Source organism: Narcine bancroftii, chromosome 1 (genome assembly GCF_036971445.1).
Source record: "Narcine bancroftii isolate sNarBan1 chromosome 1, sNarBan1.hap1, whole genome shotgun sequence".
Lineage (NCBI taxonomy): Eukaryota > Metazoa > Chordata > Chondrichthyes > Torpediniformes > Narcinidae > Narcine > Narcine bancroftii.
In genome coordinates, this window is record NC_091469.1 from 47,876,920 (window position 1) to 47,949,008 (window position 72,089).

General features: G+C 41.2%; 1 protein-coding gene across 4 annotated transcripts; it reads right to left on the bottom strand.

The window, feature by feature from the left end:
* Positions 1-7,557: 7,557 nt before the first annotated feature.
* On the bottom strand, positions 7,558-38,035 carry LOC138757914 (cysteine-rich protein 1). 4 transcript variants are annotated; one of them, XM_069926050.1, is made up of 6 exons: positions 37,856-38,035; positions 24,325-24,411; positions 20,556-20,650; positions 19,445-19,527; positions 15,154-15,208; positions 7,558-8,173 (listed from the first exon to the last, which is right to left on the bottom strand). In XM_069926050.1, the coding sequence occupies exons 3-6, from the start codon at positions 20,599-20,601 to the stop codon at positions 8,097-8,099; spliced, it is 261 nt and encodes an 86-aa protein (XP_069782151.1). In that variant the 5' UTR covers positions 20,602-20,650; positions 24,325-24,411; positions 37,856-38,035; the 3' UTR covers positions 7,558-8,096. The 4 variants fall into 4 exon arrangements, with proteins under 4 accessions (XP_069782151.1, XP_069782120.1, XP_069782130.1 ...); XM_069926019.1 differs by lacking the exon at positions 24,325-24,411; XM_069926029.1 differs by lacking the exon at positions 24,325-24,411 and having other exon boundaries at positions 7,558-13,460.
* Positions 38,036-72,089: the final 34,054 nt, after the last annotated feature.

Sequence of the window (72,089 nt, forward strand, 5' to 3'; positions counted from 1 at the left end):
TGCCTTAACAGTTAATGGTGTTAGTGAAAGATATTAATTTGGTAGATATATGGAGAAAGATAAATCCTAAGGAGAAATATTTTTAATATTATTCATTCTGTCATGATTCTTATTCTAGAATAGATTTATTTTTAGTATCAGCACAATTACAAGGTCGAGTTTTGAAGGCTGAATATAAGAGTAGGATTTTGTCTGATCATTCTTTGTTATTAATTACATGTACAGGTTCTGAGAGAATTGAAAATGTTTATCGTTGGAGATTTAATTCTTTATTGTTGAAAAATTTTGACTTTTGTAAATTTTTTAAGGGATCAAATACAGCTTTTTTTGAAGTAAATATAGGTTTCAGAGAGCTAAACAGTGAGTTGGGTAAGAGAGCTCATAGAGTTTTAGCTCGGCAGTAAAAAATGGAGCAAGCTACTAGAACAATAAATGCTATTAGACATGATTCAATGATTACATATAAACCTCAGGAAATTAATGATGAGTTTCTTACATTTTATGAAAAATTGTATACTTCTGAAGTGTTGGAATATAAATCTAAAATTGATTTTTTTTTGTCTGATTTAGTTTTACCATCTTTGAAGGATAAAGATATCAAGGATTTAGATGCATCCGTTACTGTTAAAGAGGTGATGGATTTACTTTGATCTATCCCTAGTGTGAAGTCTCCAGGAGATGAAAGTTTTACTTCTGAATTTTATAAAGAATTTCAGGATTTATTAATTCCTTTATTGATGAATGTATTGAAACAGGAGACAGAGATTGGATTTTCCGGATTCTTTTTCTAAAGCAATGATTATAGTTATTCTTAAGAAGGATAGTGATCCATTAAAAACAGGATCTTATAGACCTATTTCTTTATTGAATATAGACTATAAAATTATTGCCAAGGTTCTAGCTAATAGAGTTGCTACATATTTACCAGATTTAATTCATGTAGATCAAGCAGGTTTTATTAAACATCGTTATTCATCAGACAATATTGTTAAATTGATTTCTTTAATTAATGTTTCTCAGGAGCAACCAATGGCAATTGAGCTCGATGCAAAGAAGGCTTTTGATAGAGTTGAATGGAGTTTTTTTTAATTTAAAGTTTTGGAGAAATTTAATTTTGGGCCTTTCTTTATTGGTTGGATTAAGGCTTTATATAGAAATCCTACTGCTAGAGTTGTGACAAGTAGACAAGTATCTTCACCTTTTATGTTATCCAGATTGACTAGCAAGGCTGCTCATTGTCACCAGCTCTTTTTGCATTGGTTATTGAACCTTTGGCTCAGATGATTAGACAAGATAGTAATATTAAAGGTATTAAGGTGAAAGCTGATGAATATAAAATAAAATGACATTTTGATATATTTAACACAACCTTTGAAATTTTTGGGGATGCTGCATGATAGATTGGAGCAGTACGGTGAAGTATCGGGTTATAAAATTAACTGGGAAAAGAGTGGAATTACGCCTTTAGCTGAAATGGATTATTCTCTCTATCAGCATATTATCAAATTTAAGTGGTTAGATTGGATTAAATATTTAGATATTAAGATAGATAGTAATTGTAATCATTTATATGAACTGAATTATCTATCCTTATTGTCTAAAATTAAGAATGATTTGAATTGATGGAAAGATTTACCTATAACATTAATAGAATGTGTTAATTGTACTAAAATGAATATCTTTCCTTGAATTCAATATCTTTTTCAATCTATTCCTTGCAAGGTTCCTCAAATTTTAAAAATAAGATTTGAATGCTTTGGTGAGGAGGCTTTTGTGGAAAGATAAAATGGTAAGCATATCACTACAGAAATTAACTTGGAAGTATGCATTAGGAGGTTTGCAACTTCCTAATTTTCAGAATTAATATGAATCTACACAGTTGAAATTTATTAACAGAATGTTTTAAGTGGATAAACCTTTAATATGGGCTAATATTGAATTATCTCAGATTGGTGAGAAGATGGATCAGTTTATATATAGATGGAATTCTCAGTTATTAAGTAATTATAATTTGCCTCTGTTGAAACATTTAATGGAATTATGGAATTAAAAACTGAAATTATAGGTACTCAAGGTAAAATTTCAGCTAAAACTCCTTTGTTTCGAAATAAGCTTTTTACTTTTACATTTAATAATCAACTTTTGAAGTTATGGGATCAGAAAGGTATTAAATTAGTAGAAGATTGTTATGAAGCAGGATATTTTATTTCCTTTCAAAGAATGAAAGAGAAATATGAAATATCTTCTTCAAATACTCATCTTATTATCAAATTAAAGCCCCATTGTTGTATAATTTTGGGCATATGTTACAGCTACCCAGGTGGTCTAAATTTGAGATTTTACTTACTGATGGTGGCAAGAAAGGATTTATATCTGAGATGTATGTTTTATTGTAGAATAAAATGCTTAAGCAGGATGTTTATAAATCTAAATTAAAATGGGAAAAAGATTTGTCCATATCTATCTCTCAGGATGATTGGATGAATTTATGTGAGGATAGTATGACTAAAATTGTAAATTCAAGGTACAGATTGGTTCATTATAATTTTCTTCATCAATTATATTTAAGTCTGGAAAAATTAAGAAAATATAAATTTATTTATTCTGATTTATGTTTTAGATGACATAAGGAAGTTAGTTGTTTTTTACATTCTACTTGGTTATGTGAGATGGTGAAACCTTTTGGGGGTAGATTTGAGGAACTTTTAGGAGCTATTTTTAAACTGAAAATTCCACTTAATCCTTTAGTATTTTTATTAGGTTATATTAAGAAATTGAGCTTAGAGTTAAAATTAAATAAATTTCAAATTGCTTTTTTGAGATTGGCCTTAGCTGTGTCTAGAAAATGTTTGGCAATTACTTGGAAGAATAGATTAATTTGAGTCATGGCATTTAGAAATGAGATCTTGTATTCTGTTGGAAAAGATAATATATAATTTATGTAACAGTTATTCTTTTTTTGTTAAAACTTGGAGCCCATATCTGGAATATATGGGGTTGAATTATTAATTTTCTTTCCACACATTGATGGTGTTCCTCCACACCATGGCAAATAACTGATTGAGAGTTTTATGGTATGTGATCTCTTCTTTTCCTTTTCGGGTAGTTTAGAGGGGGGTGGGGAAGGGTGGGTGGGTTAGGGTAGGGGGGTTGCAGGGGGTATATTTACAAAAATATCACGTATGCATTATGTTTTTCTTTACTTGTATTTTATTGTATTACTTATGATTAATAAATAAAATTTTCAAATAAAGGTGCTTTATAACTATTTCTGAACTGAAAATTTGAGACCTTCAGGACTAAAATGATGCTGAAGTTTTAAAATTGATTTTTCAGAGTGAGACATTAATACACACACACACACACACACACACACACACACACACACACACACACACACACACACACACACACACACACACACACGCACGCACACATTTACATTTATGTATAGTGGGGTTAAATTTAGAATTAAGTTTAGAGATAAGTAAGAAATGTTATGTTATTAATAGTTTAATAAAAACTATTGAATTTACCATTGTCTGGTGAGTTTTCCATTGCTGTTCTTTTGTTAGTGCTACAAGGTCTCTTTACTCCCTAACAAAATTAAGAGGGTTGTTAGTTAATGACACCCTCTTAAACCATGAAAGACCCCAACAATGAAGACGCTGTTTACATCCGGTACCGCACGGATGGCAGTCTCTTCAATCTGAGGCGCCTGCAAGACACAAGAGCAACTTGTCCGTGAACTACTCTTTGCAGACGATGCCGCTTTAGTTGCCCATTCAGAGCCAGCTCTTCAGCGCTTGACGTCCTGCTTTGCGGAAACTGCCAAAATGTTTGGCCTGGAAGTCAGCCTGAAGAAAACTGAAGTCCTCCATCAGCCAGCTCCCCACCATGACTACCAGCCCCCCCACATCTCCATCGGGCACACAAAACTCAAAACGGTCAACCAGTTTACCTATCTCGGCTGCACCATTTCATCAGATGCAAGGATCGACAATGAGATAGACAACAGACTCGCCAAGGCAAATAGCGCCTTTGGAAGACTACACAAAAGAGTCTGGAAAAACAACCAACTGAAAAACCTCACAAAGATAAGCGTATACAGAGCCGTTGTCATACCCACACTCCTGTTCGGCTCCGAATCATGGGTCCTCTACCAGCATCACCTACGGCTCCTAGAACGCTTCCACCAGCGTTGTCTCCGCTCCATCCTCAACATCCATTGGAGCGCTTTCATCCCTAACGTCGAAGTACTCGAGATGGCAGAGGTCGACAGCATCGAGTCCACGCTGCTGAAGATCCAGCTGCGCTGGATGGGTCACATCTCCAGAATGGAGGACCATCGCCTTCCCAAGATCGTGTTATATGGCGAGCTCTCCACTGGCCACCGTGACAGAGGTGCACCAAAGAAAAGGTACAAGGACTGCCTAAAGAAATCTCTTGGTGCCTGCCACATTGACCACCGCCAGTGGGCTGATATCGCCTCAAACCGTGCATCTTGGCGCCTCACAGTTTGGCGGGCAGCAACCTCCTTTGAAGAAGACCGCAGAGCCCACCTCACTGACAAAAGGCAAAGGAGGAAAAACCCAACACCCAACCCCAACCAACCAATTTTCCCCTGCAGCCGCTGCAACCGTGTCTGCCTGTCCCGCATCGGACTTGTCAGCCACAAATGAGCCTGCAGCTGACGTGGACTTTTACCCCCTCCATAAATCTTCGTCTGCGAAGCCAAGCCAAAGAAACCCATCCTATCGATTTATCCATATCATTCACGTCAATCTTAACTGTTCATCTACTCTCTCACTGTCAATTATTTTCCCTTTGGTTTCAATCGGTTTCCTCCCCCTCAAGACATTTATCTTTCTCTAAAGTTCTCCCTTAAACAAAAAAAAAACAATCTGATATGAAGAAGGAAACACTTTGTGTCCTGTACCTTTCATTTTACTTCTGTTTCAGAAGAGATTAGAAGCTTTGCCTCAGGGGTGTAAACCAGTAGCAAGGAACCATATAATCACAATTCATAGTACTTATTTTAAAAGTATGTTTGCTTACCTTCATAAAGCTTTTGATATTTGTCCTTTAATCCCTTTCTCAACTAATTTTGGAAGAAAAATATTCATAATACTACCCGCTCATGCATCCCATGAAATGAAATACAGGGTATTGTTCAAACTCAGGTACACAATCTAAATTCAGCCTACAGAATGGCATATTAACATGCATCTGGGAAAGGCAGACAGCTTCAGTGAATGCTCTTAATAGACACAAAAGATGATTCAGAGACATATTTAATCATCTTCCTCAGAAATAGGTAGATTTTTGAATTTCTGTTGTAATTCAAAATGGATTTTATCTGGAGCTATTAATTTTCTCACTCATTTTCAGGTGAATTTGTACCAAAGGGAAAACTTAACAGGCACTTCTCAGTGCACATGACCTTTTCTTGGCTTCAGGTGTGCACTGCACTTTTAGAATTTTTTTTAGAATTAGAGTTAGATGTATAGAATGATAACAGGCCCTTCTGGCTCACAAGCCTGTGCTGTCCACATATATTAATTAACCTCCAACCCCCATATGATTTGAAGGGTGGAAGGAAACCTGAGCCCCCATGGAAAATCCACACAGACATGAGAGAATCTATGAACTCCTTACTGACAGCGCCATATTTGAACCCAGGTTGTTGGTGCTGAAATAGCATGGCGCTAACCACTAAGTGGTTTTCAAACATTTTCTTTCCATTCATGGACCACCTTAAATATTCCCTATGCCATAGGCTGACGTGGACTTTTTACCCCCTCCATAAATCTTCGTCCGCGAAGCCAAGCCAAAGAAGACATAAGATGGTCTGTGAATGGGGGAAAAAATGATTGCGAACCACTGCTCAAGACCCAATTGTTACTGAAATATTTGCTTGAGAAAAATTGTCATTGGCCCATTTCCTTTGGCATTATGAAACCATGCACATAACAAATCAATTAGATATGATTAAAACAGTGGTTTTCAAACTTTTTTTTCTCTATCACATACCACCTTAAATAATCCCTTACTAAGAGCTCCTGTGGCATAGGGATTACTTAAAGTGGTTTGTGAGTGGAAAGAAAAAGTTTGAAAACCTCTGCACTATGTGATTGGTCGTCGAAATATTGACTGTTTGTCTTTCCATAGATGTTGCCTGTCCTGCTGAGTTTTTTCCAGCATTTTCTATTTTTATTTCAGATTTTCCAACCCTGCAATTTTTTAATTGTCTTTCGAACCTATTTTCTCATCGTGGTATGTCTGAGATGCTGTTTTGAGTTAGTAGCTACCATGACATACTGTGATCATTCCCATCATTATCTTCCTCCATCTGTTCTCCCTTTCCTTTATCACCCCATGTGCTACTGCATCTCCTGCTTAGTATTCTAATGTTCTAGTGAAGGGGAAACAGTGCATCTCTCCTCAGATCCTCCAAAGACAGAACATAAAAGGATTTATAAGCTGCCTCCAAAACATCTGTATGGTGATGCAACAGCACACTTGGATTTGTAAAGGTCTATTCAAAATCCATTCAAAGGGGATACAATCATTGTAATGAAACATTGTTAATGGGCATTGATAATAGATTTTGTAATACTTTTTATTATGAGGCATGAAGTAGAGGAGAATTATGTCCTCCAGCCTTGTGTAAGGCACTGAAACTGAGAAACATCTATTCAATGCTATTTTAGCTAAAACAGAAGAGATGAAATATAGAGAAATATTTCTCATTTTCATGCATCTGTAAGCTTGCTCTCTGTGTAGAGAATGGGATAGAGGCAGTATGAGGTGTATGGTGCTGTGAGGGAGCTGGGTAGGTTTGAGTAACAGTTTGCATGAGAGAGAGAAATGAGGGCAGTATTTTAGGATGATGCAATTTTTACTCATATATCTTAAAAAGACATGATGTTTCTTGAGCCTCTGATGTTTTGGAGGAAGAGATTCAAGACACCTTTTTATCAATCTCTTGGCCAAAGCATTACACAACTCCATCCCTGGCCCCCATCACTGAACACATGATCTCGTACATTCTCTGTGAATGTGGGTGTTCTTTTTCCTTCTGGCATAAATAGTATGTGCTAGAGCTGCTATGATTGGCTGCCATGGGGAGTGTATCTTTAAGGTCTGACACCTTTCTCTAGCTGCCGTTTGTAAAGTGTCTGCAGTTATGGTGAATTGAGTATGATCCCATGGAAAACATGCACAAATGTAAAGCTTTCCAGGTATAAAATTTGTTACTGTTTCAAATTTGCTTTTTAATCACTTTATTATTTTTTGTGGAAGCTTAATTTGGCACAAGCACCCAACATATTTTTTGCAAAGGCAGATAAAGTACAATTTCTGGCCTTTTAATTTAGTGAGAGAAAACATAAGTTTTTATTTTCATAAATATTTTGAAAGAATTCTGAAAACTCAATATCCATATTTCAAAATCAATGATAAGTTTACCTTGGCATTTCTTATTATATCACCAAATTTAATGTGTAAAGAGTGACAATAATGTAGCCACAGGAAATAAGGGATGCAGACAGGAAGTGGGAGAAATATATTTTTATTACAGAAAGATATAAAAGTCTTACAAGTAAAATACATTTTCTACTGTACAATTATTTGTGTAGCTGTATATAGCAGTTGATATATTGGTTACTGTACTGGAGTCAATGCTTGAATGATTGGAACAGTAACCAGTCTGAAGAGACCAGCTGGTTTCACAGTAGCTCTTTTCCAACCAACCAAATTAATGCATTGCATGGAAAGGGCCAATACTGAGTTGCTTTGTGAAGAATTGTAGATTTTTGTATTGGTCTTTGATGACTTGATTTTACTAAAATTATAAACAGAACCACAGATTAACTGTCAAGACAGCGAACAGATATGTTTCATATGCAAAATTACATTACTGTGGATGGTTTGAGATTAATTTATTTTCAAATGTTTTCTCATTTACGTAACAATTGGCACAGGAACTAATTATTTCAAAAGGTACATTTGTTTTTACTGTTTCTTTTTCTGTATGTTGCTGTGCTGATTTTCTTAAGGGTTGAAGCTGCAAATCATTCTTAAACAGGATGACACTAAGTGCTGGTGTTCTCAACTGGAACATTGGATCCAGCTGCTCCAGGAGTAGTTCGAGATGCTGGCCGCCTTGCTCCTACAGTGAAATACAAGCAGCAATAAAGAGAATGATAAATGAAAATGAATGGACTGATTAACAAAGGATTCACACAGTGAAACTTCACTTATTGATTTATGCATACTTCTCAGATTGCTTGCCTCACAGTCCTGTGCGGGTATGTTTTAATATATTTAATTTATTTGGTTTATTTAGAGTGGTTAATATCTGTGTGAAGCCATATATTGCATATTTTTCTATGCCTCTGATAAATATTTACTTCAGAATTGTTCTTTTTTTGAATTATATTGTCTCTTTTTAATTTAATGTATGCTATTGTTTTTTGTAACAAAGTACTTGCTCAGCTGCAGCAAGTAATAATTTTGGTACATTTGTATATTGTACTATGTATATGACATTAAACTTATTATCATTATCAACCATTATCATTTGCTCATCAGGTTTCATACTGTTTCATAGCTAAATCTCACAAAGCTATACACAGCCCTACTTAAATGGCTTCTTATTTGACACCTACAGTTGTTTTTGTAAGTGACTTTAATTCTGATTAAATAATTTATTTTATTTATAGGTACCTAGAAGTTTCATTAACTTTGAGGTTAGAAGATGAAAAAAAAAACCCACACTGCACTAGCCAGTGAAGTTTATGGTGAATGAAGGTGTGTAAATTGGATTCATCGCCTGGTGGGGCCTGAGTCTGGTGAAGGGTGAAGCTACAGCTTTTAATTTGCTAACCAACACAGTGTTATGTATCTTTTTCTTTGTTTGTCTTGGCAACAGATGGTTGTTGGGGAAAGTATGATTAGAAAAGAAGAATTTACTGAGAGGTTCTGATGAAGTAGAGTGTAAGGAGGCTCGTATGAAGCATTCACATTTATTCTGACAATTTGCCTTTCTTTATGGTATAAGTTTTATATAATTATATGTCAAGTTAATGAAAATTTTGATCACTGAATCAAATTTAATTTAAGAGATTCGGGAATTCAAGATTAACCTTCTGATGATGTGCTATTATACAGACTATTGTGCTTCTAATATTATTATAACCATATCCTTGATTGGAGAGTGATGTGAGATGCAAACATACCTTGGTGAGTTCTAAATACATCCTGTACAAATAGATAATAATGAGTTTATTGTCATATACATGTACACCAAAATTCTTATTTGCTGCAGCTGAACAGGTACTTCGTAAAAGAAAACTACAAAAACAACTACAGTAAAAGTCCAGAAATCCAGACCACCTGAGAATTTGGACTCTCAAACTTAAAATTTAGTGGACTTTTGTGTCCATGCATGCAGGCATGCGCAAGTGCCTCAGATGCACAGCAGCAACAAGTGACTATGCTTAATATAAGTAATTTAACCATATAACAATTAAAGCACAGAAACAGGCCAATTTGGCCCTTCTAGTCCATGCTGAACACCTCCTCCCACTCAGTCCCATTGACCTGCATCCGGCCCATAACCCTCCACACCTCTCTTGTCCATCTACCTGCTAGAGAAACTCAGCAGGTCACACAGTGTACGTTATATAGCAAAGAAAAAGATAATGACCAAGTTTCGGACTTGAGCCCTTCATCGAGTTTTGACAAAATGTTGGCGAGGTTTAGGCGCCTGCCTACATTTTATCTGAAAGTCAGGATAAACAGGATAAACATGAGCTACTGACTGGAAATATTGGAAACATGCGAGCAGCATCTGTGGAGAGAAAAACAGTAAATCTTTTGGCTTTTTTTTCATCAGTACACTTAGGAAACAGGCATGTTTTATTGTAAAAGATGAGAATGTCTGTGATAGCAAGGAGGCAACGAGAACATGGATGGTCTCAGCGCACTAGCCTCAGCTGAGAAAACACAGTGGAGGCTTGCTATGGGCAGCTTATCTTATTGCAAAGATGTAACTAGAGGGCAAGGAACAAACAAACAATGCTGGGACTGCGGTGTTGATCAAATCTGAGGACAGAATGCTTCTAGAATGGATGAGGCTTCTGCTTAGGACTGAATCTCCTGCTGGAGGCATCCCATCCATCACCATTGGAGTACTCCTTCTTAAATCTCCACTTGGTTAGTCCTCTCCGTAACGTTGCCTGGGCAGCAGTTATTGATGGACCAGAATGGAAAATTTATTACTAAGAAATTCATTTGTATACTGTATTTTTCTTTTACAATGTTAATTTTTAAACATAATTTCAAGCCTTAAATGCTTTTTTTGTAGAGAAAAAAATTGATGTTTGCATTTTTGTCAGGTGCTGACTTTATTTTTCTTTAAAAATGTCCATTTTGATAAATGAAACATTCTGTATTTGCTCATCAATAAACTCTCAAAATTTACCTGCTCAAGACTTCTTTATTCCTCCTTAAATTTGAATTAAAAAAAATACTGCCCATGAATCCAGAAAATCCAAAAATCTGGATCAACCCAATGCCCAAGAAGTCCGGATTTTAGGATTTAAACTGTATAAGGTACACTTAATTGGATTAAAAAGAGACAATAGGTACCAAAATATTTTAATTGTGCTAATGCAAAAAAGTAATTTAGCAAGTGCAGACAATGGTTTTGTGTTTGTGTGTGCGTATGTTTGTATATATGTGTGTGTTTGTCTCTCTATCTCTCTATATAAAAATATATCTATATCTCTATAGATATGTATTATCTATCTTATCTATCTCTACACACACACACACACACACACACACACACACACACACACACACACACACACACACACACACACACACACACACACACACACGCACGCACACACATGTACATATAAATGCACAGTGAGTATTCTTTGACCTTCTTGCCTGAGCATTGTAGAATATGGATGATCTAGGATCTTTCTTTTGTGTTTCCCTTATTTGCACAACAATGGTGCACAGCAGGTATTTTTGTGAAGAGACAATTGTCACTAAAGCTGTTTTAGTTCAGTATGCAGTGAACCTTGTCCCTCTGGATGTTGATATATTGATGCTAAGGGAACTGGAAGTGCTGATGCATTCAAGGTTGAAAGATGTGGATTGTATTTGATTCAAGGTAACCTTTCAAGGATTGAATCATTTATCTTTTGAGCTGGAGGCAAGAGATTTTTGAAGCTTACTTGCTTTGGGGCAATTCAGTCCATTTGCCCTCTCATTAATAGGAGAACCAAATTGGCTGTAGATTGCCTTCTTTGGAGGAGGTCAGATATGACAATCCACTAAACATTTGACAGGAAAATTTACAAAATCTTAAGCCTCATTTGCTTGACTCATTGGCAGACACCATGATTGCAGATGGAGATGTTCAAGGAGCCACCATTTCCCATTAGTTAACTACCAATAACTCTTTCCCCACTGCACTGATGACTGCATTGGTGCTGCCTCTTGTACCTGTGCAAAACTTGACAACTTCATCAATTTCACTGCCAATCTCCAGCCTACCATCAAATTTATTTGGACCAGTTCTGACTTCTTTTCTGGATCTCTCCGTCCCCATCTCAGGAGACAAATTATTCATCAACATTTATTACAAACCTACTGCTTCCCACAGCTAACTTAACCTGTTCCTATCCTGACACTTATAAGGATGTTATCCCTTTCTCCCAGTTCCTCCATCTATGCCCCATGTGTTCCCAAGATGAGACCTTCCACCAGAACAATTGTAATGTCCTCCTCATTCAAGAAATGCGGCTCTCCCCCATCTCATTCCCCCCCCCCACCCCCCACAACTGATATTGTTAAAAAAGCCCTCACTGGCATCTCCTGCATCTCACATCTTGCTTCTCCCAGTCAGAATAAGAATAGTTCCCATAGTTTTCACTTTTCACACCACCATTCTCTGCATCTAGTCATCATTCTTTGACTCTTCTGCCAATCCCACCATCAACCACATCTTCCTCTTCCCACCCCTTTCCATTTTCTGCAAGGTCCACTATCTCCATGATTCCCTCATTTGCTCTTTCCTCCCTACACCTTCTTCTACCAATCTTTTCACTGCAACCTTGGCTGGTGAAATAACTCCTTCATCCAGCGCCATAAACAGACCTTCTATGTGAGGCAGAGCTTCATGTGCATCACTTCCAACTTAGTCTACTATATTCTGGTGCCTCCTCTACATTGTTGAGGCTTGGTAACTGCTTTGCCAATCACTTGCCCTCTGTCAGCAGGAGCTGGATAGAAGCCTGATTGCTAACCATTTCAATTCCTTTGGCCATTCCCACAAAGACCTGTCTGTCCTCAACCTCATCCATTGCCACATCAAAAATAAAAATACCCTTAGGAACCACAAATCATATTCTGTATGGGTAGCCTAAAATCCAACAGCATGAACATTTCAGCTGACCTCCACCTCCATCAAGTTTCACTTTTCATCTATACTTTACCCATCCAAACATTTTTCTCAAAGATTTCTCACCCCTCACTCCCAGTTGTCTCTTCCTCTACCTGTCTCTACCTCTCCAACCTTGCTTTTTATCCAGTATCCTAATACCTCTTTACCCCTCATCAGTCTTTCCCACACCCCTATTTTTGTGCTTGATATCTGCTCTTCCCATTCCTAGCTTTGAAAAGGATATCGATGCATATCCAAAATATCGATGATCAATTTATCTCCCTGGCTGCTGCCTGACCCTTCAACTTCTCTTTGTTTGCTCAAGATTCAAGCATCTGCAGTTCTTTTGTTTCTCGACTTCCTATTAGTTTCCTTATTATTCAAGACCATTGATATTTGGTGTGGTAAGCCACAGAATCTTTACTGTTGGTTATGGAACTGCTCATCTCTGGGCACTGGCTGTTGTATGTGAATTGAGGATGCAAGCAACTCTGTCAAGAACTTGAGTACATTAGTTCCTTATGCTACACAATGTTGTGAAGCAGTGCTCACTGCCTGGATTGATAACTCATTTAAATTTAGACATATAGCACAGAAACAAATCCTTTCAGCACTCGACCCCATGCTGCCCATCTCATGCAATTGACCTTCAACCCCAGTATGTTTTGAACTGTGGGAGGAAACCAGACCACCGAGAGGAACCCCACATAGACACTGGGAGATCTGTAGACACTGTGGTTGAAGTAAAAACACAATGCTGGAGAAACTCAGCAGGTCAAACAGTATCCTTTATTATAGCAAAGGTAATTGACATTTCAGGCTTGAATCCGTCATCAAGGTATGCAAAAATGGTGGCAGGCATCTGAACAAAAGTGGAGGGGAGGGGGAATGGGCGGTCACAAATGCAGGAGGTGATAGGTGGAGGAGGGAGGGGACAACACTGATCAAGGGAAGGAGGGATGGCTAGGTGAAGGGAAGGGAGGGAGACAAACTGGAAAGGGGAAAGGAAGGGAGAGAGGGAAGAGGAGAGCATGTTAGCAGAAACCAGAGAAGTCGACGTTAATGCCATCTGGCTGCAAAGTGCCCAGATAGAAAATCCTCCAATTTGTGGGTGGTCTTGGTGGGACAGTACATAAGGCCATGGACAGACATGGGAGTGTGGCACAGAACTGAAATGGTTAGCTATTGGGAGGTCACAATTGGGAGTGAAGGTGCTCAGTGAACTGATATCCCAATCTGTGTCCAGTCTCTTTGATGTAGAGAAGACCACAGTTGACCGACTGTCAAACTGCAAAGTAGTAAAACCAATTGTTGTGTAACTAAAGTAAAGCTCATCATCATGATAAGTGGTCATCTTGTCAAGAACAAAATAAATAGCCTTAATTATAAACAAATACAAGGCTAAGTGTTTCACTTTTAAAAAAATAGAAATGTAAAAAGAGAAATCTTAAACAAAAATGGACTAATAAATTATGTAAAGAAAGAAAGATTAAACTTGCATTCATAAAGTGTCTGTTGCATTCTCAGGAAACCCTAAAGTATTTCACAGAAGGTGAGTTTTTAGTTGTATAGCTGCTGTTGTATGATCAGAAAATATGGCAGACAATCTATGCATAACAAATACTCACAAGATAAATGGTAAAGCACAGGATTCTGTTGACACCGTAGTTAAGTGAAAAAACAAAAATGCTGGAGAAACTCAGCAGGTCAAGCAATGCCTTTATGTAGCAAAGGTAAAGATACATCACCAATGTTTTGGGCTTGAGACCTTCATCAAGGTGTGGGGGAACATGAGCGATATCTCAGAAAATAAATAATCTGTTTTGGTAGTGTTAACTGAGGGGAAAAATATTTGGAAGTTTTTTTTGGAAGTAGTGTCATAAGATCCTGTGTAAGCACAAGAGAGCAGACGGCACGTTTGTTTAATATCCAATTGGAAAGCAACACTTCAGACAGTGTAGGAAACAAAAAGTCTGCAGATGTGATGTTTGTAATAAATACAATAAGTTGCTGGAGAAACTCAGCAGGTCTGGCAGCGTCCAAAAGTCTCAGGCCCAAAATGATGGTTATATATCTTTGCCTTTTATGGACACTGCCGGACCTGCTGAGTTTCTCCAGCAATTTTGTGCACTTACTTCAGTCAGTGTTACCCTCTCTCAGCGCAGCAGTTACACGGTGTTAAAAGATTTTCAAACTCTAGCTCCACGAGAAATCCAAGCTTTACTAACCATTACAACAGAAATAAGTTGGATTGCCAGAATGAACTGGAATTGTATTTAAATCAGACTGGACAAAGGTGGCAAAATCTTTATGTCCTAATTGAGTTTTGTTAGAACTAACCCAGACACAGATTTATTTACTGATTTATACCAAAATTGAATAAAATATTTAAAATTGGTTGTTAAAACCAATTATTTGAAGATTTTTCAGCAAACAAAAAAGCAGGGTAAACAATAAATTAGAGTGAACAGAAGCTGTATCAGTGGGGTTGTGTAAAAATATTGCTATTTATCTTCAAGGTATATTAACAGCAAAAAATGTTTAAATTAATTTTGAAATTACTCCTTAAGATAATGTGATTTCTGTGGCTACAGTGTATGTGTGTCCATCCTCATCCACCTTTGTGAATGTATGTTTTTTCATGATTTCTATGATTTCCTTGTATTAGATAAAAGTAATCTTACCTCTTGGTCCAAAATACTGTAGATAGCAGTGATTGCAGTATGGTTTCTCATCATACTAAGCAAAAAAAAAACAACAATTGAAGGCATTTGAATTACATTTTTATTTTAATTAAGTAATTTGAATAACATTTCACATCCTCAAAATGCCTGAAGAGTTTTAATTTTCTTATTTCATGCTTTAAGCAAAATGGTTAATGTTCACACAGCAAGATACCACGTGCAACCTACACGGATCCCTATTAGCTTTCTTTTGGTGATATTGGTTGTGAAAGAGATGTCATTCAGACACTCACCTACTTGTTTAATGCTTCAACCAAATTATAACACCCCCAAATGCTTTGTATAAATGGAGAGCATGTTGTCTCTGAATCATAGATCTTAGCATTCATTTTCCATAGAGAGAGTTAGCTTTTCATTACACATGGAAAGCTCACAATGTAAAATCTAGTTTAAGCATGTTATTTGACTAGAGCAGTAAATGTCTAGCAATTACAATTCACCTATGAAGGACCTACTGACGGTCACATTTCACGATGAAAATAAGGATGTGGATCAAGCTGCTGGAAGAATGGTTGGTTTTGGAAGAAGGCTGTCTGTCTCTGATGACTATATTTCCAAGGCTCAATGATTTTGCTGCTTTACATGTAGCCAACCTCAAAAGTTCTGTACGAACCAAGTTCCTCTTATTGATGTAAGTGCTGTTGTGACATGGTTTATGTTTGGAGGATGGTGGCAGCATGTAGATACATATTCCGGTGAGCTGTGCAGCTTGTGATACCAGAAAACCAGAGTACTTTGTATAGCCTGAACAATGAATAGGCCACTTAGTGTCTTAAACTTCCTCTGCTATTTGATATCATGGCTAATCCTGGATCTTGTCTATTTTCTGCCTTTTCCCCACATTCTTCAATGTCCTCTTGTTCAACACTCTATCTTTGAATATATTCTGTGAACATTGTGCAAAATTTCAAGATTAAACCCTCTCAGTAAAGAAATTTCTCCTCACTTCTCTCCTAAGTGATTGACACCTTGTCCTAAGGCGAACAATCTCTCAGCATCTGTTAGACACTGCTGGGCTTTCAAGAACCTAATTCTCTTTATTCAACCCAGTGTAGCCTTGTTTATTCAGGATTCTATATTTCTGAAAGCATTTCTTCGATATTAATTGACCATCAGTGCAAAAATGTATTGAAGAATGTTTTATAAACCTTTAATATTAATTTACTTTCCATTGTCTTCTTGGATATTGTAGAGTGCGTCGAAAGAACCCAGAGACTTGTTGACCCAAACCAAGGCTTTTATTAACTAAAAGACTGGAGCATATCACAAGTAGGTCGACCAGTCCAGAATGACCTGGTCTGGCTAGGAGCAATCCTTTAAGATCTGCCAGTAGGTGTGGCTACGCTCTCAGCCAATCACAGTCATCCTACACTACCATCTGTACATATACACATTTGTGATAGAATCTGTACTATCACAGATATTAGTTCAGGGAATTCATGCACACCTTTTTGAAATTTTCTAATTATTTGTCAACTGTAGGAAACCAAAGCTTCATGTGAAGCACATGATAAACAAGTGGTTTTTTTTATGATGATTCCTCAAAACTGTGCTCATACACTACTTACCAATGAATAACTTATTCCTTTTTTATTGTACATAGTGTTTCATTTATATATTCACCAAGCAAAATATTCTAAGTTCATTCCCAGGAATTTTACCATTTAAAATTGGTACTAAATGAAAATGGGCAGATTTTGGTTGAAAAGCTAACTTTGTATTTAAAGGAGAGTAAGATTCAGGGTGGTGGTGCCAGATCTTGGAGACTTGACAGCAAAAAGTTCCAACAATCAAACAAGGAGTGATGAAATCTGGGGATGATCATCAGGCTGGAATGAGTGAAGTTAAGATTTTCTGGAAAGTTTTTGGGCTAAGGGGAGATTGAAGGTCAAAATATGGATGTGCCGGTAAAGGCGGCACATATTGACATCTAGGAAGAGAGAAGATGATTGAATAATTCCATTGAAATCAAGCTCGTTTAAGTAATTTTATGGAAGTGATTTACTTATGTGTAGCAATCATCCATCCACTGCATTGTTATGATATAATTACTTTCCTTATATTGAAAAGTTGCTGTGGTTTCTGTTTCCTCCAGAGTTTGTTTTTGAGGTAAATTGGCTCTTGAATGATATAGACAGTTTGCTGCCAGACAAATAAATGCCCCATCCCACCTCCGCATATTTGCTTGATAAACTTGTCAATAAATCCTTTGATCTGAAAACAATGGTAAATTTGGACTATGGGCAATGAACCTTTAAATAATCTCCAGTTCATGATGTTTTCTTCAAAAATTTGGGTCAAGACCTTGGGTAAGAAAGTTATGATCTGGGGTTTCAACAGCAGAATTGGTGAAGCAAGTAGAAAAAAATACTTTGCTCCTTTCACAAACTTAAGAATTCTAAAGGTCTTTCAGTTAATTAAACATTATTTTAACTGTGGTGATTTAGAGTTTGTTAAAAACCAGTAAACTATTTCTAGAAACAGAAGTGATATAAATGATAAATTAATCCATGAATGTTGTTCACTGGGAGATAAACTCTCACTAGGATATGAGGAGAAATCCCCTTCTTTTTTTCAACTGCTACATCAGCATAAATATATAGAGGGCATAGATTAATGTGCCTTTTATTAATAGAGCAAGATCACAACACTGCATGACAAGGTTCGCCTCGATTTCAATCTTAAACTATTGGAGTAGGGCCCGCTGCAGATTTAGATTACTGATCACTGCTACCACTGAGCTAAACTGAACTTTTGCATAGCTCTTGAGGACTTTACTAATGTTTCATTCAGGTGACTAATGAGTTTTAACTAGTTAAATGGTGTCAGCATTTTTGACTATTGCCACTTGTTTCCAAAGTCATGCTTGTAAAGAGTGAAGACAGCTATGGATTAGCTGTGCTGTTGTAATTATTTGAATGGTGCCTTTGCCAGCATCCCTGGCTCATTTTCTCCCCTCCAAACTGTTAAATTAATTCAAAACCCTGCTGCCCATATCTTAACAAATCATAGGAAGTGTACTATTTGTTTTGTGTTTAGTGACCTACAAAGATTCTGGATCAAGTTATTAGATTAGATTAAACTTTAATTGTGTCAAGTAATTACAAAGCCAATGAAATACAATTAGCATCCAACCATAAGTGCTATATACAAATACAAATATGCAAATAAAAACAAGCATATTGTTATTTGTAGATAGCACTATTTTAAATTTTTAATCTTTATGGAGATTCTTATTCCAATCCCTCCCATTCCTCCTGTTTCTCTATCTCTTCCAGTCCAACTCTGCCATCTATGCATTCTTGTTCCTTTTGCATCCCATGTTTTCATGGTACTGTTGTCGATGGCTATACATTCTTCAACCCAATATTCTGAAATTCCCTTCTGTTTCTGTATCCTCCTCTTCCTTTAAATCTACTTTTCGACAATTATTTTTTCTCCAGGTTGTAATAATTCTATGTTCCTTGGATAAGTCTCTTGGGACTTCTTGCATAAAAGTAGATTATGTAAATTTCCATAATTGGGTAGGTTGTGTTCGCTCCATGGTGTAAATTCTTAGTACAGGTACGTTCTTCTGGGACAAACACTTAATAAATGTTCACCTATCAGCTACCTATGTGAAATTCAGAACATTACAACTAAAAATTTGCCATCAAAGATTAGTTAGTATTATATTTTCTAGCCAACCCCTGAAGATGTGCAACTGAAATAAAATACCTTGCTTTATCTCAGTTCGTATTTAGATAAATCCTTAACTTTATATTTGTGACAATTGCTCAGTGACAAATATATTGTGATATATATGTATATGAAAACAAACTTAAAGCATATGACTTTTTATGCATTTTGTTTGAATAGATTTTTAATTGTAACTGTCTGGACTCTGAATGATAGATTATGAGATACATTTCAGATGATAAAGGATGCGTTCTGTTTTCATCTGTTATTTGACGTTTCTGATTGTCTGTTTCTTTTATGTTTTTTTGGGTGAATTTCCAAAATAAACATTTTAATGTCTGAAGTTATATTTGCATAAAGCATGTTATTTCAAAATATCTGGTTTAAATTAACAAGCACTATAACATGTACGAGGCCATTTTAAAATGTATTCATTTATCATCTTGCTTTTGCTCTGTAGAGGATCTGACTTTAGTCAGTGTAACTTAAATTCATATCCATTATTTACTCCAATTATTCATGTGGCAGCATTCATTGACTCAGAGAAACTCACAGAAGCAGCCTGCAGCTGAAACTGGCAATGTATCCACTGCTTCAGAAAGCAATCTTCTTGTGACTCACATTCTCTCTGGTGCCCTGCCATGTACATGGGGAGAATCTCAGTGGTGGAAATGTAACCGATATCAAGGTGAAACATAATTAGTTTTAGCTCCAGAATTCATTGCAGACAAGTGTGAGGTGTTGAATTTTGAAGGACAAACCGAAAAAGGACGTGCGTGGTAAATGGGAGGGCACTGAGGAGTGCGGTAGAACACAGGGATCTGGGAACACAGATACATAATTGCCTCAAAGCAGCATCATAGGTGGATAGGGTTGTAAAGAGAGCTTTTGGCATATTGGTCTTCATAAATCAAAGTATTGAATATAGGTGTTGGGATGTTAGGGTAAAGTTGTAAAAGACATTGGTGAGGTCAAATTTGGAGTATTACGTGCAGTTTTCGGACCCTAATTACAGAAAAGATATCAATAAAATAGAAAAGCGCAGAGAAGCTTTACTAGGATTGTTGCTCGGACTTCAGGAACTGAGTTACAGGGAAAGGTAAAACAGGTTAGGATTTTATTCTTTGGTGTGTAGAAGAATGAGGGGGGGGGGATTTCATAGAGGTATTTAAAATTATGAGGGGAATAAACAGAGTAAATGTAGATAGGCTTTTTCTGCTGAGGGTAGGGAGATACAAACCAGACATGGGTTAAGAGTGATAGAGTAAAGGTTTAGGGGGAACATGCTCATATCGAGAGTGGTGGGAGTGTGGAATGAGCTGCCAGCTGAGGTGGTGAATGCAGGCTCAATTTTAACATTTAAGAAGAATTTAGGCAGATACATGGATGAGAGAAGTATGGTATGAGGGCTATGGACTGGGTGCAGGTTAGTGGGACTAGGCAAAAAGCATGGTTTGGCACAGACTAGAAGGGCTGTTTCTGTGCTGCTGTGTTCTATGGTTCTATGCACATGAGACAAGAGATATTGATGCTCATGATTAAAACAGAGGCCCCAGACGTTATGGTTGTTTATAATTCTCACAAGAAGATAACCATAGAAGTAAGATGATATTGCAAGTTATAATAAGACAATGGGGCAAACAGAGGCTTAAGACTCCACTTACCTCTGCATGCTGTCCAGGACTTAACTGACGCTTGCATCGGTAGCATTTCAGACAAAGAGGGTGGTAATCTTTGCCTAAAGATCGCTTTCTCTCTGCTACAGATGGAAAAACATAATAAACTTTTAGTGAAAATGAACCAAAACCAACTGAGAATTTATTTCCAATAAATTGTTTAACAAATATGAGATTTCTTTGATTCATAGTAACTGAATAGCACATGAGATATGCTTGTTCAAAAAAATAGGAAGATATATGATTAATTATGGCCCTATTGTGATTTTATTGAGCTAATGTTACTTTTTATGTCTGTTTGGATTGGCAATTTTATTCAAAATTCTCCTTTCAACGTGTATTTTATTGAGCAGTGTTTGACAGGTGACTTTTAAGACAAGATGTCACCCCAGTAAGATTTTCTATGAAAATGATCATGTGTTTTTCATGCTATTTGTGTAATGACAAAGTAATTGGCATGTGACTGATATGGAGACCAGTTCCTTATCTAGCAACAGGTGCAAGCTGAGCAGTGCCAAACCCACTAGGCCTATTTCTGCAGGTTTTTTATTGTAAGGTACAAAGCATCTATTTAGAGTTTTCAAAAGAAGAAAGTTAATTATTTTATTTATACTTTAATGTTCATGTTTGCTCATTTGTAAAGCTCAGACCAAAAAACTTTTTCAAGCCACGTACCCACAGTACACAATCATACCATTAACAGTTTCTGTATATTTCAGTCATTTGACATTTAAACTCAGTCAAATTAAATCCTTCCCCAAAGCACATAACAGAGCACATTGTGCATTTTTTGCCATTTTCAAGATACCGATAATTTCAGTTGCGTTACACAATACTGTGCCGACTGAAACACAGATCAAGCCATAACAACTTATTTACAGAATTAATTTTTCCGTTAACTAAGCAATATATTTCCACAGATTTACACACTTACCAAAATAGACAGGCTTCCCACAAATTGGACAATATGAAATCATTGTTTAAACTCTTTTCAATTGTATGGCAGAAGCAGCTTGTAAAAATGTGAAAAAAAACTCACAGGAAAAGCTTCAAGTGTGACGTGCTAACTTTAAAGAGAGGATGTGGTTTTCTTTAAGGCCTTCATTGGCAAAGTCTTGAAAAGTTTAACTAAAATTATTATTTATTAAAATCTTTAGGGATTCACCACTAACAATATTTTTATTCTTGCATTTAATAAATGGGTGATATATAAAAACATAACAAAAATTTTCTGTAAAGTTTTAACTAAGTCCATTCTATTTAATTACTTATTTAAAAAATATTTTCAATTTTGATGTGAAAATAAGGGGTATGCTTTTAAATTTCATGAATGAGGGATTTATTTTCTTTAAATATGTGAATAACTGGGGGGTGAATCATTTATATTTTCTCTTTTAAAATTATATTACATAATCCGGATGCTTCGTGCTCTGAGCAGTTTTCATCTGTTTGCCCATATATAGTTATCTGGTATTACTTCCACCAAAGCTAAACAAACCACAACACGAGAACAAAAGAAGCAAGCCCAAAAGCCGGTAAATGCAGTCTTATGCCCAGAGTAGGAGAATCTAAAACCAGAGGGCTTGGATTTAATGGGAGGGGAGGAGAGATTTAATAGGAACCTGAGGAGTAATCTTTTTACACAAAGGGAACAATCTGGAGGAGGAGATAGTTGAGACAGGTATTATTGCAACACTTAAGAAACGTTTAGACAAATACATGGATAGAATAGGTTTAAAGGGATATGGCTCAAACACTCAGGGGAAATTAGTATGGGTAGAACATTCTTGGCCAGGTAAAAACACAATGCTGGAGAAACTCAGCAGGTCAAACATAATCAGATTCTTCTAAATTTGCTCTTTACCAATTTTTTATCGTTTTTTTGGCTTGGCTTCGCGGACGAAGATTTATGGAGGGGGTAAAAAGTCCACGTCAGCTGCAGGCTCGTTTGTGGCTGACAAGTCCGATGCGGGACAGGCAGACACGATTGCAGCGATTGCAGGGGAAAATTGGTTGGTTGGGGTTGGGTGTTGGGTTTTTCCTCCTTTGCCTTTTGTCAGTGAGGTGGGCTCTGCGGTCTTCTTCAAAGGAGGTTGCTGCCCGCCAAACTGTGAGGCGCCAAGATGCACGGTTTGAGGCGTTATCAGCCCATTGGCGGTGGTCAATGTGGCAGGCACCAAGAGATTTCTTTAGGCAGTCCTTGTACCTTTTCTTTGGTGCACCTCTGTCACGGTGGCCAGTGGAGAGCTCGCCATATAACACGATCTTGGGAAGGCGATGGTCCTCCATTCTGGAGTCGTGACCCATCCAGCGCAGCTGGATCTTCAGCAGCATGGACTCGATGCTGTCGACCTCTGCCATCTCGAGTACTTCGACGTTAGGGATGTAAGCGCTCCAATGGATGTTGAGGATGGAGCGGAGACAACGCTGGTGGAAGCATTCTAGGAGCCGTAGGTGGTGCCGGTAGAGGACCCATGATTTGGAGCCGAACAGGAGTGTGGGTATGACAACGGCTCTGTATACGCTTATCTTTGTGAGGTTTTTCAGTTGGTTGTTTTTCCAGACTCTTTTGTGTAGTCTTCCAAAGGCGCTATTTGCCTTGGCGAGTCTGTTGTCTATCTCATTGTCGATCCTTGCATCTGATGAAATGGTGCAGCCGAGATAGGTAAACTGGTTGACTGTTTTGAGTTTTGTGTGCCCGATGGAGATGTGGGGGGGCTGGTAGTCATGGTGGGGAGCTGGCTGATGGAGGACCTCAGTTTTCTTCAGGCTGACTTCCAGGCCAAACATTTTGGCAGTTTCCGCAAAGCAGGACGTCAAGCGCTGAAGAGCTGGCTCTGAATGGGCAACTAAAGCGGCATCGTCTGCAAAGAGTAGTTCACGGACAAGTTTCTCTTGTTTCTTGGTGTGAGCTTGCAGGCGCCTCAGATTGAAGAGACTGCCATCCGTGCGGTACCGGATGTAAACAGCGTCTTCATTGTTGGGGTCTTTCATGGCTTGGTTCAGCATCATGCTGAAGAAGATTGAAAAGAGGGTTGGTGCGAGAACACAGCCTTGCTTCACGCCATTGTTAATGGGGAAGGGTTCAGAGAGCTCATTGCTGTATCTGACCCGACCTTGTTGGTTTTCGTGCAGTTGGATAATCATGTTGAGGAACTTTGGGGGACATCCGATGCGCTCTAGTATTTGCTCACGGTGTCGAAGGCTTTGGTGAGGTCAACAAAGGTAAAGATACATTGCTAGCGTTTTGGGCCTGAACCCTTCAACAAGGTATGAGCAAAATACCTGAATAAAATGGTGGGGGGAGGAGCTGGGGGAGGATCACAGGCCCATAAGCAAGTGGTGGATAAAGGAGGGAGGAAAGGAGGGAGGGAGGAAAAGCACAACAAAGATAGGAATGGGGAGTAACTGTGAATGGAGAGGGAAGGGGATGGTGCACTGGAGGAAAGGAGAGAGAGGGATAAGGGAAAAGGGGGAGAAAGGGGAGTGTTCTGATTCTTGGCCAGCTGCCTGTTTCCACTCTGTAAATATGACTGTAAAATTATTGAGTATGAGATAGACTTATAGATGACCAAGGTGCTGAAAGCTTTATCCAGAGCAAGTCTCTACCTGGGACTGCTGTCAGTTTTATCCCTTGCTTCGAGCCTTGCTACTTCTCAACTTCTTCCTCCTCCTCCCCCCCCACCACTTCCCTTGCTCCCAACTTCATTCCTCCTACTACCATAAAGAAGTGGTTAGAAACTCAGAAATAAAATACCTTGGTTGGAAATCCAAGAAAAATTTAGCAATCCAGTGAAGAACTGACAGTAAAAGACTGCTTTTAATCCAGATGTCAGGACATCAGCTAATATTGAAGGAAATGTTCAATAAACAAAAGAACACATAAAATAAATCTGCAACATTCCAGTTTATTATCAACTGTATCCATAGAATGGAATCATAAATTGGCACAGCCACAGAAGGAGACCGATCAGCACTTCATGACCATGCTGGCCCTTTCTTGAGTTTTTACAATTCAGTCCGTTCTCTTTCTCTGTATGTTTGCACTTTTTATCTTGAAGTATTTATCCAAATTTATTCAGTGTACTTCAACCAATCACCATATAAACAAAATGCTTTTTCATATCACCCTTATTTTCTTTTCACCTTAATTTAGTGTTTTCTGGTTCATTTGTGATCTCTGATGTTGTATGCATGGAGTTTACACATTCCCCCTTTGGCAGCATGGGTTTCCTCCAAGTAATTCCCTGCATCCCAAAAAGGTACATATGGGTTGGCTAATTAGCCATCATGGAATGTGGGACAAATTGAATGAATGAGGGCAGGATGGATGGTTGATGGTCAGCATGGACTCAGTAGGCTGAAGGATCAGCTTGCATGCTGTATCTCTCTATGATTCTATACTTATTTATAAATTTGAACACCTTGCCAAATCTATAAACCTTGACTCAGAATTGCAATTCTTTTCATATCAGATTCTTCTAAATTTGCTCTTTACCAATTTTTTAAGTTCTCACACATTGCTCATAATGTAAAATGAAATATTAGATAACATCAATATTAAATACTGCTTACATTCCTCTCAGACAAAATGTGGTCCATTATTTCCTGCCAATAAGCGCATTTCATCTCCTGTTGATAACTTTTTCCATAGTCAAGCTTTGAAATGCAGTATCATAATATGTACAAACTCAGTGCTTACCACTTACTTAAACCAGCAAGAAATGTTATCATGTCTAGTATTAGTCTTTAATAACATAAATAGGTGTGCAGAGTACAGTAAAGGTAGAAAGTGCAGTGAAAATGTCTTGATGTACAGATGGCCACCATTATGAGCTTCTGTGACCCTAGCAATATCGCAAATACTGTCAATCCATCATGAAACTGTGAGAAGAATTCTACTAAAATTTCAATTGTTGAGATTGTCAGACCCCAAGTTTATCCTTGTTTGAAAATATATAATGCTAAAGTGAAATGAATGAGTTCAATTATTAAACTAGTCCATTGTATAGATATTGGTAACAAGAGATTACTTCATTTGAAGTATTATTCATTGAAGTTGCTTCTAAACATATGGTAATAAAATTAATTAATATAAATGTATTTATTTGCTACATGACACTGTGGTTCTTTTTTTTAGTTGACAAACTCCACAGTTTCACTTGGTTTAGTCGTGACCTTAGTTCTGGGAGTGAACTCCTGAATTCAATATTCTCCTAGAATGGGAGCATCAAATGTGAAAAGCAAGTTAATGCAAAATTTGTACAGGGAATGGTTTGGTCATGGTTACAATATTTTATGCAGTTTAGATACAATACACAGTACAAAGCCATGGAAAACAAAAGAAAATAGGTACAGGAGTAAGTCATCTGGCACTTCACATCTGCCCTGCCATTTAATTATTAATATAGATAACAAACTATAACAACCCCTGTGGCACACAGACCCCAAATGAGAACTCTCCACTATTACCTTCTGACTACATGCCTTAATGCAGTTTTGAACCCAATTGGCCAGCTATCCTTGGATCCCATTTGATCTAACTTTCCAGTCTAACCTGCCTCTAGAACCTGTTAAAAGCCTTGCTAAGGTCCATATTGACATTATTCATCAGCCTGCCCTTACCAGTCCTCTTGGTCACCTCTTCAAAAAGCTCTTATCAAATTCATGAGACATGTTCTCCCATGCACAAATCCATGTTGAAAACTTCTAATCAGTCCCTGTCTTTTCAAATGCTGCTACATCTATCCCTCAGAATCCCTCTGCCAACTTTTCCATTGTGAAAGGCATTGGAATGCTTTCCAAATACTTCTGATCTTTAAAAATATTTAAAATAGACTTAAATAATAGGTATCAATAATTTAAATATGTTATTTGGTTTACTAACTCCTTGCTACACTAGTATGCTAACTTCTAGTAATTATTGCATAATATTACACATCAGTGATTCTTCAGAAAGATACAAGCATATTTATGAGGAGCTACTGGAACTAAATGTACTGAAACAAAGATTGTGAGGAATCATAAACTGTGAAGAATTTTGATATGGTATATAGTCTTTTCAGATTGACAAATAAATAACAAACAATGGTGCATTTCTTAATTTTGTTGGTTTTGGGCTTAATAACCTGTTCATTGGCAGCCAAGCACTTGCTACTGAACAAAACTGAACTGGATTCATTCAGTTTCATTACTGAAGGTAGATGCTGTATATATGGTGTAAATAACTTGCCTTGTATGAAACTGGACATTAGTACTGCAAAAGTAAACATTTAATTCAATCCTTTGATTTCCTAGATGATATCAACACACTGTAATAAGTCAATTTATGATTAATTTGGACTGTTGTCTGGATTAGACCCCACCACCCCCCACCCCTCCCATTCCAACTCTCCACATGCCTGTAATAATCTGATACAGATGCATTGGTACGTTCATCCTTGGCCTTAGAGGCAAATGACATGCTCGCAGTTGAGACCAGACCTCAGCTAGCATAACAGTGAGGATCTCCTTCTCAAAATCTTATCAGCTAACCATTGTTAAAGCATTTGTAATAGAAAACAACCCAAAATTTTCCAACTATTCCCCACACCTCATTCCTTCTAATCCAAGAAGGATCCTGGTAAATTTTGTTTGTACCATTTCTAAAGTATTTACATTCTTCCTGTAAATGGGCGACCAGAATTGCACAAAGTATTCTGAGTGTGGCCTAACTAAAGTTTAAAAGTTGCAACATAACTTTATTTTTATACTCAATGCTGAGTCCAATGAAGACAAACATAATAAAGTAAAATAATACAAGCTTTTAACTTTCTTCACAGGATTGATGGATCCATTCAAATGAATAGGTTTATTGTTCCTGCATCAAGCATGGAAAGTGCACTCACTTTTCCAAAGTGTTCCTGCTCATGTTCCGAACCCAGGACTATGTTCAATATGAAGAAACAATATCTCGGCATTAGACTTCTGACTCACCTCAAACTTAAATGGTCTGCAGGTCAGTGAGTCCCAGATGTCTCATTTTCTCTTCCAAGCATGAATACAGTACTTTTTCCAAGTCTCTTCTTGCAATGTACATGCTCTATTAGTGACTCAAGTTGGGGTAATTAATCCTTATATAAATATAATCTCAGTTGTAAAAATAAATCAAGTACCAAGCAAGAATTCATGGTAGAAAAGACCAATGAAAGTTGTTGAAGATTGGTGGTATGTAGGTGGAAAGGAAAAAGTTTGAAAACCACTGTTTTAATCATACTTAATTGATTTGTTATGCGCATGGTTTCATAACTCCAAAGGAAATGGGCCAGTGATCATTTTTCTCAAGCAAAATATTTCAGTAACAATTGGGTCTAGAGCAGTGGTTCTCAACCTTCCCTTCCCACTCACATACCACCTTAAGCACTTATGACATATGGGATTACTTAAAGTGGTATGTGAGTGGAAAGAAAAAAGTTGAGAACCACTGATCTAGATTAATGTTAGAAGCAATGGGTGGATTCTTTCATCTTGCTATTGTAACTTCAGTTGAAGCTCCCTTTACAAATTGTTTAAGATTTTTGACAAATTGTAAGTATAAGTATGACTGCAAATTGGAAGACCTTTTGAGGAAACTCATCTGCTTATAAGGCTTATGCTGTTGCAAATTCATAAGATTGGCATCTCATTTTTGGTATGGCTGGTGCTGCTTCCAGTCTGTCCTTTTGCATTTCTCTTTGAACCATTGTTTATTCCCTGGCTAAGTTGTACTGGTAGATAGAAGGATATGTCAGGTCATGATATTGCAGATTGTGGGGTTAAATACATTTATGTTGATACAGGTGATCCATTGAGCTTCATAGATTCATAGTTTTGAACTACCTAATATTTTGTGAACCTGTACAATTTAGCACAATGGAGGCATATACAGTGCTATTAGAGTGCTATTAGAGGCGAGAAATCAAACTGCTCAAACTACAGGGGAATCACGCTGCTCTCTATTGCAGGCAAAATCTTCGCTAGGATTCTCCTAAAAATAATACCTAGTGTCACCGAAAATGTTCTCCCAGAATCACAGTGCGGCTTTCGCGCAAACAGAGGAACTACTGGCATGGTCTTTGCCCTCAGACAGCTCCAAGAAAAGTGCAGAGAACAAAACAAAGGACTCTACGTCACCTTTGTTGACCTCACCAAAGCCTTCGACACCGTGAGCAGGAAAGGGCTTTGGCAAATACTAGAGCGCCTCGGATGCCCCCCAAAGTTCCTCAACATGGTTATCCAACTGCACGAAAACCAACAAGGTCGGGTCAGATACAGCAATGAGCTCTCTGAACCCTTCTCCATTAACAATGGCGTGAAGCAAGGCTGTGTTCTCGCACCAACCCTCTTTTCAATCTTCTTCAGCATGATGCTGAAACAAGCCATGAAAGACCTCAACAATGAAGACGCTGTTTACATCCGGTACCGCACGGATGCAGTCTCTTCAATCTGAGGCGCCTGCAAGCTCACACCAAGACACAAGAGCAACTTGTCCGTGAACTACTCTTTGCAGATGATGTTACTTTAGTTGCCCATTCAGAGCCAGCTCTTCAGCGCTTGACATCCTGTTTTGCGGAAACTGCCAAAATGTTTGGCCTGGAAGTCAGCCTGAAGAAAACTGAGGTCCTCCATCAGCCAGCTCCCCACCATGACTACCAGCCCCCCCACATCTCCATCGGGCACACAAAACTCAAAACGGTCAACCAGTTTACCTATCTCGGCTGCACCATTTCATCGGATGCAAGGATCGACAATGAGATAGACAACAGACTCGCCAAGGCAAATAGCGCCTTTGGAAGACTACACAAAAGAGTCTGGAAAAACAACCAACTGAAAAACCTCACAAAGATTAGCGTATACAGAGCCGTTGTCATACCCACACTCCTGTTCGGCTCTGAATCATGGGTCCTCTACCGGCATCACCTACGGCTCCTAGAATGCTTCCACCAGCGTTGTCTCTGCTCTATCCTCAACATTCATTGGAGCGACTTCATCCCTAACATCGAAGTACTCGAGACAGCAGAGGCCGACAGCATCGAAACCACGCTGCTGAAGATCCAACTGCGCTGGGTAGGTCACGTCTCTAGAATAGAGGACCATCGCCTTCCCAAGATCGTGTTATATGGCGAGCTCTCCACTGGCCACCATGACAGAGGTGCACGAAAGAAGAGCTACAAGGACTGCCTAAAGAAATCTCTTGGTGCCTGCCACATTGACCACCGCCAGTGGGCTGATATCGCCTCAAATCGTGCATCTTGGCACCTCACAGTTCGGCGGGCAGCAACCTCCTTTGAAGAAGGCCGCAGAGCCCTCCTCACTGACAAAAGACAAAGGAGGAAAAACCCAACACCCAACTCCAACCCACCAATTTTCCCTTGCAACCGCTGCAACCGTGTCTGCCTGTCCTGCATTGGACTTGTCAGCCACAAACGAGCCTGCAGCTGACGTGGACATTTACCCCTCCATAAATCTTCATCCGCAAAGCCAAGCCAAAGAAAGAGTGTGTGGAAGAGACTGTGTCACATCTACCAGTGGTGTCATGTACAGTTCCAGCTGGAAGAGCAAGATTGGTAAAGACTAATTTTTTTTAACATCCAGGTTTCCTTGAAGTGCAAGAGTTCATTGTAAATTAACTACAGTGGAAGCTAGAAAATCTAACACTGGAGAGCTTTGCTTCTTGGCATATACATTCAGCACATGTTGCTGTCAGCCGTTTGAAAATAGAGGATAAAGTGCACATGTATTTTGAGGGTAAGATAGTGAAACAACAGAACTACCCAGGGAATCGATTGTGTTTAAAGTAACAGAATTATTTCAGCAGTACACAGAATATTCTGAAAAACAGGAGCTTGTGTATGAAGACAAATAAATGCAGGAGGTTTTTTATTTCTTCATTTCAGATATTTTTGATGCATTTTTCTGTACTTTGGAAATGATGAACAAGCTAGATGCACATAGACTTTATACATGAACAGTAACTAAGTACGTATTTTAATTTTAATTTTTTTTTAAAGTTTAGATATGCAGAACAGTAACAGGCCACAATTCCTTGCTGCCCAATTTACACCCAATTAACCTACAGCCCCGTACGTTTTGAACAGTGCAAGCAAACCGGAGTCCCTGGGGAAAATCCATGCAGACATGGAGAGAATGTGTCTCCTTACACACAGTGAGGGATTTGAACCCTGGTCCCAATCGTTGGCACTGTGAAGGTATTGCTCTAACTGCTATGCCAACTGTGCTGCTCAGATAAGTTTGCATGCATACACAAGTTTCATTCATAAAATCTGCATGTGCATGTGTACAATGTGTGTATAATACAGAAATCTTAAATGTTCAGAAACTCTGCATATGTGTTTCAAAGTCTGTATCCAGACAGGTTGCAATGAATTATGGTAGGGGAGGGGCCAGTGACCAAAGTAAGTTTTGATTTTTATCTCCTAGATAGAATTCAGGAAATAATGATGATGTCTTATTAGTAAATGGAGAAGACAAAGATCACAGCCACTCATTACCCCACATTTTGGAAGGAAATGTCAATTGTTTCCAGCATAATTGTTAGCATTTCCCAAATAAATACCAGAAGAGTTGATTAGCATTTATGTATGTCAAAATGCTGAAGTTTCAAAGGATTGTCTTCTGGCTATGCCCATATTAATACAGGTACTGGTAGGGATTGACTATCCACAAGTTATGGAAATGTTTAATGTAGCGGATTGACTCTGACTATACTCTTGCTACTATAATGGTTACTGAAGAGTTTATACACTGGTTGTACCTGAGTTAGGGTAATGGTTATGAGTGGAATTGATTGAATTGAACTATCTATTATCATATGTACTGAGAGACAATAAAAATCTTTGTTGTGTTTGCTATCAAGCAGGTCAACATTAGTTTGGTTGGTAGTGCAATAATAAAACAAAACTGCAGGCTGCAGTGTAGCAGTAAGTCAAAGTGTAGAGTATTGTGTTACTAGAATTAAGGTATGGTATAGAGAAAGTGAAGTTAAAATAGTGCAAGAGCATTTTTTTTAATCAATAACACAAGAAAGAAACAGTCCTTGAATCTGAAGGTTTGTATCTGAGTTGTGGTAATGACTTTATCCAAGCTATGCTGAAGATTATTGGTGGAGAACAACTCAACTTACAAAATCAGGTTATTTTGATAATCACTGGAAAGGCTGTACCTGAGTGAGAGTAATGGGAATACTGAAAAATAAAGGAGATTGTGATTAAGAAAGGGATTGTGTGTCATATGAAGATAAAGACATCAAGTGTCTGAGATGAAAAATGAGAGAAAAAAGATATTTAGTCAAGATCATACAGAGACTCTATTGTTTCAGATTAATCTGTATTATTTCAGCCAAAGTTAAAGATTGATATGATCTGTATATTTCAGGTTGGCTGTTGGCAAATTGTTAATAACTGGCATAACCTTGCTCTCTCCCTCCAAATACTCTGTGGCAAATAATTTGAGCAGTGTTTTCCCCCATTAGTCTTTTACAGAGCCACATTCTTCATAAATTTGCAACAATTGTCTGAGTCTGCATTGAACATCCTGTCTTCTTCATATTGTGGCCACAACATCCTGCTGCAGAGGGCTGGCACCTTGCTGAATGCTCAGCAGAGTTGATAATAATCTCCAATCAGAATAGTATGGACCTAAATACTTCTCCAGACTTTATTCTATTATTGAAGGATACTTCAGTGTGAATTTTGGCTCAGGTTTCTCTCCCCATTTATATTGCGTGTCACCACAACCCTGCTCTAAGGAACACATAATACAGACAAAGAGACATTATCACCATCTCACTGCCCAGTTAACCCATTAGACCAGGCCTCACCCTATCACAGATATTCCCTTTTTCCTATCAATTCTCTCAACCATCTTCTCAGCAACTTAAATTTAACTAATTTAAAAATCTCCCTTTGCTAGTTCTGACAAAGGATCTTGGGCATGAAACATTAACATAATTTCTATTTCCATAGATGTTGTCTGACCATCACAGTTTTTCCATCATTTTTTGTTTTTATTTCAAAATCAGAAATGCCATCCTCACGAGTAGACGTGAAACTGCAATCCTCTTTGTCTTTTCAGTTTTCAAGTGGATATAAAGCATCCCAGGGAACCAAAATAGCCAACACCCATCTCTTGAAAAAAAGATTAACTGATCATTCATTTTAACAATATGTATTGGATCTTTCTTTGTGTAAAAATACCAAGATGACCATTACTAAAATTCAATGTAATGCTCTATCTGTAAAGTGCTTTTCTAAAACTGAATCCAATGTAAGTACATATCTGTTTCAAGGCCTCAGTAGATGTTACACTTACCACATGGATTGGGTTGATATTACCAATGATGAGAAGGATCATCATTGAACTAGATTGTATTGGAAACGTTTGATTTTACATCCAGCCCAATTTTATTTTCTATAGACTTCAGTTGAATTGAAAATCAGGTAGGATGGAAAGTAAATACCAGATCAAAATTTGTTCCATTTCCATGAGGCAGCTTTGCTTAAACTGAGCTTTGCTCAGGGTGAAATTCCTCATACTAACATTACATCTAAAGTTATTGACTGGAAAGAATTGACAATTGAAATATGCTGGATTATAGGTATATGGGAGAGCAGGAGCTTCACTTATCACTTTGGACAAGTGATATTGGAGAGGTGTAAAGGTATATGGCAAACATCAAAGCAAAGCTCGAGGATGCAATCTGCCTAACGGACTCATCCCCTGAAACCCTCTGCGATCAGCTGAAAACTGCCATACTGCAATCCACTGAAGAGGTACTTGGCTTCTCCCCCAGGAAAAATGAGGACTGGTTCGATGAAAATAACCAGGAAATCCAGGAGCTTCTGGCAAAGAAGCGAGCTGCCCACCAGGATCACCTTGCAAAGCCATCCTGGCCAGAGAAAAAACGAGCCTTCCGTCGTGCATGCAGCCATCTTCAGCGCAAACTCCAGGAGATCCAAAATGAGTGGTGGACTAGCCTCGCCAAACGAACCCCGCTCAGCGCGGACATTGGCGACTTCAGGGGTTTTTACGAGGCTCTAAAGGCTGTGTACGGCCCCTCACCCCAAGTCCAAAGCCCGCTGCACAGCTCAGACAGCAAAGTCCTCCTCAGCGACAAGATCTCCACCTCAACCGATGGTCAGAACACTTCCAATCTCTTTTCAGTGCCAACCGCTCAGTCCAAGAATCTGCCCTGCTCCAGCTCCCTCAACAGCCCTTAAGGCTAGAGCTGGATGAGGTCCTCACACGGGAAGAGACATATAAGGAAATTGAACAACTGAAAAGTGGCAAAGCAGCAGGTATGGATGGAATCCACCCCAGAGTTCTGGAAGGCTGGCGGCAAAACTCTGCATGCCAAACTGCATAAGTTTTTCAAGCTCTGCTGGGACCAAGGAAAGCTGCCTCAGGACCTTCATGATGCCATCATCATCACCCTGTACAAAAACAAAGGTGAGAAATCAGACTGCTCAAACTACAGGGGAATCACGCTGCTCTCCATTGCAGGCAAAATCTTCACTAGGATTCTCCTAGATAGAGTAATACCTAGTGTCACCGAAAATGTTCTCCCAGAATCACAGTGCGGCTTTCGCGCAAACAGAGGAACTACTGGCATGGTCTTTGCCCTCAGACAGCTCCAAGAAAAGTGCAGAGAACAAAACAAAGGACTCTACATCACCTTTGTTGACCTCACCAAAGCCTTCGACACCGTGAGCAGGAAAGGGCTTTGGCAAATACTAGAGCGCCTCGGATGCCCCCCAAAGTTCCTCAACATGGTTATCCAACTGCACGAAAACCAACAAGGTCGGGTCAGATGCAGCAATGAGCTCTCTGAACCCTTCTCCATTAACAATGGCGTGAAGCAAGGCTGCGTTCTCGCACCAACCCTCTTTTCAATCTTCTTCAGCATGATGCTGAAACAAGCCATGAAAGACCTCAACAATGAAGACGCTGTTTACATCCAGTACTGCACGGATGGCAGTCTCTTCAATCTGAGGCGCCTGCAAGCTCACACCAAGACACAAGAGAAACTTGTCCGTGAACTACTCTTTGCAGATGATGCCGCTTTAGTTGCCCATTCAGAGCCAGCTCTTCAGTGCTTGATGTCCTGTTTTCCTGTTTGGCCTGGAAGTCAGCCTGAAGAAAACTGAGGTCCTCCATCAGCCAGCTCCCCACCATGACTACCAGCCCCCACACCTCTCCATCGGGCACACAAAACTCAAAACGGTCAACCAGTTTACCTATCTCGGCTGCACCATTTCATCGGATGCAAGGATCGACAATGAGATAGACAACAGACTCGCCAAGGCAAATAGAGCCTTTGGAAGACTACACAAAAGAGTCTGGAAAAACAACCAACTGAAAAACCTCACAAAGATTAGCGTATACAGAGCCGTTGTCACACCCACACTCCTGTTCGGCTCCGAATCATGGGTCCTCTACCGGCATCACCTACGGCTCCTAGAACGCTTCCACCAGCGTTGTCTCTGCTCCATCCTCAACATTCATTGGAGCGACTTCATCACCAACATCAAAGTACTCGAGATGGCAGAGCTGACAGCATCGAATCCACGCTGCTGAAGATCCAACTGCGCTGGGTAGGTCACGTCTCCAGAATGGAGGACCATCGCCTTCCCAAGATCGTGTTATATGGCGAGCTCTCCACTGGCCACCGAGACAGAGATGCACCAAAGAAGAGGTACAAGGACTGCCTAAAGAAATCTCTTGGTGCCTGCCACATTGACCACCGCCAGTGGGCTGATATCGCCTCAAACCGTGCATCTTGGCGCCTCACATTTCGGCGGGCAGCAACCTCCTTTGAAGAAGACTGCAGAGCCCACCTCACTGACAAAAGACAAAGGAGGAAAAACCCAACACCCAACCCCAACCAACCAATTTTCCCTTGCAACTGCTGCAACCGTGTCTGCCTGTCCCACATCGAACTTGTCAGCCACAAACGAGCCTGCAGCTGACGTGGACATTTACCCCTCCATTAATCTTCGTCCGTGAAGCCAAGCCAAAGAGACAAAGGTATATGGGATCAAGTGGAAAAGGAAAGAAGAGCAAATGGGATTAAGTGCAGGTGAGAAAAGTAGGAAGAGAAAGCACAGTTTCCTGGGTGACTGGCAGGGAATGGAAGAGGAGCCAACCTTTCTTTCTGGATTGCTTCCTTTCACTAGTTTCAGTAATTATTTGGATCTTAGGCAAATGAGATTAGTATCCAAATTTGCAGGCAGCTCTAAATTAGCAGGTACAGTAATTAAATCTATGAATTAAAGCAAAAGGTGATAAAATGGAGGAAAGAATCAAAAAAATTGCTGGATTGAAAACAATGTCAGTTTGTGAAATTGTACATTTTGGATTATTCAAAGTTTCCTCTATTCAACTGCAAAACTCTGAGAGACAAGTGGGATTTGGAGCTCAGGTTTAGAAAGCATTTTTTTTAAACGATCTCATGAGGAAACAAATGAAAGCTGAATTTTATAAGAGGGATAAGATACAAAAGTTAAATCTATGTTAACCTTAGCATGACTGTTCATGATAGTCCCTTCATAGATTTGTCCTCCACTTTAAACTAAAGTTAATGAGTAAATTGAAAGAAAATGGAGCAACAAAAACAGGAGCAGGTCATTCAACCCTTTAATCTTTTCTTACACCCAAGTATGAGAGAATATAAATATAAAGAAAGAGTTGAAATATTTTGGTGTCTTTGTAAGAACAGGGTAGATTAAAGGACATCTGATAAAGGAAACTGAGAGAATTAGATTACAAAGGAAGAGACAGAGATTACCACAGTGGAGGAAAATGGGAGTCTGAATAGCAGTAGGCTGTTCACTTTTCAAGGGGAGAGATGGATCATTGACTAAGAAATGGAAAGTGTGGTAATGACAGAGGTAATGGTTTTGGTATTCCCATTACTTGAGTGGAATAAATTTCTTCTCATTTAGTACAGGATGGTAGTCAAGCAATATGACTATGTGACAAGTCAGAGATGGTGGGTGGGTCAAGAGAGGTGATGAACTGATAGAATTGTTATCACTTCAGAAATTGATGCTGTTTTTCAGATGATGTAAAGGGATATATACCATATATTTCAGTGTATGTCTTGAAACCCTCAAAAAGCACTAAAAAAAATCAAGGGTCAACTTATGCACCAGATACAAAAATGAGACCTTAAATTCAACTCATAAAACCAGTCGATGTCTATAAGATGATCTTTGAAACATCAAAAAAGAACCCAACCTAACACAAATTTTCAAGCTACTGGTATATTATAATTTTTTATTGAAAAGAAAACACATTGAAGATCCTACCAAATCACTATCATCGCCTGAAGCAAAGACCTCGGCAGGCAGATCGGAGTCTTACTGTTTACACTGTCATCATGCAGGTCCCTTATGTTTCATCATCAGTGTCCCACAATAAATCATCCTCCATTCCATCCATTGCACTGGAGATACTGCACTGTTTGAAAGATTTTATTAGTCACTTTATTCCATGCTTTGTTCACAAAGTCATACAGCACACATTGCCCATCTTTTTGCATCATAATACCAGATTTTTCCTGTCATGAAATGGTTGCACCAGCCTACTGTACATTTAAAAATTACAGTGTTCTGGATGTGACTTTGCCCCCTCAGTGGATGTGCTCTTGATTTTATTTCTTGTGACAACGTGGCAATCTTGCCTCTGTTCATGTACTCGTGGTTTTCCAACTCTGGTCAATGAAGGAGCCCACTTCTCACCGAGCGTTGTTTCTTGGGTCTTTTTCTTAAAGCATCTTCATTCTTTCTCCAATCTCTCATCTATCTCAAATGTCCTTACAGCAGCACAGTTGCTGGATTTCTCGGCCACTTCTATTACTTTTATCTTAAAATTCGCTTCATACTTTGGTCATTTTGCCGGAAGCTCCATGATAACAACCACCTTCCGGCAACGCTCAACAGCTCATCAACTTGATTTTTGGGAGGGTCAACTTATATGCACAATAAATGATAAAACCATGAAAATTAGGCTGAAAATGGGGACCCGACTTATCTGAAGATTGATTTGTAGGCCAAAATATACAGTAATTAAGAAATAGGGGAAGCCATCTCACTTTAGTTTTTTTTTAACAATATTCAATTTTCAAAATATTGTGGAATTTGAGACATAGTCAGAGGTGAAAGCAAGGTGAGTCAACTAACAAGTAATTATGAAATATTATTGATAAGTATCTGACGTATAAGCCAACAATGTTAGTGATATGACTATACCAGTAAGTTATTTTCATCTCTGGATACTGCCATTGCATTTCACATCCCTCTGGATCAACAACAGCACAATTTCAAGCCAAAAACTCCAGATCTTCTTTCTGCACCCTTGGCTGAATTTCTGTCTTGATAAACTCCTCAGAATGTTCAGCAATCTGAAAAGTCAGCTGATTCCTGGATTAGTCTGACAACTTGAGGAGAAATGACATTCTCTGATTCTAAGGGTTGCCAGGTAAAGGTTCCATTATTGTTACTTAATACTACATTTAGAATGTAACATACATGAAATTCTTTAACTTTTGTCTACTGTAAGGCAGAGTCACCACGTTGTCCAGCACACCACACAAAAACCTTCAGCAACTTTTGCTGATAGAGAGCGAATCTTTTCTTCCTTTTGACTAAAGGCAATTGGAACATTTAGTGTTATATTACATCTGTTTTTTTACATGTCATTAAAATCATCTTGAATCTTGAAATTAGAGGGAGTCCTTTGGCAGATGATAAATAATGAAATGGGTTACAATTAGTTTTTTTTTACCTTCATGTGGAAAGGTGAGGATGTATGTGAGAGTGACCAAAAGTGAGAATGTGGGGTCAGGCTGGCTGGAGCCAGGAGACACTGCCAGACTACACAGTGGGAAAATTAGTCCTGGTTTTCATCCCTGATGGCCACCATAAATGTACTGATTACCTTAATTTTCTATTTTTTTAAAATGAAATTTCATTCTGCATCTCCTACTTCCCCTTTCTGAAGATTCACCATTGTTGGCTGTCTTGAGACAAATTGGAGACAAGCCATGGCCCTCTTCCACAGTTGGTCAAAAAATCAGCCAGAAGGAGGCATCTAAGAGTAACAGTCACTACATTGATTTTGTGATTTCTGTGCCTCTTTGTGATCTGCATGACTTCACTCTGTTCATTTTTATCAGGTGCTGGTCTTGATGTTTGGGAAAGCAGGGCCTAAAATCAAGATCACCCACAATACCCCATACACTGAAATTATGCCCTCTTCAAAGTGCAATTTCCAGCCCTTTGTAAAATTGAGTGAAAGGAATAATAAATGCAAAGAGTGTCATCCCAATAGTCACAGCAACAAACTGGATTGTCATTTTCTTATGATTCAGTCGTATTGATTCCAAATTAACAAATTGTTTCTTGCACAAGCACATGCACCCGCACACACCATAATCCATTGACGATATAATTTGCTGTGTAAAGTAATTAGGATTACAGTTACCAACCATGTGGTCACAACTCTCAGCCAGATGTTAACTATTATATTCTGAGTACACTCTGTTGCATTGTCTGTTCTTTGCATAAGGATGGTTTCTTTCCATACAGGTTCCCCATTGTATGTTTATGCCCACAGATACAATTAAATTAAGTCAAAAAGACAAGCCATCTATTTGTGCAAAGTATTCTTACTTGTTGCAGGCACACAGATACGTAAGATACACCAACAACTGTATCAATTAAATTACCAAAATATGCCTTGAGACTGAAAAAGAGATAATAAATATAAAAAGGCGGGATAAATAAATATTTATGTGAGGACAGTCCCTGTGATGTAAATGGCTAGATTTGCCACTTTCTGTGAGATTGGGCTAGCACAATCAATCTCAACCTTTTGTCGACTGTGGCCCCAAAGTTTATTGCCTTCCTTCCCTGTGAAGCAGTCAGGTTTTGCTTTCTTTTGTAATTCTCTCCTACCAGCAACATAAAAAACAAAATGTTTTTCTTTACGTGAGGCAAAAAACAAGGCTTTTACTTAAATTTGCTTTGGCCCTGTTGAGAATGACCGGACTAGCAATAAACATCCATTACAAGCCTACAAACTTCGAAAGGTATGTCAACTCTATTTCATCCCACCCTGCCTCTTGTAAGGATTGCAATCCATTTTCTGAATTCCTCTGTCTTATTCACTCTGCTGATGAGACATAGTACAAAGGATCATATGTATTATCTTCCTAAATTGCGGCTTTCCCTCAAGTTGTCTTGACAATATCACAGCTGTTTCCTGCAGCTATGCTTTCACCCCCTCCCCCACCCTCTCTTTCTGTTCCCAGATGCAAGATCAAAGTATAAAACTTTCCCGTGCAACTGCAGGAGATACAATGTCTATCCTTTTATCTCTTGAATCAGTCCTTCAAAATGAAAAAGTGATTCTCTTACATTTCTTCTTTTCTAGTGCCAGTGCACTGCATTTGATGTTCATAATGTGAGCTTCCTCACACTGAAGAAATCAAACATAAAGTACATTCAATTAATAAATGTAGCAAGGAAATAAAGCAGTTCAATACAGTAAAGCTCCTGGTATCCAGAATTCAAGCAACCAGCACCCTCAAGCAAACCATATAACCATAACCATATAACCGACAAAAAAATTCAAGGAAAATAAATTAAAAAATTTAAAATAAATAAGTAAGAATAAAATGATAGGTAAAACTTACATAATTTTAAAATTGTAGAAGTCCTCTGAAATGACACATAAACCTTTGGTGTTGTGAATATATACCTATATGCATATGACATCATGTATGATTTAATCATATATGTTTGTGTGTGCATATTATATACGTAGTGGCAGCTACACTGCTCCTGCAGTAACACACACAGCCAGACAGGTTGAGCTCAGTGAGCAGATGAATTTATTGCAGGCTGTTGGACTGCACAAGCCTGGACCTGGCTAAGAACCACGCTGGAGGGCGCTGACATCATCCGGGTGTCACGTGGTCCCCAAGCACGGGTTCCTGAGCCCCGAGCTGGAAGGAAGGGAAACCCCCGACGCAACATTTTGGCTGGTTGCCCCACCGCGTGGCTTACAAGCGGGGCTGGTTTGCCTGCCTTGTGGTGAGCCGCCACACAGCCCCCCCCCCTGACCCCCCCAGAACCGGTGCCAATGTCCATTTTTGCCAGACAGCGCTTCTTGGGCTGGGCAACGACCACGGACACGGTGGGATTGAGGTGCGCTGGCTTCAGCCTGTTCATGGTAAACAGCACATGCCTGCCGCCCAAGTCCAGCGTGACCGTCGAACCAGAACGCTGTATAACCTTGTACAGCCCCTCGTTTGGTCACTGCAGAGGTTTTGCGGTTGGGCCTCGCTGAACAAAAACGAACTCCGCAAAAAGCAGCTCGCCAGGAACATGAGTTGGGCAGGTGCCATGCCTGGGTGGCAGTGGGGGTTCGAAGGAGTCCAAGCATGTCCTGAGGTGAGGAAGTAGTTCAGGCGGCGACCGCTGGAGATTGTGAGGTGCATTGATGAACTCACCAGGTAGTGCCAGTGGCGCACCGTAGAACAGCTCAGCTGATGACGCCTGCAGATCTTCCTTGGGAGTGGAGTGGATGCCCAGGAGCACCTAAGGCAGTTCGTCTGCCGAGTCGGGACCAGTGAGGCGGGTCATGAGCACCGACTTAAGGTGGCAGTGCAGATGTTCGACCAGTCCATTGGCCTGTGGGTGGTAGGCTGTGGTGCAGTATAGCTATATCCCCAACCTGTTGGCGAGCTGTGCCCAGAGTGCAGATGTGAACTGGGTGCCCCGATTACTGGTGAAGTGAACCGGGACGCCGAACCGGGCAACCCAACCATGCAACAGGGCTCGGGAGCAGGAGTCGGTGGAGGCGTCTGGCATTGGAATCACCTCAGGCCAGTAAGTGGTGTGGTCCACAACCGTAAACAGGTAACAGTTGCCCCAGGAAGCGGGTAAGGGTCCGACGATGTCCACGTGAATGTGGCTGAACCATTCCCGGATATGCTCAAACTCCTGTATGGGCGCCCTGGTGTGCCTGTGCACCTTGGGCATCTGGCAATGGGTGCATGTTCTGGCCCAGCCCATGATCTGCTTCCCCAGCCCATGCCATACGAACCGTTCGGCCACCATCCAGACCGTGGACCTGATGGACGGATATGAAAGGTGATGGAAGACCTGCCTACACCACTGCTGCGGAAACACTAGCCGTGGGGTGCCCAAGGAGATATCGCACAAGATGGTACTTTCGCCGCTCGGAGTTGGGAGGTCTTGGAACCGCAGCCGGTGATGACGGTCTTGAAGGCCCTCGTCTCCTCATCAGCTTCCTGGTCCCGGGTGAGCTGGTTGAAGTTGAGGCCGGGTGTCAGCGCACAGATGGCTGGTGGCGAGAGTGCATCAGTAACCACATTGTCCTTCCCTGCCTTGTGCCGAATGTCAGTGGTAAACTCCGACACGAAGGAGAGGAGACGCTGCTGGCCGGCCGACCAGGGATCGTTTGCCATCGCGGGCCACTGGATGAGGGGTTTGTGGATAGTGAAGATGGTAAAAGTCTTCCCCTCCATAAAATAACGTAAATTCCGCACCGCCAGGTACATGCCCAGTAACTCGCAGTTGATGGCACTATACTTATGTTCCGGTGAGCAGAGCAGGCGGCTGAAGAATGCCTGCAGCTTCCAATGCCCATTCTCCTGCTGCTCCAGGAACGCACTGATGGCTGTGGCAGAGGCATCGACAGAAAGTGCCATATGCATGTGGGCGAGCATGGCGGCCTTCACGAGGGCGTCCTTGGAGGCCTCGAATGCAGTGCAGGCTTCTGGGTTTGGGTTCCAAGTGAGCATCTTGTGCTTGGCTGCGATGAGGGCGAACAGCGGCTCCATGATGCGTGCAGCTCCCGGGATGAAGTGGTTGTAAACGTTGACCATACCCGCGAACTCCTGCAGCCCCTTGAGGCTGTTCAGGCGTGGGAACTCCCTGATGTGGCAGCAACCTTCGCAGCGGCAGGCATGGCTCCTTCAGCCATGATGTCATGGCCCAGGAACTGCATGGACTCATTCCCGAACTGACACTTGTCCGGGTTGATGGTAAGGCCGAAGTCGGCCAGCCGGGAGAAAAGGGCACATACGTGGGCCTTGTGTTGTCCCCGGACCTTGCTGGCGACAAGGATGTCATCCAAATAAATAAAGACAAAATCCAAGTCCCTGCCCACAGAGTCCATGAGGTGCTGGAATGTCTGAGCGGCGTTCTTGAGCCCATACAGCATGCGCAGGAACTCGAACAGGCCAAAGGGGGTGATGATGGCCATCTTAGGTATGTCCTCAGGCTGCACCGGGATCTGGTGATATTTGCGCACCAGGTCAACCTTGTAGAAAACCCTCGCACCGTGCAGGTTGGCCGTAAAGTCCTGGATGTGAGGGATGGGGTAACGGTCAGGAACGGTTGCCTCATTGAGCCATCGATAGTCTCTGCAGGGACCCTAGCAGCCAGAGTCTTTCGGGACCAGATGGAGCGGCGAGGCCCACGGGCTGTTGGACCGCCGAATGATTGCCAGCTCCAACAGGTGCAAAAACTCCTCCTTTGCTACCTGGAGCTTGTCAGACGGGACCCAGCATGCCTTGGTGTGAACCGGCGGGCCCTGGGTGGGGATGTGGTGGATCACCCTGTGGCACGGCGAGGCAGCGGAGAACTGTAGCTTGAGGAGTGTTGGGAGCTCATCCAGAATCTGTTGGAACTCATCTCTGGGTGTGCTGATCTTGGCCATCTGCGGTTGCTCCAAGTGGGAGGCGTCAAGGCGAACGGCCTGGAAGGTACGGGCGTCCACCAGAAGCCCGTGTGCGAAGAGGAAGTCTGCACCCAGGATGGCAGTCAGGAGGGACGAGACAGTGAACCTCCATGCGAAATTCTGTTGGCCGATCTGGAAGTGGACTGTCTTATCTCCATACGTCCAGATTGCCGTTGCATTGGCCACACAGAGGGGAGGTCCATGAGATCGGTTCCTGGATTCGATGGCCGAGGCCGGTATGAAGCTGATCTGGTCTCCAGTGTCAACGAGGAACTGCCGGCCGCTGACTGAATCCTTGGCCTTGGCCACCCGCCGCAGCCATTAACAGCGGTCAGCCTGGTCGTTACCCTGGAGCGAGCAGGGCTGATGACACTTCCGAGCCTTGGCTCCCCAGCGCTGGTGGTAAAAGCAGATGCCTGAAGTGGATGCTGTGGCCTTGGTTATGCTCCTGGGGGCCCCTGCAGAGGCCGGGTGCTCTACCACAGTGCTAGGGGCGGGTTTGGCGTGGTTGTGCCTATGCCCATGCCTCGTGACCTGCTGGACCACTGAGCCTTCTGAGAATCATGCGAGCCATAGCTCTTGGGACTTCTGGGTGACCTTCCTCGGGTCAGTGAAGCTCTCCTGAACCAGCAGCGGGCGGATGTCCCCAGGCATATGTTCGTGGAAGATGCACTCGAAAAGTGGGCAGTTGGTGTGCTCACCCATTAGCGCGAGCAACTCGTCCATCAGTTACATTAGGGACCTGTCCCCCAGGGTGTCGAGGTGCAGCACCTGAGCGGCACGCTGGTGTCTGGATAGTCCAAGGGACTCGCTTGATGGTCTCGTACTTGTCCTCAGCGGGTGGGTGCTGTACAAGGTGCAGCACACATCTGGTGGTGGCCTGGTCCAGGGCAGCGACCACATGGTAAAATTTGGTCATGTCGAACAAAATCTGGCAGAGGTGAAACTGGGCCTCCACGTGGACAAACCAGGTCTCCAGCTCCTGAACCCAGAACTCAGGCAGTTTCATGACTATCGTGCTGATCCCAGGCTCGCTCATGATGGGTTCAAAGACATTTGAACCAGTCGGGGTCACCAATTGTAGCAGTGGTTACACTGCTCCTGCAATAACACATGCAATCAGACGGGTTGAGCTCAGTGAGCAAACTAGTTTATTGCAGGCTGCTGGGCTGCACTTATACTCCCAGCCCAGACTTGGCTGAGAACTGCGCTGGAGGGCGCTGATGTCACATGGTCCCCAGGCACGTGTTTCTGAGCCCCGAGCTGGAAAGAAGGGAAACCCCTGATGGCGCCATTTTGGCCGGCTGCCCCGCCGCGTGGCTTACAAGCGGGGCCAGTTCGCCTGCCTTGTGGTGAGCCGCCACATATGCACATATATATATGTGTGTGTGTGTGTGTGTGTGTGTGTGTATGTGTGTGTGTGTGTATGTGTGTATATGTATATGTACACACACACAAACAAAAGTATGTGTATGTGTGTGTATATATATGAATAAAATGTGCTGCGGGGAACCATTTTAGATTAGTGATAAAGAATGAATGAAGCACCACGCCTCTGTGTACTAGTGTATTTCTAAGCATAGAATGCACAACAGATTGACAATGAAGATCAAAATGAACTTCCCCTATGCTCCAAACATTGGATTGAAGATTTAAAGAGGAAATGCAAGGCTACCACAGCAGTGAGCCCCACAGGCTCAAACACAGAGAACAAGTGAAAAGAGATGGGAAAAACGACTCAAAATGGTGGAGAGACAGTTTGGAAATTTTGTTCTCAGAAGAAAACTGTTTATCACACTGTAGTGTAATCGATAGTACTTGGAGACTTGTGAGGAGCACAAACTTGCTTTTATTAACTTACAAATAACGGCCAGTATTTACAGAGGTCTTCAGGTAATATCTGAGGTAAGGCGGGAAAACAGGGTTTATATCGGGACCAATGGAGGCGGAGTGAAGAGAAAGGGTTGGCCGTCTACACTACACACACAGACAGTGAATTCCAGTTCACTGCATTCACCCCTTCCTTCAGAAAAGAGTCTGTGGACGAAAACAGAGACCATGTTCAGCGAGGAATATTTACAATTATTTACAAGTTGAGCCTATCTGAGGGCCTGGTAACTCTAGTCAAGCGTCTTAGTACTGGTGGACTTTGCTCTTCCAGAACTTCCTGGGCCTCTTTTGGTACCTGGGTTCCTGAAGTCAAAGGGGGTTTGGGGGTCAAGAGTCGGATGGTGCCACTGATGGTGCAGGGATTTTGGAGGCTCCTGGCCTATTGAGGGCATCAGGACATAATTTCCAGAGGGTGCCAGGTCTATGATCGAGACAGTGTCGTCCCTGCCGTCTGGGTCAGCCACATAGGCATATATCAGGTTTGCGTGTAGTAGGTGCACCTTCTCGACCAGAGGGTCCGTTTTGCTTCTCCTCACATGCTTCTTCAGCAGGACTGGCCCTGGGGCTGTTAGCCATGCTGGCAGAGTGACCCCCAAAGTGGATTTCCTTGGGAATGTAAACATTAGTTCGTGAGGAGTGGCATTGGTCGCTATGCAGAGAAGTGATCTTATGGAGTGGAGCGCAGTGGGCAGAACCTCTTGCCAGGGCGAGTCTAGAAGGCCTTTAGACCGGAGGGCCAATTTTACAGCCTTCCAAACCATTTCATTCTCCTTTCAACTTGTCCGTTCCCCCGGGGGTTATAGCTTGTTGACCTGCTTGAGCCGAAGCCTCTTGTGAGCAGGTACTGGTGTAGCTCTTCGCTCATAAATGATGAGCCCTGGTCGCTATGAATATAGCTGAGATACCTGAACATAGTGAAAATGGAATGCAGAGCTCTAATGACTGTGGTAGTGGAGGTGTCTGGACAGAGGATAATGAAGGAAAAATGTGAGTACTCATTGATAATGTTGAGAAATTACACGCTTCCTTTGGTGGAGGGTGAGGGTCTTGAGTCATTCGAAGGGCCGGGAAGCCTTTATGAGCTTTTTCTGGCCGGTAGAAGTGCAGTTTGCACTCAGCGCAGACCTGCCATGACCTGGTCATCTCCCTGATTTCTTCGATAGAAAAGGGCAGGTTGCATGCCTTGACGAAGTGAGCCATGTGGGTGATGCCTGGGTGGCAGAGCTTATCGTGGATTGACTACATCTGGCTGGTGTGTGCAGTGGCACAGCTTCCTCGGGATAGGGCCTGGCCTGTACATTGTCTCATAGTTATAGGTGGAGAGTTCGATCCTCCACCTTGTGATCTTGTCTTTCTTTATTTTATCCCTATTTGTATTATTGAACATAAATACTACAGATCACTGATCAGTGAGCAGTGTGAATTTCCTACCAGCCAGGTAGTGCCTCCAGTGCCTGATGGTCTCCACATTGGCTTGAGCCTCCTTCTCCACAGATGGGTTCCAGAGCTCCTGGCTTTGCAGAGTGCGGGAAAAAAAAGCTACCGGCCTTCCCGCCTGGTTAAGGATAGCAGCCAGAGCTACAACTGAGTCATCACTCTCCACCTGGAATGGAGCATTTTCGTCTACTGCATGCATGGCGATATAGCTCTTGATGTAGCTAAAAGCCACGGGCTTCAGCTGATAATGGGAAGGAGGTGGACTTTAACAGGGGGTTGGACCTTGTCAGCATTATAAGGTACCCACAGGGTAGTATGAAAAGAAGCCCAGGCACCTCCTTAGTGCTTTCATGGACCTTGGGATAGGGAGATCTAAGAAGGCACACATACACTCGGGGTCTGGACCAATGAAGCCATTCTCTACCACATAACCCAGGATGGCCAGACGCTTGGTCGAGAGCATGCACTTACTGACATTATACATGAGGTTGAGGGATTTGGCTGTGTGGAGAAATTTCTGGTGTCGTGGTCCTCCAGATTATGTCCACAAATGGTGTCGTTGTCGAGATAGGGGAAGGTAGCCCTTAACTCATACTTATCTACTATTTCATCCATTTCCTTCTGGAAGACTGAGACCCCATTCGTAATACCGAAGGGGACATTCAGGAACTGATAATATTGTCTGTCTGCCTTGAATGCTGTGTAGGGACCGTCCTTGAAATGGATTAGCAATTGGTGATACGTAGCTTTTAGGCCAATGGTCGAATTGGCCCGGTACTGCGCAATTTCATTCACCATATCCGAGATTTGGTGGAGGGGCTATGCATCCAGGAGTGTGAAGTGATTAATAATTTGGCTATAATCAATAACTAGCCTGGGCTTTTCTCCTCTTCTAATGACTTCTACCTGTGCTCTCAACAGGCTGTTACTCGGTTCAATGACTTTCTCTTTAAGCAGCCGCCGGGTTTTGGCTCTAATAAATTCCTGGTCCCCTGCACTGTATCACCTGCTCTTTGTGGCTGTTGGCTTACAGTCAGATGTTAGGTTCTGGAACAGGGGCTGCGGTTTGATATTCAGCGTGGAGAGACCACATGTGGTGTCCGGCTTTTGGGGCCTTCCATTCTGCACCATGATTGGGGAAGTGGGTCTGAGTACTCCATGGTCATGCTTTTAAGGTGACACAGGAAGTCTAGGCCCAACAACACAGAAGCACACAAACCTTTTAACACATACAGTCAGAAATTGCAGAATTCCGCCCCCCCCCCCCCCTTTACAGGTGTGTACAGTACAATACCCCTGAATAGTCGCTGAATACGATTGTGATGCTAAATAAATATGATAGTCCATGGGGTAAACCTTTAGGTTGTACTGCTGAGCAGTCATAGAGCTTATAAAGCTCTCCATCAAGCCAGTGTCTATTAAACAATCCATCAGATGTCCGTTTACCCTCACCTGATGGAGGAGTGCCAGATCTTGGGGCCTTGGAGGATGTGGGAGAAAAATGCTATGGGTCTGACTGCCTGGTTAAGTGTGGCAGCCAGGGAAAAGTTTGACGCATCACTCTCCACCTGGAACAGGATGGATTCATGCACAACGTGCATCATGGCCTTGGCAATATTGCCTTTGATATGGCTGAAGGCTTCACAGGCTTCTGCTGACAGGGGAAAGGAGTGGCTTTTATGAGGAGGCGGGCCTTATCTGCATAGTTGGGGATCCATTGGACATAATAGGAAAAAAACCCTGGGCACCTTTTCAGGTCCTTGAGGCTGTGGGGAAGTGGGAGCTCCAACAGAGGGTGCATGTGGTCAGGAATGGGGCCAATAACTCCATTCTTTATGATGCAGTATAGTCATGAGTGATGTGCAGAATGCATATTTATTTTTGTTGTAGGTGAGGTTAAGGCTTTTGGCTGTCTGGAGGTATTTCTGGAGTTTGGCATCATGGTTCTACAGATCGTGGGCACAGATAGTGACATTTATCAAGGCAAGATAGGGGAATGTGGCCAGCAGCCTGTGCCTGTCCATCTCCCTTGGAAGATGGACTCCATTGGTTACCCCAAAGGGGACCCTTAGAAAATGGTAGAAGCAGCCATCCATCTTGAACGCAGTGTACTGGCGGTCCTCCAGGCGGATAAGGAACTGATGGTATGCCACCTTTAAGTCAATGGTGGAAAATATCAGATATTGGGCGATTTGGTTTACCGTGTTGGCTATGTGAGGGAGGTGGTATGCGTCCAGATGCGTAAATCTGTTAATGGTCTGACTATAGCTCTTAAACACCACTACCTGAGCTCTCCAGAGACTGGTACTAGGTTCGATGATCCCCTCATTCAGGAGCCTTCTCACTTCTGATTTGAGAAAGGCCCTGTCCCCAGTGCTGTATCACCTGCCCTTGGTGGCAATGGACTTAAAGTCAAGGGTGAGGTTGCCAAACAAAGGTGGGTGGGGGGGAGTCCAGAGAATGGAGAGCCCACAGATCATGTGTGGTGGGTGGATCGCAGGTTGCTGGTTGGACACGTTCGGATGGGGGAAGACGGTTAAAAACTTGTTGGTTTGCCGACTGTGAGGGGGGGAATGGAGCCCGTCATATTCCATAGTGACACTTTTAAGGAGGCATTGAAAGTCCAACCCCAGTAGTACAGGTGAGCAGAGCTGTGGCATCACTAGGAGTTTTAAATTTTCGTTGGAAGCGATGTCATCCAAGAAGGTGGTGGCCCACACTGCCTGCATGTAGCACTGCTTGGGTTAGAAGGTTGCTTGAATTGGCATATCTTTGCATAGTGTCCCTTCTTCCCGCAGCTGGAAGAGACCAGGTCCTTCGCCAGGCAGCTCTTCCTGGGTGCTTCTACTGGCCACACAAGTAGCACTTTGGGTACTTGCAGCTGCCACCGGCCATAGTCAGGCCGGGACATGGGGGGGGCCTGTGATCCCATGTTCCAAGATGACGGAACCCGTGTTCCCCCACAGCGGCTGCATTATCAGTCAAGAAAGAGTCCACATTGCAGAGGGCTACATCCAGAGTTTTAGTTAGTTCAATGGCTTTCTGCAGCTTCAGCTCACCCTGTTCTAGCAATCGCTGACGAATGTAATATGATCTGATGCCTGCTACACTGGCATCTCGGATCAGCTCCTCTGTGTACTCTGATGCTGATACGGCCTTGCAGGCGCAGACCCCTCCAAGGTCTTGCAGGACCTGAAGGTAATTATCATTCAACACCCCGGGTTGCTGCTTACACATGGATAGGACTTGCCTAGCATAAACTTTATTCATCTAGGCCTTTCAGAATGTCCACTGCTTCAGTGAATGTCTCGCAGTCTCTGACCATTGGGTAAGTGTGGTGCCCTACCCATGAGAACAGTAAGTACAGCTTGTCTGTGTCAGATTGGATGATTGCGGTGGAGACTTGCAGAAACACGCTGAAGCACCATAGCCAGAGTTCAAACTTGTCAGATACTTCCGGTGATTGTCAGATACTTCCGGTGACTATGGGTTGATTTCCAGCCTCTCTGGTCTCATCAACTTGTCCATTCCAAAAAAATTATGGTAATAAAATTGATGCACTTTCAATAACTCCAAAGACTAGAAGTTACCTGACTGATAGAATTTTATTACCATAAACAGAAGGCATGTCTCATGTTGCTGACCTGAGACCCGCGCTTGTTCTGGGGGAGGGGTTATGGCGTTGCCACTTTTATTAGGGGAATCAAGGGGGAGGAGTCACAGGTACAATCAGCAACATGCAGGCAAGCCATACATATACAAACAGTATTAACAGTGGCTCCAACACAATTCTTAAAAAATTGAGCCCCTCTACATATTCCATACTGGTAGGAACTAAAATGTGGAAATGCCACATCGACCAGTTAAGAGTGGTGGATAATCCAATGGTTGCACCCACTGTTCACAACTCTGTTGAGCTTCCATTGTGAGTGCCTTCCACTGATGACATTCCAGAAATATCTTCCAAAGATGATGCCTACTGCTCAGCAATGTTCGAATGAGGCTCATCAAAGACAAAGTTTACAATCCTTATTACCAACTAAGGAGGAGATACTGCCCAAAAAGGCAAAGAGTCTGAAGAAGTCACAAAGTCTCCCGACGGGTTCTACCTTGCTAAGAAGATCAAGAAGGGAAAGACATCCTCCAGAATGCCTAAGGGACAAATTGCATTATAGTGTAACAGTAATTAACGCCTTTAGTCCATGGGTACCTCATAGGGGTGCCTATACTTTATTTTCACAAAGCATTTATTTTATGGAGGGGGGGAGAGTGTTGTGAATATATGCCAGCGTGCATATGACATCAACACGTATACATATATATTGTGTGCTGCAGGGAACCATTTTAGTAATAAAGAATGAATAAAGCACCTAGAATACACAACAAAGATGGGAGCAAATATTTAACCAGCGGAATGTTTTTGTTGTGCTTTGCTTGAAGCAGCTGTTTGAATAAAGTTGTGTGAAATAGCAATGGTGCCGCTCACATTGGGGTGTGTTACAAGCCCAAAGGACCCCAAAACCCAGCAGCAATAGACATTCACCAAGACAAGTAGTTATTTAAACAAAAGTTGTTTTTAATTATCTTTAAACATGAAAACAGAATCAAACTTTAACTTATCTCTATTAACTTAACTAACCTAACATAACCCCTTTCTAATTCCAGGCGCATGTCTATGTGATCTATGTGTAAATTTAAGAAAAGTTCTTAAGTTCACAGTCCAATCTCACTTCTCATCTCATTCTTCCAAGTTCACTGGTTGCAGGCAATTCTTATACTGTGCACAGAATTTAACATATATAAAGTTCACCAGGGTTTGGTGCTCAAAAGGTAAATGTTTACCGCTCAGGAAGGTTCTTTGTAGTTTGCAGAGAGAAATTTGTTCCAGGATTTCCACAACTGAGGTACCACCATTAGTCACCTCATTGTCTTGCTGATGAAACTTGCCCCATCAGGGTTCTCCAGATGATAACCTATTTCTTTCAGGCCATCACAGAGTTCCTTTCTGTTTCACTTATTCCAAGAGAAACATCAGACAGGTAGCACTTCCAGCCATCCAGAACTCTGGAGCTTCTGTTTCAGTTCCAACAAACTTGTTTCAGGTGTGACTGTTTTCTCTCTCTCTCTCTCTCTCTCTCTCTCTCTCTCTCTCTCTAGTCTTCTGCTCCCATCTGTTGTTTTAGGTAAACAAGAACCTAGGAGTCACCTTTGAGTGAGCACTTTGCAGAAATGTCAGAAGTCTTGTAAAAATTTTCAACATACACAACCTGTCTCCAGTCCATTCATTTCATGACATCATTTCAATTAGCACCTACTTGTGAAATGTGCATATCATTCTCCATTGTTTCTGTATTGTTACTGAATATGAATTCTTCAATATTTCAAATAAGATCTGTTTTAAAATGTATGTATATATGTAACCTACTCTAATTTTACCAATTTATCTCCCAAATATATCTACAAATATTACATCACAGGTGACACTCTTAAAGTTTCCGCTTATATCTGCTTAGTAAGAGTTGCCCTGGTCAGAGGCTTTATCTATAAACTTGAGTGAGGGGGAGTTAATTATCTATAATGATATTGTTCATCTTTTAGGTGGCTCTGTGGAGGGGAGGAACCTGCAATGCAGCATTAGTTAAATGTTTTCAAAGAATGTGACTGAAAATAAAGTAAAATTCTTTAAGGTTTATGTATTAATGCAAGTGAAGTTTGTTCATTCTAAGTACAGTATAGTATTTTTCTCTTTTAAACTGTTGACTCTTAATGCTAGCATATGAGTTGGGCACTGTCAGAGTAAGTCTCAAGCAATCAGAAAATACAGGTATCCTGCATCTACTCATCATCATAGGTACTGGATGCCAAGTGTTTTACTGTAATAAATAATTACCATTGATGCATGGATAAAGAGCCCAGACGTGAGATGTTGGGTGACCATTTCTATTCATGGATGCTCTGTAATCCATTGAATTCCTCCACCAATTTTTGCTCAAGGTTCCAGCATATTCAGATTTTGTGTTTCTTCAGTGATGCATCATTTTTAACATTATTAAACAAAAAAACCTGATTTAGTAAAGAAATTTGCCTTATTATTTCCTCACATATTATAATGCCGATCATTTGCTTCATAAATTTAAGTGCTTTATTATTATTGGAATACTTTCAAACTAAATGTGCAACTTTATAAACAAAATCAATTTATAAGGAATAAATTTGTGTGGTTTTGGTGGCATTGATTGTCAAATAGTTTTCGTTCATGTGAGAAGTAGCATATAAGGTCATCGATCTTTCACCAGAAATGAAAAATCTTAGAGATATACAGGGAGTCTCTGGATTGAGTTCTCCCAATTCTAAGGAGGACGAGTGAACAACCAGATGTCGCGGTCCATGTAGGGACCAATGATGTGAGTCCTGCTAGGAGAGTTTAGGGAGTTAGGTGCAAGTTGAAACACAGGACCTCCTGGGTGGTAATCTCAGGATTGGTACCCGTGCCAAGTGCTAATGAGGCTAGAAACGGGAAAATAATGCAGCTAAATACATGGCTAAAGAGATGGTGCAGGAGGGAGGGCTTCATGTTTCTGTATAATTGGGCTCTCTTCCAGGGAAGGTGGGGCCTGAGGGGGACTAGCATCCTTGTGGGTAGGTTTGCTAGTGCTGTTCTGGGGGAGGGTTTAATCAAGATTTGCAGGGGGAGGGGAACCAGAGTGATAGAGCAGGTAATGAGGTGGAGGATGGTAAGGGTCGTATGAGGACTGCATGTAAAGACAGAAAACAGAGGTTTGTACATGATAGAAATAATCTCAGAGGTATATATTTCACTGCGGGGAGTATTGGTGGCAAGGCAGATGAGCTTAGGGCATGGATTTGCTCATGGGATTATGACATTATTGCTATTAGTGAGAATTGGTTGCAGGAGGGGCAGCTCAATGTTCTGGGGTTCCGATGTTTCAGACATGATAGAGGGGGAGGAATGAAAGGGGCAGGAGCGGCATTGCTAGTCAGGGTAAATATCACAGCTGTGCTTAGACTGGACAGTACTGTGGACTCACCTACAGAGGCCATATGTGTGGAGCGAGGTAACAGGAAAGTGTGAGCACACTATAGGCTTGTATTATAGACTGCCCAATAGTCCAAAAGAATTGGAGGCGCAAATCTATCAGGAGATAGCAGACCATTAGAAGAAACAGAAAGTTGTGGTAGTAGTAGATTTTAACTTTCCACATATTGAATGGGACTCCCATACTGTAAAGGACAGGATGGCTTGATTTTGTCAAATTTGTACAAGAAAGTTTTCTAAATCAATATGTAGAGGTATCAACAAGAGAGGATACAATTCTTGATCTCCTATTAGGGAACCAGGCAGGTCAGGTGGCAGAAGTCTGTGTAGGTGAGGATTTTGGGCCCAGTGACCATAATGTCATTAGTTTCAAGTTACTTATGGATAAGGATAGGTCTGGTCCTCAAGTTGAGGTTCTAAATTGGAGAAAGGACAATTTTGTGGAAATGAGGAAGGATTTTGGAAGAGCCGATTGGAATAAGCTGTTTTCTGGCAAGGATGTGTCCTGCAAGTGGAAGGCATTCAAAGGCAAGATTTTGAGGGTGCAGAATTTGCATGTTCCTACCAGGATTAAAGGCAAGATTAACAGGCGTAGGGAACCTTGGTTGTCAAGGGATATTGGTGATAAGATTAAGAAGAAGAGAGAGGTATATAGGCAACAAAAGAAAATGAGGTACTGTCAGAGTATAGAAAATGTAAGAAAATAATAAAGAAATAAATCAGGAAGGCAAAAAGAAGCCTTGAGGGTGCTTTGGCAGATAATGTGAAGGTAAATCCAAAGGGTTTCGACAAGTGTATTAAGATAAAAGGATAACAAGGGACAAAATTGGTCCCCTTGAGGATCAGAGTGGTCAACTATATGTGGAGCCTCACGAAATGGGGGAGATCTTAAACAGTTTTTTTGCATCAGTATTTACTCAGAAAACTGGCATGGTGCATATGAGGGAAGGGAAACAAATAGAATTGTCATGAAACATATGAAGATTAAGGAGGAGGTGATTGCTGCCTTATAGCGAATAAAGGTAGACAAATCCCCTGGGCTAGAAATGATTTTCCCTCATATCTTGAGGGAGACAAATGTTGAAATTGCAGGGGCCCTGATGGATGTATTCAAAATGTCCATAGCCACAGGAGAGGTGCCAGAGGATGGGAGAATGACTCATGCTGTTCCGCTGTTTAAGAAAGGCTCCAAAAGTAAACAAGATAACTATAGGCCGGTGAGCCTGACGTCAGTAGTAGGTAAATTATTGGAAGGCGTTTTGAGAGGATATCTAGGTATTTGGACAGCCATGGGCTGATTAAGGACAGTCAGCATGGCTTTTTGCATGGTAGGTCATATTTAACAAATCTTATAAAGTTTTTCGAGGAAGTTACCAAGAAGGTAGATGAAGGAAAGGATGTGGAAGTTGTCTTCTTGACTTTAGTAAAGCCTTCAACAAGGTCCAACATGTGAGGTTAATTCAGAAGATTAAGACTCTGGGTTTACTGTGACAGAGTATTTAGAGGTGGTTTTGGAGGAATTGTTAGAGCAGCTTGCACACACACATTTTAAAACATAGAATATTTGCAGGATTTTTTGCAGAATGCTTTTTGCAGGAGGAAACAAAGTATCGACAGCAGCTTGACTGGGAGAGCATGTGATCTTTGCAGGCAGAGGAGAACTGTTTTGCTCTCAGAGAGAAAGGGTGTGAAATAGAGAGAGGAGTCACAGAAATTATTTCCAGAAGGACAAAGCTGGCAAACTTTGGAAGGCTGCCTGGTCAAAGGAGGAGATTGGCAGTCTGAAAGGTGACCTGAAAGAAAGAGGATCATCTGGAGAACCCTGAAGGGGATACGTTTTGTCAGCAAGACTGATTGAGAAGGAATCAGTTGCGGATGTCCTGGAAAAGGAATCTCTCTCTGAAAACCAGCAAGAACCCTCCTGAGTGGTAGCCATTTGCCTGTTTAGCACCAAAGACTGGTGAACTTTGTTAATGCTGACTTCTGTGCACAGTACAAGAGTTGCCTGCAACCAATGAGATTGGACTGTGATCCAAAGAACTTTTCTGATCTTAAATATGCATTACACACACCTGTGCTTAGTATTAGAGTGGGGATTAAGTAGTCAGGTAGGTTAAGTAATAAGTTAAAGTTTAATTCTGTTTTCTTGTTCAAATATAATTAAAAACAACTTTTGTTTCAGTAAACCTGTGTTGTGGTGCATATCTATTGCTGTCTATATCTATTCTGGAAATAATTCCTCTGACTCCTCTCTCTGTTTCACACCCTTTCTCTCTGAGAGCAAAACAGTTCTCCTCTGCCTGCAAAGATCACATGCTCTCCCAGCCAAGCTGCTGTCGATACTTTGTTTCCTCAAAGTCCAGCAAATATTCTGTGTTTTAAAATGTGTGTGTGCAAGCTGCTCTAACAATTCCTCCAAATATCTATTGAGTCCTCTGGACTCCGTAACATTACATAGAGGGATTGTAAACTGGTTTTGAAATTGACTTTGTGGGAGAAAACAGAGAATGGAAGTGGATGGTTACTTCTCAGACTGGAGGCCTGTGACTAGTGTTGTGCCTCAAGTATCTGATGGGGCCATTATTGTTTGTTGTCTATATCAATATCTGGATGATAACATGGTAAATTGGATCAGCAAGTTGGCTAATGAAGCACAGATAAGAGGTGTAGTGGACAGGAAGATTTTCAAAGCTTGCAGAGGAATCTGGGCCAACTGAGAGAATGAGCCAATAAATGGATGATGGAGCTTAATGCAGACAAGTGTTAGGAGAGCAAATCAAGGAAGGACATACTCTGTAAATGGTAGGACACTGAGAAGTGCAGAGGAGGTGATGTCGCAGGTGGACAGGGTTTTAACGAAAGCTTTTGGCATCTTGGCCTTTATAAATCAAAGTATTGAGTATAGGAGTTTTGATGTTATGTTGAAGTTATATCAGACATTGATGAGGCCAAATGTTATATTATGGCAGTTCTGATCGCCCAGGAAGAAGGATATCTATAAGATTGAAAAAATGCAGAGAAGATTTACTAGGATGTTGCCGGGTCTTCAGGAGTTGATTTTCGGGAAAAGATTAAACAAGTTTGGACTTTATTCCTTGGACGAAGAAGAATAAAGAGAGATTTGATAGAGGTTTACAAAATTATGAGGTGTATAGACAATAAATGAGAGTAGGCGCTTTTCACTGAGATTAAGAGAGATAAATATGAGAGGACATGACTTTAGGGTGAAAGCGGAAGGGCTTAGGGGGAACATTAGGGGGAACTTCTTCACTCAGACTGGTGGGAGTGTGGAATGAGCTGCCATATGATGTGGTGGGTGACGACTTTATCTTTAGTTTTAAGAATAAATTGGATAGATACATGGATGGGAGAAGTCTGGAGGGTTATGGAATGGGAGCAGGTTATAAGGACTAGCTGAACAATGGTCAGCACAGACAAGAAGGGCTGAATGGCCTGTGTTCTGTGCTGTAGCGTTCTATGGTTCTATGACCATAATTGGGTCCAAAGAATTGGTCATAACTCAGATTGAATGTAAATCAGATTCGCCCCTCTACTCATGGCTTAATGAGGTCTTGAAGCAATTTTAAAAAATTCAACAAATGAACCCCTTTAATGAAGAATGTCAATATATATACAGTACCTTTAATAAAGATAGCTGATGCAGGGCACAGGGACCTTGGGCTGCCGCTGGGAGTGGAAACGGTCAGTTTACTAACAATTAATTCGTGTTTTAATTTCAACTGTAACTACAACCATTTATTGAAACCTTGATTTAGCCCGACCCTGCTTTTTTTTTGCATTATAACTATGTTCGCCAAGGCAAATAGCGCCTTTGGAAGACTACACAAAAGAGTCTGGAAAAACAACCAACTGAAAAACCTCACAAAGATAAGCGTATACAGAGCCGTTGTCATACCCACACTCCTGTTCGGTTCCGAATCATGGGTCCTCTACCGGCATCACCTACGGCTCCTAGAACGCTTCCACCAGCGTTGTCTCCGCTCCATCCTCAACATCCATTGGAGCGCTTTCATCCCTAACGTCGAAGTACTCGAGATGGCAGAGGTCGACAGCATCGAGTCCACGCTGCTGAAGATCCAGCTGCGCTGGGTGGGTCACGTCTCCAGAATGGAGGACCATCGCCTTCCCAAGATCGTGTTATATGGCGAGCTCTCCACTGGCCACCGTGACAGAGGTCCACCAAAGAAAAGGTACAAGGACTGCCTAAAGAAATCTCTTGGTGCCTGCCACATTGACCACCGCCAGTGGGCTGATATCGCCTCAAACCGTGTATCTTGGCGCCTCACAGTTTGGCGGGCAGCAACGTCCTTTGAAGAAGACCGCAGAGCCCACCTCACTGACAAAAGGCAAAGGAGGAAAAACCCAACACCCAACCCCAACCAACCATTTTTCCCCTGCAGCCGCTGCAACCGTGTCTGCCTGTCCCGCATCGGACTTGTCAGCCACAAACGAGCCTGCAGCTGACGTGGACTTTTACCCCCTCCATAAATCTTCGTCCGCGAAGCCAAGCCAAAGAAGAACTATGTTCCAGTATACAGTACTTTTAATGTATAGTAGCTTTAATAAAGATTTTCTATTTAAATTTCAATCATATATGCGGATGAACGTAACTTGCATAGGTCAGAAGTCTGTACTTGCAAAAGATATTGCAAATCTGAAATCTATTCATTATCTTCAAATAGAAAGGTTTGCTTTGGAGATAGATAGGGGTCTCAGCTAACCTTGTCACTTTGTGGATTACCTGGAATACTTTTCGACTCTGGTACCCTCTATCACTTATTTTTCCAGTGCAGTGATGATTGCATTTGTCAGTTTTCTGCTGTCACCTTTTAATGTGAGCAATTTCTATTCTTTGTTCATTTTTGCATGGTCCATCTCAGATCACTCTGTTTGTAAAGAACCTTTTCCTTCATCCATATGTTGTCTTAAGAACTCACATATATGAATACAAGGTGAAACAAGCTGATAGAATTTCATTGACAGAATCCCCTCCAAGTCGCCCACCGTCCGATTTGGAGATGTATTGCTGGTCCTTCCTTGCCCATCTCTCCAATGATAGTGTGAGAGTACCTTCATCAGTTCAAGAAGAGACCCACCACCAACTTCTCTGCGGATTAAGCTGTTTTCTGGCAAGGATGTGTCCAGCAAGTGGAAGGCATTCAAAGGCGAGATTTTGAGGGTGCAGAGTTTGCATATTCCTATCAGGAACAAATGCTTGGTATGTCTCTATTGCCCAGATACTAAACATTGAATTCAAAAGTAGCTTGCAGATATGCATAAGCACATTAATTGCTATGGGATGTGGATATATATCAAAGTTTTGATTAAAACCTTGCACTAATTACCTCTATCTTATCTATGCCTTTCAGTCTTTCAGGTGATCTGGCTTCCTTAGCTCTAGCAATCAGATATGGGTAAAATAAGAATTTTCTGCTATAGCTAATTCAGTTTTATTTCTGGAAGGGTCCCTTCCAAAGCTGCTAGAGGTTCCTGGTAGTGATGAAGAGTGATGAAGTGAAGAGTGCATTCAGCAATATTTCAGATTTATTGTCAGAGTAAATGCATGAGAACACTTACAACCCTGAGATTCTTTTTCCTGCAGACATGGTAGTGCAAAATAAAACTGTACACAGTATATACGTGTAAACAAATAAATAACTGTAAACAGATAATGAATGTAAACAAACTGCAATACAGAGAGAATAAACAATAAAATCAATAAACAAGTAAGAGTCCTTAAATGAGTCCCTGAGTTTGTCATTGAGGAGTCTGAGGGTGGAGGGTAACAGCTGTTCCTGAACCTGGTGGTGTGAATCTTGTGGCACCAATACCTCTTTCATGATGGCAGCAGCGAGAACAGAGTATGTGCTGAGTAGTGTGGGTATTTGATGATTGCTTCTGCCCTTCAACTGCAGCATTCCCTATAGATGTACTCAATAGTGGGGAGAGTTTTGCCTGTAATGTCCTAGGCTCTGTCCACTACCTTTTGGAGAGCTTTATGCTCAGAGGCATTGGTGTCCCCATATCAGATTGTGATGCAGCCAGTCAGCACACTTTCCACCACACCTCTGTAAACATTTGCCAGGGTATCTGGTGTAATACCAAATCTCCACAAACTCCTGAGGAAATAGAGATACTGACGTGCATTCTTCATGATGCCATTGGTATGTTGGGTCCAGGAAAGATCCTCCAAGATAGTAACTCCCAAAAACCTAAATTTTCTCACCCTCTCCACCTCTGATCCCCAATGATCATTGGATTATATACTTCTGGTTTTTCTTTCCTGAAGTCAACAATCAGCGGTTTAGTTTTGGTGACTTTGAGTGCAAGGTTGTGATTAGTGCACCATTCAGTCAAGTGTTCAATCTCCATACTGTTTGCTGACTCATCCCCTTCCTTTATACAACCCACTACTGTGGTATCGTCCACAAATTTGTAGATGATGTTATTATTGTACTGAACCACACAGACATAGGTGTTAAGTAAGTAGAGAAGAGGGTTAAGAACAGCCTTTCAGTGCTCCAGTGCTGATGGAGGTTGACGTTTGTTTGAAACAGGTGGGTACCACACCCTGCTGGAGTAAGATATTGAAGATATACATTGGAAAGATGGTCAGCACAGATTTTTAATACCAATATTTTTAATACTGAAAGCATCCATCCAGGTACCTCCATCAGGGCCAGATGCTTTCCTCGGATTCATGCTCCTGAAGGCAGCAAGCACATCATTCTCAGATAAGGCCATGATGTGATCATCAGAGGACGTGGAGGTGCGAAGGGGTGGTTCTTCACTGTTACTGTCATCAAATTGGGTGTAGAAGGCTAGGAGTTCCTTTGGGAGCGAACCTGTGCTGTCTGCTTCTTTACTGGATTTGGTTTTGTAACAATATGGCTGCATTCATAAGATAGCTGTGCTACTGTTGTATGTTATGTCCACTCTACACAAGAACATAAGAAATCAGAGCAGGAGTGAGCCATCCGGCCCTTCAAGTCTGATCTGCCATTCAATGAGATCATGGCTCATGATGATGATAGGCTCATTTCCACTTACCTATCTTTATCCCATAAACCTTAATTCCCCTACTCTGTAATCATCTACTCAACCTTGTCTTAAATATATTTACTGAGGTAGCCTCCACTGCTTCAATGAGCAGCAAATTCCATAGATTCACCATGCTCTAGGAAAAGCAGTTCCTTCTCATCTCCATCCTAAATCAACTACCCTGAATCTTGAGGCTATGTCTCCTAGTTCTGGTCTCCCCCCACCAATGGAAACAACTAGTTACCTCTATCAAATGCCTTTCAGTCTTTCAGGTGATCTGGTTGTTCGCCGGGACTGTCGTATAACCGGTTGTGGCTGCGGTTCAGCAACACGCTCCTGGGTGGTCTCAGGCGCCTGTACATATTCATCAATGTTGTGCTGGTGGGTAGGCGCCAATGGGTCTAGTGTGTCCTCCCTCGGGGCAAAGGCAGGGTACCAGAGGTGAGGTGCATTGTGTGTGTTCAACGGAGAGGGAGGTGTGGGGTGATCAGCAGTGGTCTGCAGGGCCCCTTAAGGAGCCAAGTCCCTGACAGGGACATAGGCATGTCGGGGGTTGGCATGGAGGAGGTGGACACTTTCGACTAGGTGGTCAGACTTATGGTTCCTCTCATGCTTCCAGAGTAGGACAGGCCCTGGGGATGTCAGCCACGCTGGAAGTGTGGTCCCTGTTGCAGATTTCCTGGGAAAGGAAAATATATGTTCATGTGGTGTGGCATTTGTGGCAGTACATCGCAGGGACCTGATAGAGTGGGGTACCTCTGGGATGACCTCTTGCCAGCAGGAGACTGGGAGGCCCTTAGACTGCAAGGCCAGGAAGACTGCCTTCCAAACCATAGCATTCTCCATCTCCATTTGCCCATTACCCATGGGGTTGTAACTAGTGGTCCTGCTCGTGGCAATCCTCCAGCCAACACTCATAAAAGAAGCTGCCCCCCCCGGTCATGGTGAATATAACTGGGGAAGTCAAACAGAGTGAAGAGGTTGCGCAGGTCCTTGTCCATGCAGGGGATGAGAAATGGAAAATGGAAGTATTCATCCATGATGTTAAGAAAATACACATTGCAGTCAGTGGAGGGCAGGGGTCCTTTAAATTCAACACTGAGTCACTCAAAGGGGCATGTGGGTTTAATTAAATGCACCCTGTCTGGCCGGTAGAAGTGTGGCTTGCACTCAGCGCAGACCTGGCAGTTCTTTGTCATGGAGCTGATCTCGTCAATGGAATATGGCAGGTTGAGTGCTTTGACAAAATGAAAAAATCCTAGTAACTCCAGGGTGACAGAGATCATTGTGGAGGGTTCCCAGCCAGTTGATCTGTGCACTGGCATGGGTCCCGCGGGACAGGGCGTCCGGTGGCTCATTAAATTTCCCTGGCTGATACAAAATATCATAATTTAGGTGGACAGTTCAATCTTCCACCTCAGTATTTTGTCATTTTTGATTTTACCCCTCGACTGATTGTTAAGCATGATCACAACTGTGTGTTGATCAGTCAGCAGGGTGAATCTCTCACTGGCCAGGTAATGGCGCCAATGCTACACTGCCTTGATAATGGCTTGGGCCTCTTTCTCAGCTGAAGAGTGTTGAATCTTGGGGCGCTGCAGAATATGTGAAAAAATTGCAAGTGGCCTGCCTGACTGGTTAAGGGTGGCTGCCAGGGCAAAGTCTGACGCATAATTGGGGACCCATTGAGCATAATAGGAAAAGAACCCAAGGCACCTCTTCAGGGTCTTTAGGCAGTGTGGAAGGGGAAGCTCCAGGAGTGGCCGCATGCAGTCAGTATCTGGGCCAATGACTCCATTCTCCATGACACAGCCAAAGATGGCCAGACGTGTTGTGCAAAACATGCACTTGGCTTTATTATATGTAAGGTTAAAGTTGAGAAATTTCTGAAGATTGGCATCATGGTCCTGCAGGTCATTGCCGCAGATGGTGATGTTATCAAGGTACGGGAAAGTGGCCTGCAACTTGTACTGATCCACCATGTGGTCCATCTCCTGCTGGAAGTCTGAGACGCTGTTCGTTATACCAAAGGGGACCCGCAGAAAGTGCTAGAGGCAGACATCACCTCGAGCACCATATACTGGCATTCCTCTGGCCAGATAGGGAGTTGGTGGTATGCTGACTTCAGATTGATGGTCGAAAAGATCTGATACTGGGCAATTTGGTTGACCATGTTAGCAATGCATGGGAGGTGGTAAGTATCCAATTGAGTGTATCTATTGATAGTCTGACTGTAGTCGATGACCATCCTATTCTTTTCCCCATTCCATACTACCCCTACCTGCATTCTCCAGGAGCTAGTGCTCCTTGAGTAAGCACTGTACCTCTGCCCAATGAAGGTCTGTCCTTGGCATTGTACCGCATACTTTTAGTGGTGAAGTGTTTACAGTTGGGAATGAGTAGGCGAATAATGACAGGGGGTGATTTTAAGTGTGGAGAGCCTGCAGGTCATGCATGGTGAGTGGTTGGGTTGTTAGCCATGTACAATAGGGGTTTGCAGGGAGCGGGTGGCATGCAGTGGTTAGTTAGAAAATTGCCGATAATGCACGGTGAAGGGTGGATGGGGCCCATCAAACTCCATTGTCATGCTTTTAAGGTGATATTGAAAATCCAGTCCAAACAGCACAGCAGCACAGCGCTGCTCCATTACCATCAGTCTAAAGTCTTTATATTCAGTATCCTGAACCATTAGATTAACTACACAAAAGCCCTGGACGACCGCTGTGTGCATCTTGGACGCCAAGGAGACCTTCAGTTTCATAGGCAATACAGTAAGGGAATGGTGCCGCATCGTGCTCCATGCTCCCACTATCGAATAAGCAAATCGTCATGTGGCAGTTTACCTGAATATCCGTCATCGACCTGATGAGTTGATGTGGGGTGTCCTGGTCGAGTGTGATGGAGGCCAGTGTCGGGTCGCTGCACATCGCTGCTGTAAAAGACAGTGGAGTCCAAGAGGGCCTGCATGCAGTGCTGCTGATTCCCAAAGATGGCACTCAAGGTGGTGGCCCACACGTGGCGTTGCTGGGTCCCGAAGATGGCACCCAGGATGGTGGCCCACATGGATTGTACACGGCATTGCTGGCCCCCAGTGATGACAGTGTCCAGGACGATGGCCTCCACAATCCGCACACGGCACTACTAGGAAGAGGTTTAGATTTGCACACTTTGGCATAGTGGCCTTTCTTCCTGCAGCTGGAGCAAGTTGAATCCTTTGCTGGGCAGCATTTCCTCTGATGCTTGCCCAGGCTGCAGAAGTAGCACTTTGGGTGCTCCTGCAACACTGTGTCTGTAGTTAGGTCGCCACGGGAGCCAGATGAAAGGGACGAGAGGTAGTCATAGAGCACTGCTGCCATGGTTTATGGGTCACTAAAAAGTGTCTGGCGTAGTCAACATTGATCTTACACAGGTACTGCTCTTCGAGTATGGCTTCCTGGTACAATGTAGTGTCCCTGATCATGAAATACACCAGGGTGCCGATCCAGGAGTGCAGCACTTGTAGCTTATCAGTCTCTGTGATTCCACAATAGTAGAGGAAGCCAGCAGCTCAAAGTTGATGATGCCTCAGGCGATTGAGGGTCGATCTCCAGCTTTTCTGGTTTTGTGATCTTTTCCATTGTAAGAAAAAACTTTAAGGGAATAAAATTGATGCACCATCAATTACTTGGAAGACTGATGTTGAGAAACCAATAGGCTTTTATTCACTTAAGAACAGTGGCACATTCATATTGTTTGATTGTCCTGCACTGAGGAGGGGGCTGTGGACCACAGGTACAATCGTTATGCATGACCAAACAATTATATGCAACAGTAGTTTACCACAATTTCCAAAGTGGATGCCAAAAGCTCTCTTTGCAACCCTATCTATCTGTGATACCACTTCCAGGGAATTATGTCGATAATATATCTTTAAATCCTATGGACGCTGCAAGGCTGGTTGAATTTCTCTGGCATTCAGTGTGTTTTTACAGGGAATTATATATCCGTATTCCCAGATCCCTCTGTTCTAATGGGATTAACTGAAAAGCTCCACCAAAAAAAAGGCACAGAGAAGATGGACCTAATGGTCTCCTTTTGATGTGCTGCAGGAAATTGTTTCAGCCCTCAGCTCATATCCAGGATTCCCTGTGGCTTTTTGTATTTCACATCCCATCTGGTTTTAATGTACCTTGGAATGAGGTTGGCCAATTAGTATCAATCAGTGCTGACCAATGAACAAATGATTATATGTTGCGTTGTATTGTTAGGCAGTTTTTGTTCTGGGTCAGGAGAATGCTATCTCAGTTTTAATGCTGTATGGTGTTAATTGTGATAAATAAACAATACCTGATACTGAAATGTGTACTGAAAATTCATTTTCATAGGGAACCTCAATGGCCCAGTCATTAAAATCAAACCTCCCCTTTTGTTTGATTTTTACAGAGTAGCTTTCTCAGCCAATGAGTGTGGGTGGGATTTAGTTTCTGTTTTTAGCATCAAATACAGAGCTCCAAAAAATACAGAGCAGCAAAAAAAAAAGAAAAATAAATATGTAAAAAATACAGAAATTTAAATTTGGCGTGGCTTGCCGTTAGTTCACCAATCACACAACATGCAATCTAGAATAGCACTATTGGCCTACTGGTTAGCTCCACGCCTTTACAGCGCCAGCAATTGGGACGAGGGTTTGAATCTTGCACTGTCTAGAAGGAGCAGTTGTAGATTAATTGGGTGGCACAGGCTTGTGGGCCAAAATGGCCTGTTACTGTACCATAGTTTTATAAAGCTGCTTTAGAGTTTATTCCTCTGAAGAATAAAACAACAGCAACAATGAACCGCTGGGCTTTGGTTTGAATAATTGTGAACTTGTGTTTCACTGTGTTCTCCCAATGTAGAGCTTCAGTCAGTTCAAAAGGGTGTAAAATTGGATTCATTGTGATCCCTTTGCCCTGAAGACAAACCCAGATTTATTTATGTCGCTCACGTGCTGATTAAAAATCACCTGATGTGTACAAAATCAATGTGAGGCTCTCTTTGCAGCAGGTTTGGTGGCCGCAAGTGAAAATAAGTTAATCTTTCAGGCAGATCGATGCTGAGACTTGTCTCCAAAATGAGTTGAATCAGCACTTTGTTATGAGGCCCTCAGGCAGGGCCCATTTCAAGCATCTGCATAAACACAGATGGTGAGAAACCAAAGCCAGTAATAAATTTGAACATGAAGAGCAATGCAAGAGACCAAAGGAATGAGGAAAAATCAACAACACCATCTCTGTAAGACAAGCTGGAGCACATTAGCAGAAAACATCTCTCATTTATCATTTCTTTCTGCGCAGGGAATTGATTTACAGCAAACACCAGACCAGATTTGGATATTACCGGATAAAGATGATGTGATGAAAGGAAAACCAGAAATGCTTGGAGTGAAAGGTCTCTTTTTAATTTTGAGGTTTTAATTTGCCACCACACATGCTAATAATGTATTGAATGGGCGTAGTCGTGAGGTTTGATATTAAACAAACTAGTTTTAAATTCAGCTCTTACATTTTTACCATTAGTTAAATATTTTGTACACTATTGATAAGTGAGTTTACTATTATCATTTGTTAAATGCACACATTAAAAATACTGGCAAAAACTAACTTTGCTTAGGATTAATCATTCCAATGTAGTTCATTTCTCCTTTTTTAAATTGACATTAAAAGACAGAGGGGAATTAATATGGTTCCATTGGCAAGCAAAACCTGGCTAAAACAAAAGTATGTTGGCAATTCCCACACCTGTCACTTCGAAGACTGCTGAAAGAAGAAGAAGAATGCAGGAGAACAAAACACAAAGCACAGGAGGCGGAGTTTGGAGACTTGGTACAAATCCATGTTCCTCTGAACACTACTGGGATTCATGTACAATCTCTAATGAGGTCAGATTCTGACGCATGTTTCTACAAGCAATGCTGTCCCATTAATTTCTTGAGAAGATTCATCATTATATATTACAGCAAGAAAATTGCCACGATTCACTGGCCTTTCAGGAGGGTTGGTGAGTCTGTTGGGATCCCACTCAGCTGCGTTCAGCCCTTGTTTGCAAATTTATCGAATCAAGCCCATTTTTGACTTTATACAGTCTGGTTTTATATCTTGAATGAACTAATATTTCTTCTGAAAGAGATCTTGAAGTAAAAGATTGATTCGCAGAAACTGTTGGTTACTCATTTCATGGAAGATGGTAACATATAAGCATGATCTCCAGAATCTGTAATTAAGGGCTTTCTGTGAAAAGTATTAAAGAGACAGGAACATGGAATGCATGGCTGTCCTCAGTTGCTTTCCCATGAACCAGTGTTTCCAGTGATAGTTCAGGAAGATGAAGCCAGTGGATATGACATTGCTATTGTAAGAGACTTTGGTGTGTTGTATCAAAAATAGAGTGGAAGAACATTGGAAGCACAAACATGTGACCATTACATCCACGATGAGTGGAAACATCAGCTACTATTTAAAAAAATATATTGGTAAACTTGAAAAAACTGGATATAAATGTCTTTGTTTTGAATATTAGTATTGTTAAAGCTCTCTGGGCTTTGGAATTCTTTACGCCTTTTGGGTTTTAGAATTCTTACCTTAAATACCCTATTGCTCCACCCCATCCCTCCTAATATCTGCCTTTAACATTCATCCATATTGAAACATTTTAATCCATTCGTACTGTCTTCAAGTTGTCATTGAAGCTGTCATGTGTTCAACAATAATGCACAAAATACACAGCAGCATGGAGAAGCATCTTGTCCAGCTGGAAGAAAGAATTTTCTTTTTTTTTTCAATATTTTATTTTTCACACTATGAACCATATTAACCAAAATACACACAAACATTTTCCTCTTGAATATACACAGTGTCATTTTCTCCTTTTTTCCCCCCTCCCTTCCCTCCCTCCGTCCCACCCCCCTCCCTACCCACTAAACATTCAACATATACAATACAATAAACCCATTAAACAATGTCATCACACAATGAAAATAAACAAGAAAATCGTGTCATCTACTTTTACACACTGGGCCAGTTCATTTCGTCTTCTTCTCATTCTATCATTTTAGTGGGTGGAGGTCCGCGGTAGGCCATCTCTGTTGTGTTCCATGTACGGATCCCAAATTTGTTCGAATACTGTGACTTTATTTTTTTAAATTATATGTTTTTTTTCCAATGGAATACATTTATTCATTTCTGTGTAACATTGCTGTACTCTCAGGCTCTCTTCTGATTTCCAGGTTGATATTATACATTTTTTTGCTACAGCTAAGGCTATCATAATAAATCTTTTTTGTGCTTCATGCAATTTGAGGCCTAATTCTTTACTTCTTATATTACTTAGAAGAAAGATCTCTGGAATTTTTGGTATGTTGCTTTTTGTGATCTTATTTAATACCTGATTTAGATCTTCCCAAAACTTTTCCACTTTCTCACATGCCCAAATTTCATGTACTGTTGTTCCCGTTTCCTTCTGACAGCGAAAACATCTATCTGATACTGTTGGGTCCCATTTATTTAACTTTTGGGGCGTGATATATAGTCTGTGTAACCAATTATATTGTATCATGCGTAACCTCGTGTTTAGTGTATTTCTCATAGTTCTGGAGCATACCTTTTCCCATTTTTCATTTTTTATCTTTATGTGTAGATCTTGTTCCCACTTTTGTTTGGGTTTACAGCTTATTTCATCATTCTTTTTCTCTTGCAGCTTGATGTATATGTTTGTTATAAATCTTTTAATTATCATTGTGTCTGTAATCACATATTCAAAGCTGTTTCCTTCTGGTAACCTCAGCCTGCTTCCCAATTTGTCCTTTAAGTAGGTTTTCAGTTGATGGTATGCAAACATTGTACCGTGAGTTATACCATATTTGTACTTCATTTGTTCAAAAGATAATAAATTATTTCCCACAAAACAATTTTCTATTCTTTTGATCCCTTTTTTCTCCCATTCTCTAAAGGAAAGGTTATCTATTGTGAAAGGAATTAGTTGATTTTGTGTCAATAATAATTTTGGTAATTGGTAATTTTTTTTTTCCTTTCTATGTGAATCTTCTTCCAAATGTTGAACAGATGGTGCAGTACTATGTTGCACCAGTTTTTCATCCCACTTATAAAGTATATGTTCAGGTACCTTCTCCCCTATTTTATCTAGCTCTAACCTGGTCCAATCTGGTTTTTCCCTTGTTTGATAAAAATCTGATAGATCTGATAGATATCTTAATTGTGCTACTCTATAATAATTCTTAAAGTTTGGTAGCTGTAAGCCCCCTTGTTTGTACCATTCTGTTAATTTGTCTAGCACTATCCTTGGTTTCCCCCCTTTCCATAAGAATTTCCTTATTATTTTCTTTAGCTCATTGAAGAATTTCTCTGTTAAGGGAATTAGTAACGATTGAAATAGGTATTGTATCCTTGGGAAGATATTCATTTTAATGCAATTTACCCTTCCTATCAGTGTTAGTGGTAAATCTTTCCAATGTTCTAAGTCATTTTGTAATTTCTTCATTAATGGCTGATAATTTATATTGTATAGATGGCCTAGATGATTATCTAGTCTAATACCTAGGTATCAAATTGCTTGTGTTTGCCATTTAAATGGTGATTCTTTCTTAAACTTTGTGAAATCCGCATTATTCATTGGCATCGCTTCACTTTTATTTGCGTTGATCTTATACTCCAATATGTCTCCATATTCCTTCAATTTCTTATGTAATTCTTTTATTGATAATTCTGGTTCTGTTAAGTATACTATGATGTCATCTGCAAATAGACTGATTTTATAATCCTTCTCTTTTATTTTTATCCCTTTTATTTTACTTTCTGTTCTTATCAGTTCTGCCAAGAGTTCTATAGCTAAAGCAAACAGTGAGGGAGATAGTGGACATCCCTGCCGAGTTGACCTGCTTAATTTAAATTGGTTCGATATATATCCATTTACTGTCACCTTCGCCAATGGTCCCTTATATAATGCTTTAATCCAATTAATATATTTCTCTGGTAGGTTGAACCTCTGTAGTACTTTGAATAAATAATTCCATTATACCCTGCCAAAGGCTTTCTCTGCATCTAAAGCAACCGCCACTGTTGGCATCTTATTTCCTTGTACTGTATGGATTAAGTTCATGAACTTACAGATATTGTCCGTTGTTCGTCTTTTCTTAATGAAGAAAGAATTTTCTGTTACTGGTACTTCTGTATCACTCACATCATTTGTGGATGGTCTCTCTCATTAAATTATAAATTTTAAAAATTTTATTTGTAACTTGGTATAGAAGCCAGTTCTGTCTGGCTGAGCTGGCTTGCCAATTTCCAGGTACATCTCTAAATGGCAGCAATGTGGCTTCTTGATTGAAAGTAAGTTGGTGGCAGATGCCTGCAGCCTGTGAAGGAAAAACTACTGCCTGTTAGACCCAAACGCTTTGTGACCATAATGGCTATAGTGTGCTGCAATCTACTCAATGTTGTGTAATGGTGAGGTTTGGTCCAGCAGGAAAAACAAATTACAAGTGCAGATTATCTTCAGAACATCAACTGCATGTTGTGCTCAGGCTACCAAGCAAATATCACCACGAGTGTGTGTAGGTTGAGGAGTTGGGAGTAGAAGTAGAGTGCCATCAGGACAAGTGGATACGTCTTCAATAATCATTAAATAGATTAAGAAAGAATATGCCTCTAAATATGTGTACATTTTTTATAATGTGTGTGTGTTCAATATGCCCCTTCAAAAAATAGCAGTCAATAAATGTGTCTGGATAATTTTTCAGATTTAAAAAGCTGTCAAAAGTCAATATTTTGAACTACAAAGTTATTGTGTTCCCTTGCTGGGCTTTAGTAATATTATTGGAGTGGTCCTGAGGTTGTGGAGTCAAGAGTAATTTTGCCTTCCACTGTAAGATCTATTTAAGATTATGTGTGGACTTCTACTTAAGATTAGGAAGTCAAACATGAGGGGAATAGATAAACTGAATGCATTCACAGATGTATTCATGGAAGGTATTCATGGATATCTTCAATATTTCACTCCAGCAGGGTGTGGTACTCACCTGTTTCAAACAGGTGTCAATCATACCAGTGCCCAGTAAGAGTGCAGTAGCCTGCCTTAATGCCTATCAGCCAATAGCACTTACATCAACAGTGATGAAATGTTTTAAAAAGCTGGTGATGAAGCATATCGGCTCCTCTCTGAGCGGTAATATGGATCCATTTCAGTTCGCCTATCTCACTGACTCTACACAAAGCCCTGGAACACCTGGACAGCAAAGATGCATAGATCGGGATTGTCTTTATTGACTACAGTTCAGCATTTAACATCATCATCCCCTCAAAACTGATCAGCAAACTCCAAGACCTATGAGTCAACACCCCTCTGTGTAATTGGATCATGGATTTCCTCACCTCCAGACCACAATCAGTGAGGATTGGTAAGAACTTTTCAGGGGATGAGTCAGTATGCAGGATGCAGATTGAAAACTTGGCTGAATGGTTCACCAATATCAACCTTGCTCTCAGTGTCATCAAAACTAAGGAGCTGATTGTTGACTTGAGGAAAGGAAAGCCAGAGGTATACAATCCAGTGATCACTGGGGGATCAGAGGTGGAGAGAGTAAGCAAATTTAGGTCCTTAGGAGTTATCATCTCAGATGAACTTTGCTGGACTCAACACAACAATGGCATCAAGAATAAAACATATCAGCACCTCTACTTCCTCAAGAGTTTGTGGAGGTTTCGTATGACACCATAAACCCTGACAAATTTCTACAGAGGTGTGGTGGAAAGTGTGCTGACTGGCTGCATCACAGTCTGGTATGGGAACACCCATACCCTTGAGCATAAAGCCCTCCAAAAGGCAGTGGACATAGCCCAGGTCATTTACAGGCAAAACCTTCCCCACTATTGAGTACACCTACAGGGAATGGTGCTGTCGTAGGGCATCAGCAATCGTCAATGACCCACACCACCCAGCACATACTCTGTTCTCGTTTCTGCCATCAGGAAAGAGGTATTCTTCCCACAAGACTTGCACCACCAGGTTCAGGAACAGTTGTTTTCCTTCCACCATCAGACTCCTCAATGACAAACTTAATTAGGGATTAATTTAAGGACTCTTACTTGTGCACTTTATTGATTTTCTTTGCTCTCTCTGTATTGAACAGTTCATTTACATTCATTATCTGTTTACAGATCTTTTGTTTATATGTTTACGCTGTGTTCAGCTTATTTTTTGCACTACTGATTAGTGGTAATTCTGTCGCCCCTGCA

Excerpts from the sequence above, each read along its gene's own strand:
- LOC138757914 (XM_069926019.1), bottom strand. The coding sequence starts at position 37,893 with ATGCAATGGCAGTATCCAGAGATGAAAATAACTTACTG. Across the intron at positions 20,651-37,855 it reads GAGATGAAAATAACTTACTG|CAGAGAGAAAGCGATCTTTA; the intron begins GTATAGTCATAT and ends TTCCATCTGTAG. Across the intron at positions 8,174-15,153 it reads ACAGTATTTTGGACCAAGAG|GAGCAAGGCGGCCAGCATCT; the intron begins GTAAGATTACTT and ends ATTTCACTGTAG.